Source organism: Magnolia sinica, chromosome 10 (assembly GCF_029962835.1).
Source record: "Magnolia sinica isolate HGM2019 chromosome 10, MsV1, whole genome shotgun sequence".
Classification (NCBI taxonomy): domain Eukaryota; kingdom Viridiplantae; phylum Streptophyta; class Magnoliopsida; order Magnoliales; family Magnoliaceae; genus Magnolia; species Magnolia sinica.
In genome coordinates, this window is record NC_080582.1 from 76,942,086 (window position 1) to 77,003,033 (window position 60,948).

Sequence of the window (60,948 nt, forward strand, 5' to 3'; positions counted from 1 at the left end):
AAAAGTATTGGATAGTTGATTCCAACTAACATGTGTCGAGGCCAAGCCCTTGATGAGGCCATATACACTAGGTGTATGCCTCGTCCAAAGGCCCAATGGGCCATGTGGCCCATTGCCACACCTAGACCAAAAGTCTACATTCATCATTGTAGACACCCACTCTGCGCGGGATGACCAATTACAATAAGATTTGAACTATGTATGACTTGTAACCCTAAAAAGCCTTAGAATCTAGCAACCCGTTGATCTCAAAACTCAAGACCCTCACCTTATAAATTGAAATTTTCAAATAACCCATTAGAAAATCATCCAACCTTATCCAAGTTACTCCAGGACCTACTTTGCTTGTTATTTAGTCTTATTGAGATGGCACGGTAGACCCAACGATCTCTCTAACTAAGATGAATTATATTTCATTGGAAAGTTCATTAAATAATCTTTTTAACGAGCCTAAAATCATTCAAATTCAATAAATATATATCAAGAGAGATCTGGCCAATTTACTTAAATTGTGTATAATTGAATCTGTAAATAACGAGGGTCACACTAGTAGAAAATTTGACTCCACTTCTCAATGATCAAATGACATCTAAATAAGATGATTTCAATCCTATTGGAAAGCTAATCGAATTATCTTTCTAACTATTCAAAAAACACTAAAATTGGGTTTGTAAGAGAGATATGAGTATTTCAACGAGATCAGGCACTACAGCGCACATCATGAAAATTATATTTCTACTAAAACAAAAAAGTAAACCCAAAATCTCCTAAAATGTTAGGTAGACTGTTTAGGCGGGGAAGGTGCATCCATAGAGAGTATTTACAGGCCAAATGCCCCAAAACTTCCTCCAACTTACACAATCTATCACTCTAACCGCTAATGAATAAGTACCATATGTCCTTAGGGGTTCCAAGCAGATTTTCCCACATGCCATTTTCTCCCTTACCTACCACTTATTACAAGAATGTCATTTTCCTCAACTATATATACCCCTTCATTCCCTCATTCCTTAGACAACATTTATTTTTATCAAGGGAGACACATTTTCCACACCACCCTTAGCCACTCCTCCCTTTAGACACCAAAGCCTTAGACACCCTAACAGTAGCCACTACTCCCTTTAGCCACCCTAGCCTTGGCCATTCCTACCTTTAACCATGCTAACCTTAGCCACTCCCATCCAATCTAATCTAACCCTAGTCATCTAACCCAATCTAATCATAGTCATTCAACCTAATTTTATCCTACCCATCCAACCCAATCTAACCTTAGCCATCGAACCCAATTTAATTATAACCATCTTGTTGGGGATTTGAGCTGCAGAATCACACAGATCTAGATCTAGGATAGCAATCCAAGGCAACAAGCAATCACAAGAGAACACAAAGATTTAATGTGGAAAACCCTTGTAGGAAAAAACCACGGCACAAAGCAACAAAAATCTACTATGAAAAGAAATTACAAAGAGAGAGGATTACCCGATTCGAACAATCTCGAATCTCACTCTTGCTACACTCTTTGATAACCCTAGAACCTTTTCAAAAACCCTTAGAAAACCTTTAGGAAGCCTTAGAATAGCCTTAGGGACCCCTATTTATAGTTTAGGAAACTCCACTTATGCACCTAGTTTGGAAAAGTCCAGAAACCACTTCAAATTTATGCAATCCGCACGTGGGCTGCGTAACCCTCGACTAGTCAAGCCCGACCCTCGACTGGTCGAGCGTCTCGGACATCAAAAAATCATGCTCGCTGGACTTCGAGTCGAGTAAACCTCAATCGGTCGAGCCAGCCACTCGACTGGTCGAGCAGCGCGTTGCAGCTTGAAGGCATCCGTTTGACAATAATCTCTACCATGTCTTCAATCTTCAACCGTGTAACTTATTGACCTCTTCTCTTATCTCTGCATCATATCATAGCTTCAATCAACGCTTCTCGTGTACACTCCATCCTTCTTTTACATCATTGTCAAGTCTAAAGAAGTTACATAAAACTTGAACTTATATATAGGAACAACCTTGGTGAGCATGTCTGCTAGATTCATGCTGGTGTGAATCTTCTCCAGTGTTACACCTCCTTCCTCAAGTACATGTCGGATAAAATGGTGACGAACATCAATGTATTTAGTTCATGAGTAATAAAAAGAATTTTTAGTTAAGTTGATAGCGCTCTCGCTATCATAGTTAACCGGCACAGCCTCCTGTTGAAGTCCCAACTGATTTATCATGCATCTAAGCCAAACACTTTCTTTAAACGCTTCCATCACTGCCATATATTCTGCTTTGGTCGGGAAAAGAGCCACCAAGGACTGAAGCTTCGACATCTAACTGATTGCTCTACCCGCTAGTACAAACGAGTATCTTGAAGTAGACTTCCCGGAATCTATACTGCCTGCGTAGTCAAAATCCACATACCCTACAAACTTTGTCCCTGTCTTCTCAAAAGTTAAGACGTAGTCTTTTATACCTCGAATGTATCGAAGTAGTCATTTCACCGCTTTCCAATATTAATTGTTGGGGTTTGACATGTATCTGCTCACAACACCAACTATCTGTGAAATATCTAGTCTCGTACAGACCATGACATATATTAAACTACTAATCGCATTCGAATAAGGCACATGAGACTTCTTTTCCTTTTTCTCATTATATTTAGGACATTGTTCAGAAGAAAGCTTGAAGTGAGTCGCAAGGGAAATGTTGACTGGCTTCGCCTTGTCTATCCCATACTTGATCAATACCTTCTCAAGTTACTTTGACTGTGATAACCAAAGCTTGCTACTCTTCCTATCTCTATGTATATCAATACCGAGAACTTTGCAGCCCCCAGATCCTTCATCTCGAATGTACCACTTAATTGACTATTCAGTATGTCGATTTTAGACATATCATGACTAGCAATTAACATATCATCAAATATAATACTAGGATGATGAATTTTTCATCACTCAGTGTCTTGTAATAGACACAGTGATCGTATCACTCCGAGTAAATTTCTAACTCACCATAAAAGAATCAAATTTTTTATATCACTGCCTAGGCGACTGTTTTAAGTCGTACAACGACCTCATTAACTTGCAAACATTTTTCTCTACCCCTTTAACTTTGTAGCTCTCTAGTTGCTTCATGTAAATCTGCTCTTCCAATTTTCTGTGTAGGAATGCAGTCTTAACATCCATCTGTTCTAGCTCGAGATCGTATTGGACAACCAACGCCAACACGAATCTGATAGACACCTACTTAACCACCGGCGCGAATATCTCTGTGAAGTTGATTCCTTCTCTCTGAGCATAACCCTTCACTACCAAAGTTGTTTTGTATCTATCATGTTTCCTTTTAAGTAACCACTTACATCCGATCTATTTTCGGCCCACTGGAAGCTCCATCAACTCTCATGTGTGATTTTTGTGCAACGTGTCTATCTCATCGTCCATAACCGTCTTCCACTTTTCTGCATTAGGCTCATCAAGAGCCTCCTGAATAGTAGACGGGTCTCCCTCATCTGTGATGAGAGCATATGCAATATTAGAATCATCCCTGTATCCTGCCGGTAACCTCCGAACATGCGGTGGGTTCCTTATCATAGGTGACTCCTCCACCTGATCTTGTACCTCTGTTGCGCATCTGTCTCTGTCTGAGTATTATCTATGTCAATCTGAACGTCTACGATCAACCTTGCTGGTTCCTCTTACTCCTCTTGATCATTCTTGCGGAATAGAGAGCTTTCATCGAATCTGACGTTACAACTAGTGATGACCTTACGTGTAACCTTGTCAAATAACCTGTAACCTTTCACACCAATGTCATAGCTAACAAATATGTATTTCTTGGCTCTATGGTCTAGCTTATCTCCCTCAACTGACAGTACATGAGAGTAAGCCTCACAACCAAATATGCGTAGATCTGAGTAGTCTATTTTCTAACCACTTCATACGTCCTCTGGAATTTTACATTTAATTATCATTAAAGGAGACCAGTTCACCAAATAGCAAGCTGTGTTAATGGCCTCTGTTCATAGGTCATTGTCCAATGCAGCATTACTTAACATGCATCTGACCCTCTCTAGGAGAGTCAAATTCATTCGCTCAGCCACACCGTTTTGTTCGGGCATGTGGCGCACTATGTTGTGCCTGATGATCCCTTCATCCTTACAATAATCATTAAACTCAGTGGAAGTAAATTCTCCACCATTGTCGGTCCTTAAAACCTTTATTTTCGCTCTGACTGTTTTTCCACCATTGTGGTGAAAAAATTTAGATCTAGGATAGCAATCCAAGGTAACAAGCAATCACAAGAGAACACAAAGATTTAACTTGAAAAACCCTTATGGCAAAAAACCACGGCACAAAGTGACAAAAATCCACTATGAAAAGAAATTACAAAGAGAAGACTTGCCCGATTCAAACAATCTCGAATCTCACCCTTACTACCCCCTTTAATAACCTTAAAACCCTTTTAGAAACCCTTAGAAAACTTTTAAGAAGCCTTGAATAGCCCTAAGGACCCCTATTTATAGTTTAGGAAACTCCACTTACGCACCTAGTTTGGGAAAGTCCAAAAACTGTCTTAAATTTACGCAGTCCGCGCGTGGGCTGCGTAACCCTCAACTAGTCGAGTCAGGGTCTCGACTGGTCGAAGGAGCCCTTCGATCGGTTGAGCCCGACCCTCGACTAGTCGAGCATCCCGAACATCAAAAAATCATGCTCGCTGGACTTCAAGTCGAGCGAGCCTCGACTGGTCGAGTGGACCCTCGACTGGTCGAGTGGACCCTCGACTGGTTGAGCAGCGCGTTGTAGCTTGAAGGCATTCGTTTGACAACACATCCATCCCATCCAATCTAGCTAATCTAAGCCACTTGCCTAACCCAATTTAACCCTAGCCATCCAACCTAATATAAGCTTAGGCATCTCACCCAATCAAGCGTAGCCATCCAACCACCCCATATAACCTAAGCCATCCAACCCATCCAATTTAGCCAATCCAAGTCACTCATCGAACTCATTTAATCTAACATAATATACCCAAGCCATACATCACAGCCATCCAAACCTCATATCACATCCAGGTCAATCCAACCTATTCAAAGTTATCATCCAAGACACACAAGTCATATTAATGGCGCAAATCTTGCGGAGTAGGGTCAGGGTTGAAGATATATGATCATCTCTCATATGAAGAGTGTTGGATCTCTTCTTCCCTCTCTCATATCTCCATTTGCTAATTGTTTTTTCTTTTTCTTCCTTCAAATTTTCTTCAAATTTTATCGAGTTAAAGTGAGTTCTTGAATTTCTGTCTTTATCTTGAGTTTTAGGTTGAATATGCAAATCTACCCAATTCAACGAACTTTAAAGTCAAAATAAAGAAATATAGAAATGAAAAGTCAATATTATTAGAAAAATAAATGTAAGAACAAAAAATCATTGTTAATCATCCTGAAACCCAATGTTTAAAAGCACATAAATATGTGTCCCACATATACATATACACATGTAAATATGTGTGAATTATAATGATTACGAAATTCCTTACTTTCTTCATAATAATGGTTGTAAAATAACTTTCCCATCTTGTACAGTAATTAGATACTCTCAAAGAACTTGACTACGAAACTGACGACATTGACTTTAACCAGCTCTCAGAAAGGGGAACCTGTTAAACTCATGGCTTTATCTCTATCCAACCCATACAGCGTATTTTTAAATTCTTCTTATAAGACACATATAGAATTAAATTCCTAATCATACATTTTAATATTTGTTTGATGTATAGATAAATATATGAAAAATGTGATGTCCTTTCATTGTCATTACTACAAACATGATTTTGAAACTTTATGTAATATCGAAAAACATTACAGTGCTAATCATGCAAGATACAATAATAAATTTAGTCATAAATATGAAACATGTTTCAATAAATATTTCAATAGAGGTATCTTTGAATATCATAACTATTGGTATGATTCTTTTTCTTTACTCTATTTTTATTTATTTTGTATATTCAAAATACAAATAAAAAGGCTAAGGAACAATTCAAATACCAACTGACGTGAGCAACACATAAAAACCACAAGTAATCTCATTGCATCTAGTTTTTTTTCTAATCATTTGCTTAAGATACTAACGTATAATGTTGTCATTTAGAATCAACAAGTAGGATTCATCCGTGAAGTTGTGGTGATCCATGTCTGCTCAGAGGTGTACATGAATCGCCATAACTTAACGGATGTGTCACACTAGTTGTTAATAAGTGGCAACATTATCCATTAGTACCTTAAGCAAATGATTTAAATTTTTTTAAAAAATTAAAATTAAAATTAAAAAGATGCAATGAGATTGCTTACATTTTTTGCATCTTGCTCACTTGTGTTGTTACTTAAATTGTTCCTTTTCCTTTTTATTTGTATTTTGAACACAAGATAAATAAAAATAGAGGAAAGACAAAGAATCTTACCAACATTTATGATATTTAAGAATATCTTTAATAAAATATTTATGGAAATATGTTTCACATTTATGATTGAATTTCTTATCGTATCTTTCATGATCAACCTTGTAGTGTTTCTCGATTTCCTATTGAGTTTCAAAATCATGTTTGCAATAATAACAACGAAAGTGCATCACATTTTCCATATATTATTTATACATTAAAAAAATATTATGCGTTGGGTAGGGATAAAGCCTTGTGCTGAACAAGTTCCCCTTTCTGGAAACTGGTTAAAGTTAATGTAACCAGTTACATAGTTAAGTTCTTTGAGAGTATTTAACTACTTTAAGAGATGGAAAAGATCTTCTATAGACATTACCGCCTACTTAAGGAATTTTGTAGCCATTATAATACATACCTATTTAAATGTATATTCGTATATTCATAGACATGCTTGCCCATGATTCCAATAATATTAAGGTTTATGTCAATTATTATAATTATTCCTTGTGATTTTTGAAATGAATTTTTTAGTTTTTTTTATTTATAATCATTATGAAGAGCATGTCAAGCATCAATAGCATCATTCAACAAGTGCATTTGGACATTGGGTTTTCAGGATGACCAATCAATGATTTTTTTGTTCTTCCATTTGCTCCTAGTAATATTAAACTTTCATTTTTATGTCTTTATTTTGACTTGAAAGGTTGTCGAATTGGGTAGACTTGAAGAGTCCGCATAAAACTTTTTAAAAAAAAGATAGAGAAATAACAAAACTCACTTTAACTTAATTAAACTCAAAAAAATTCTAACAAATTGAAAAGAAAATTTGATGGAAACGAGTTTCATCGAGTCCACTTGAAATCCAATTGAATCGACCGAATTGGTCAAGTTCTAGGTTAAGTAGTCAATTTTTCAAATAGAAAAGTATGAAACTTTGCATAATATACGATTAATGCTTCGGATGTGCACTCATCTTAAGTGTGATATATTCAATCAGTAAAATGGAGTGTCCTTGTTACATAGCATTCAATGGATGCAACTTGATACATTGAAATTACCCACGCTCTATGTGTCGTTGACTTTATTTGTTGCTCAAACTCATTCCTTCAACCAAAAAAAAAAAAAGAGGTAAGTTTGTATTTTGAACACACAAATGTAAACAAGTATCTATAACATTTTCAATATCCTCTATGATCTTGACTAGTGTCTGGTCTAACTAGCCCAGCAAGGATAGCCTCCAGGCTTAATCTTCCTAACTCCAACCATAACAACCTTAAAAATGAAAATCCTAACTTAGAATGTCAGGGGCCTAAATAGGCCTTCCATGGAAAAGAGGTGAATGTGGTTATCGTAAATCTTGAGATCTCCATTATATGCATTATTGAAACTTGTATTAGAAAATCTAACATTTATGTTTCATGCAACTCCTTTCTGTTGAGATGTGGAGCCACATCTGGGGGCAGCTCGACCAGTCGAGTGCCCTGCACGATGGGTCGAGTGGCCCACTCGACCAGTTGAGGACTGGCTCAACTCAAAGTCTAGCGAGCATCAGGTTTTGGGTTCCGAGGTGCTCGACCGGTCAAGTGTCCGCTCGATCGGTCAAGCAGCCTGCTCGACCAGTCGAGGTTACGCAGATTCGTTTTAGGATTTGATGCGGACTGCAGATTTTTGAGTCAGTTTTCACAGAGATGCGAAAGGAAAGTTTCATAAACTATAAATAGGTATTCCTAAGGCTTTTTTAAAGTATGAGAAGTAATTCTAAGGTGTGGACAGAGGGTTTTCTCTGTACTTCCGAGGGAGAGGTTAGTATATTGCCTTGTAATCTTTGTTTTTCTTCATAGTGGAAGTTTGCATCCGTGGTTTTTTTACCCTTGTTTGGGGTTTTTCCACGTATATCTTATCTTATAGTTTGTTTAGGATGTTTTGATTCTTTTCTAGTTTATATTTCTTCTTGTTTATCGTTTGTGGCTGAGACCGGATATTGGATCTCGGTTCACTGCGTTGTTGGCGTGCTCCGCAACAACTGGTATCAGAGCTATTGGTTTAATTCTATTGGGAGCGATGACGGAAGAAGGGAAGATTAGAATTGAGAAGTTTGATTGTTCAAACTTTGCCTTCTGGAAGATGCAGATGGAGGATTTTCTGTATCAGAAGGACCTCTATATTTCTCTAGGAGGAAAACAGAAGAAACCAGAAAAGATGACAGATGATGAATGGTTTTTATTGGATCGGAAGGCTTTAAGAACGATCCGACTCTCTTTATCTAAAAGCGTCGCCTTCAATATATCCAAGGTGAAAACTACAAAAGAATTAATGGAAGCCCTAGCCACCATATATAAAAAACCCTTAGCGTCCAACAAGGTTCATCTTATGAAACAGCTATTTAACATAAAGATGTCAACTGGTGGGAGCGTAGCTGAACATCTAAACAAGTTCAATACAATCACGAGCCAGTTAGAATCCGTTGACATTATTTTTGAGGACGAGGTCAAGGCATTATTGATCTTATCCAGTTGCCAGACAGTTGGGATGTTTGGTGATTGTTGTGAGCAATTCTTCAGGGTCGACAAATCTGAAATTTGATGATATGGTCGGTATAATCTCAGCGAAGAATCTAGAAGAAAGGCATCAGGAGTTTCTGGGGATTTAGGGAATGCTCTAAACGTTGAAGGAAGAGGAAGATCACTAGACAAATGAGACAATAAATACAGATGTTCTAAGTTGAGGAAGAAGTCCAAGGGACCGAAAGACAAAGACGGGTGTTGGCATTGCGGCAAGAAGGGGTACATGAAACGTGATTGCAGGGCGCCTAAGAAATAAGAAGGAAGCTCTCAAGACGGGAAGGATTCAGTGAATTTATCTAAGGAAAATGACACAGAGGCGTTGATCTTATCTCTTGATGCGAGGAATGAGTCTTGGGTCATAGACTCGGGTGCTTCGTTTCATGCCACTTCATATAAGGAAGTTCTGCATGATTACGTATCAGGTGACTTTGGGAGAGCATACCTAGGTGATGTTGAGCCGTGCAGTATTGTTGGAAAGGGAGACGTTCATGTAAATCAGAAAGACGGAACGACCTTAAAATTGAAGGACGTCAGACATGTACCGAGTTTCCGATCCTAAGATCCTACAAGGAGGATTTCCATAACAATATAATCATTTCCAATATAAGCATACCCAAGATTACAGCAAGTATATCTGATAATAAAAAAGGCACACATCACAAAATCCATTATGAATTTAAACTTTTATAAATATCCATAAGGTCTAAAAAGACATACATAAAATAATAAAAGGAGGAGAGGAAAGGACAGTCTGCAACACTGGGTCCTCAAGCTCAGCGCTACTCTAAGCTCTGCCATTACAACACCTGCCTAGGATCTTCTGCACGCATCAATCGTCCATAAGCTTATAAAAGCTTAGAGGGTGGTGGAAGTGTGTGATAATGGTGCGCAGAAGAATAGAAGAAGTTACAGGAAGAGGAACATGCTTAATGACAATATCACTATCCTTGCCAAGGCTTATCATGAATACGACGCAATGAGTACTGAATGCCATACCAAGGCAATGCATGAAGGGGCTTATCCAGGCAATGCTAATGCGATGCAAAATAATGTTAGTACTCATATCCAATCCACATATCAAGTACATTTTCAATCATAAGGAAATCACCGGGGTCCATTACACTACTGGATGACTGCCGCTCTACAGACCCCGCACAGTCAAACGAGCGTAAGAGACCTCACTATCCACTTGTGGACAACCAATCACCAACGGGGCTCGATAATAGTGGACCCATTTCACGAGCTGGTCAGATTCAGCCTAATAATGCCCTCCCTCACAGGCGGATAAGGCCACATCCCTACCCAACCGACTACACGATAGTGAGAGTTGCGGCCTAATGGTATAAGACCCTCGTGCGCTGATAGTTTCTACTTAGTCACGGCATTGGGGCAGTCCCTTGGTACCATGGAAGTTTTAAAATTTTCACCCATGGGCATCCTATACACCCGGTATGCTCAAGTAATATTTTCGGTGTCCACACATACGGCCATCCACGAACATCCCTGTGGAGGCAGGGCCCTAATGAAGCAAGGGCAATATCATCATGAAATGTGATGCTAATGCATGAGTCACACATATAGATCATGCACAAGCTTCAGGCACTCAACGTGTATAAGGGGAGAAATTTCATCCCTTTATGACCACCATACAATGCAATCAATTCACACAAATGATGCATATGGTCACAACGACGTAAGTGTGCTACCTGTAGAATATATGTATTCCTCCTTCCCAAGGAGGGAGAACGACAAGATATATATAGACAGGCACTCTAAGGAGAAATGAAGTTCTCTTAGTGGGGGCCCAACAGTTTGAAATGACCCACAAGCTAGGGGAGTCCTAAGGCCTCAGAAAGGAAACGGCTTAACAAGGTCCAAGGTGGGCCTTCAACCACCTATAAGGGCCTTATGGGCCTACCATAGGGCCACCAAGGAGGACATCTAACCTCAACTAGGTCCCAAAAGGTAGCCTGCTACGTATGTAAAGTAAGGCCTAAGGGCCAAGCAATGCATGGCCTAATGGGCTATACATAAAGCCCAACTCATAGGCAATATGGTGGGCCCTCAAGTAAGGTTTGGGCCCAACCATAAAAGTCATAAATCCATATATTGTGGTGGGCTTCATGGGCAGCCCAGTAGTTCATCCTCATGGGCAAATTTCATATTTTACACAAGTGAGTTGGGCCCCACTTTTTGACCCAAGTACAGGGTCAACTTAGTGAGCAGCCAAGGGCCCAACTACTTGCATATTATAGCCCTTAAATCCATCACAATAGATAGGAGAGTTTAGGTGTAAGCCCCGTATCCTAGACCGTACCATTCCATAGACTTCCGCGGTCTTCCTAGTCAAATTTCGGTAACCTTCGACCCTTAACCGGTATTTGCGCGTGACCCTGATCCACACACCATCAACCCGAGTCGACTCAACCCGAGACTTGTACCCTAGCGACCGCGCCGTCGCCGCGGTTCCGATGCCGTATCTTGCGCTCCGATCCGATACTCTGGCTAGGAGATGTGGGCCAGCGTTCGGTGCGAGGAAAACGCCGCGCGTGGGAATTACGAGAGAATCTCTATGAGATGTTACCTCAATCAATCAATCAATCCATCCCATCATGTCAAGTACACCATCACCTCTCACCCATCCCCAAGCAACCCCAAAGTCAAAAAGTTCTTACACCCCCATGCCTTTCTTACACCAAGTAACCACAAAAGTCAAAAAAGGCCTTACACACCCATCCCTCTCTCTCCCATCCATCACTTCATCACACATCACCTCTCCTTACAACTCTCTCTCTCTCTCTCATTTCTCAACACACTTTCCTAAGCAAGCAAGAAAAAAATCCCACGTCCAAGCCTCTCCAAGCCCTCCCAAGCAACAAGTGTGGCCCACTTTCCTACCCTTTCATCTCCCATCTCAACCATCAAAAATTCATCTCCTCCATTAGGATCGAAGCTAAGGAGCAAAGGAAGCCAAGGGAGCAAGAAGATCAAACGGTGGGTGCTTCATAGGCTTAGATTTGCATGTTTTTAAGATGAGCCAAGTGAGGTCTACTGATTGATGGTATGGATCTCACTTTGGACCCTAGGTGTGACCGATGGCCCACCTTGATCCTCATATCATTCTATGATGGGGCCATTCTCCATGGACCCCATCATGATGTTTACTTTCCTAGCTTGTATATGGGTCATCTAGACCGTCTATTTTTGTGGAGAAGGAATCTCCACAGTTGAATTTTTTTTTAATTAATGGGCCCACATATAATGGGACCCACTTGATGTATGATTGATTGCAACGGAGGGCCCATAGTGTCGGGGTCCCTCCATCACGCGTGTCCCACTCTCTCTTTCTCTCTCTCTCCCTCTCTTTTTCTTTTTTTTCTTGTGTTATTATGGTCATGTGGCCATCAGGATGGACCCCACCATGAGGTAGGTATTTTATCCAAGCCATTTATAAGTGGGGCCCACTTTAAATGTGTTGTACCCACACCATCCATCATTTGGTGGCCCACCTAAGCAGGGCCCACCTCAATGCTTGTGCAAGGCCAAACCGTCCAGCGTCTCTGTACGTTGGACAAAAGGGAAGACACAAATATCAGCTTGTTTTCAAGCTTATGGGGTGGCCCACTCATATAGGCCCCACCTTGATGTATGTATTCAATCCACGCCGTCCATTCCTTTCCCAACCTCATTTTAGGCGTTGAACCAAAAAATGGAGTCAATCCGAGGTTCTGACGGGCCATAACCATAGCAAATGGTGGTTTTCACCATTGAAATCTTCCCTGATATTCCTATACACTGAAAAATACTTAATATAGGGCTCGTTGGACTTGTTATTAGCTATGGAATCCAATGGCTGGAATGGATTCACTTGGAGTGGGCCTCACATATGAAAAACCTTGAATTTTCTGTTTTTCAAATATATATATATATATATATATATATATATATATATATATATATATAACAACGGCAGCGTTGTTGCTGCTGCTGACATAGAAAGGACGCGCAGGCGTCCTGCGCTATAGGTAGACGGACTAGGGACCCACGGTCCCAGCCATGGGCCTCACCATGATGCGTGTTTACCATCCACACCGTTCATTAGGTGGGCCAGTTCTTGAAGTGGGCCCCCTCCAAATTTCGGCCGCATTCAGTGCTCAGGTGGCCCACATCTTAGGAAACAGCGGTGATTAAATGTCTGCCCTTGAAACCCTTTTCTGGGTCACAGGATTTTTCTGATTCAATATGAAATTTGTCTTTACTCTTCATCCAGGTCTCTGTGACCATATGGACAGATTAGATGGCATACAAACATTGTGGTGGGCCCCACTTGGGACCCACAATGATTCATGTGTTTTATTCCCACTACCCAGGGACGGTGGAACCCACTATGGGGTATGTGTTTTTGACATGCCGTCCACCCATTCCGCAGGGATAGGGGGTCCCACTGTTGTTGACATCAGCAGGGTCTGTGGGACCCACCATGATGCATGGGTTCCACCCAATCTATCCAACCATCTTAGAAGCTCATTTTATGGCATGAGCTAAGGAATGAGTCAAATCTATAGATCAAGTGGATCCCACTTTGGTATATGTATGGGGCCCATCTTGAGTTAATTGTGGCCGCCCATTGAGACCCCACCTTGATATATGTATGAGGCCCATCTCGGTTTATTTGTGGCCCATCCGTTGAGGCCCACCCTGATATATATAAGGCCCATATGATTAGGCCCATCTTGATGTAGTTATGGCCCATCCTTTGAGGCCCACCTGATATACATAAGGCCCATGTGATGCGCCCATTTATTGTATTTAAGGTCCATGGGTCGAGGCCCAATTGGATGAACACAAGTCCATTACAATGTGTGACCCTACCATGGTTTGAGTAATGATGTTTATGGCGGCCGTGCCCTGGGAGCAATGATGGTTTGACGTCCACATTGCAAGTATAGTGTTGGTTAAATGTCCGCATTATGACTCTCCCTAGGGCCCATTGATAGGCTCGTACATGTAATGTGTAGGCCGTCTAGGCCCATATTCGTTGCGAACAAAATTCATCGCCATATAACATGATTAGTATAGTCCCATGATTCATACTCATACGCATCATATGTATGCTTGATATGGAGAGTGATTGATCATAGCGTGTGCCCTCGGGCAGATTGTTTATGGGCTCCCAGATAGGCGGTGCTGCCCTACATGAGCACACGATACGTGCAGGATTGTCGCATGATTGGATAGTGTGATTCGTGCATTTTACATTGGGTGATATGGTTACTGTATGACCTAGCGACATCAGGGTCGTAGCCTCCACAGGCATATCGTGGTTGGCAGGATTGAATACCGAAAATCTTGTTCTACATGGAATGCTATAGATATCCCTAGGTGAAAGTCCCTAAACCCTTATGGTACCAGGAGGTTGCTCCAAAGTCTAGACCGAGTGGGTGCATAAGCGTCGAGTGCTGATTACTAGACGGTCATGCTTTTCACTGTGTCTTGGTCGGTTGGAAGGAGGTGCGACCTTACTCGCCCGAGAGGAGGGGGCAAAACTAGGCTGAGTCTGACCAGTTCGAGGAATGGGTCCGCCATTGACGAGCCGAGCCGGATATTGGTAGGCGGATAGTGAGGTCTCTTCCACTCGCCTTATTGTGCACAATGGGGTGGCAATCTGGTTTGGAGTGTACTAGATCCCGATGATATTCCAGAGTTGAGTTGTATTGATATGTGGACTTAGATGAGGATTCGCATGCTTGAGTTGCATTTCGAACTACATGGCCTTGTTATGGCCGACATCATTCATATCTTGCACCGCATAGCCTTGGTATAGCTAATAGCATTCATGGATTCATCAGCATATTCCGCATTACTCTGATACTGCATAATTGTATTACTACCTTACGCACATACTTACACCACCCTCTAAGCTTTCTATAAGCATATGTACAACCGTTGCGTGCAGGTGACGTTGGACCGCAGCAGCGCTGAGGCAGGAGCGCTTAGCAGATCATTTTGGAGTTTTTGTTCATCATCATTGTATTTCCCTTTATGCTCATTGTACTTATAAAGTTTTTGATCATAGTGGAAATGAGATGGATTTTTTTGTTGTTGTTTGTGGATTATGCCTTTGGTTATGCTTATTACGAATCAAACTGATGTTGAAAATCCTCCTCGTAGCATCCCAGGATCGGAACTTGGCGAATGGGCGCTGGGAGCCGAGAATGGGGTTCTAGGGAGGCTGTTGGCGCCGGATTCGGCGATCGAAAATTTTGTGAGCCCGGTTTCCGAGTTTGGGGTGTGACAATAGGCCCAAGATCAATGGGCCTATCTAAAAAGATTTAGTTCACAAGGCCTAAGGAACTAGTCTTTCAATCACATGCAACATTCCATTAAAACTCAACTTAGGTGGGCCTCATATGGGCCCTAATTACGCTCAATAATACTAAAAAAATGGTAAGATAACTGATTTAAATCCTCCTCAAATCTAGTGGGCCATACTGCCCCAAAACAGACGTTTATAGGCAACAATTATTGGGCTCATTGCCAAATTTCAGCCCACCCATTTTCTGGGTTAGTTGGAATCCAACAACAAAAATTATTTTATAGTATATGAAATTTTTGATGGCCCACATACATAACAGTGGGTCCCACCAGATAAGAGGGGGACATACAACTCATATATCAAGTGGACCGTGTCGTTGGAGTGCAGGCCCAGCAGCAGCCCAAGATAGGGATGCGTCATGTGTAGGCAGCCCTATGGGCCCGGGTATTTAGCCCAAAATCTCATCCAAATGGGCCCCAATTGGAAACCACCGAAGGGAAAGATGATCAAGTCCCCTAAAGACCCCACATGGATAGATGATGGGATATACAACACATCTAGGTGGGCCCACAAAGCAGGCTGGACGCCCCAGCCTGGGCGTCCCTGCCTGATGGGACACTCCAGGCCACACCGCGGACAGTATAAGGGCCTGAAGGCTCTGAAATTTTGCAGGGTGATACTTCCTTGGGTGAGCCACACGTCCACAAAATTTCATGATTTTTGGATATTCAAAAGTATTTTAATTTATTTACGAAAAACAGTCTTCCCAAAAATTCTGATCATCCGGATGTCCCAACGTGGTGGGCCAGTCCGGCCCTTGCCATAGTGTGCATAGGGGTCCATTGGCCCCAAAAAATTTTACGTGGGTCTCACCATAGGTAGAACACCTTCTTGTAAATTTTCATAATTTTTTTATACTCAAAAGTATTTTAATAAATTTCAGAATTACAATCTGTCCAGGGTGAAATATTGCTGGAAATATAACTGTCCTAAATTTGGGCCGTCCAAATGGGTGGTTCTGGGCCTCCAAAAATTCTGAAATTTGGACCCAATGTCCCTCATCAAGCCTAACACAAGGTGGGACCCAGAAAGATGGCCCACCTTCTGAGAAAATATTTTTTAAATTTTGTTTTTATGAGACTATACTGCTGGACTGCACAGCAGAAATTTCTAGCAGTCCACTATGTTGGCCCACCCTTTTGGATGCCCAAATGAGGTCCATTAGCCCTAAAATTTTGCAGGTAGGTCCTACCATGGGTGGGACACCTCTCTACAAAATTTTAAAATTTTTAGAATAGTAAAAGTATTTTATTTAACTCATGCAATTTATGGACAGTAAGGTATATTGCTGCCTAGGACAGCCCATAAATAGAAGTCCAGCAAGAAAAATCCTCATATACATCAAGGTGGGGCCACCTAGATGAGCCACACACATCCGGAACACGCTCCCAACCAATCCGGACCTTACATGTATAAGTGGACAGCAAGATGGGTCTCCATATGTCCAACAAATGGGACATAAGGGCGTCTCATCAAGTGTGGACGGTTGGATGTGCCTTGCACATCAGGTGGGCCACCATGATTAGCAACATTAGAGAGAAAAAGATGGAGAAGGAGAATAAGAAAGAGAGATTGTCCATTTAAGAGGAATTTCGCCACTGTAAATCCCCTATGCACAAATAGAGAATCAACTATACAATACTCATCTTATAGATCATGCATGCATGGACCTTCATAATAAAAATCTGAGGTGGGGATGTCATCCCTACCATAAAACAAAGGTCTAGATGACCATAGAAGGGCTGAGATTATGAAATGCATCATGATGGGGTCCATGGAGAATGGCCCCATCATGGAGTGACACATGCATGAAGGATGGCCAATGCCTCATCCAAAGGGTTAGATGGGGCCCCCACCATGGATTGGTGGGTCCCACATGTCCCAAGCATGAAGAAACAAAAGAAATAAGAGAGAGAAAGGAGATCAGAAATTGTAGGAGCCCCCACCTTAAGATCATTCCTTCCTTCTTCAAGGACTAACTCCAAAGCTTCAAGGAAAGGCCTCTAATGGTGGTGATGAGGATTAGAAGGTGGGATTGGGAAAGAGAAGAGGGAGAAGTTGCTGAAAAATGGGGAAGATGGTAAACGTCCCACCTTGCAAGAGAGGGAAATGAGAGAAATGAAAGAGGAGAGAGAGGGAGGGAGAGTTGTAGAGGGGTAATCATGAGCTCTCTTGCCTTAGGTAGGAAAACTCATCATGGCAAGTAGGGTGATATAAACAAAGTTGTAGACTTATAGGTTTGGGTGGTATCTAGAATGAGTGGTGTTTGTTTCATGAAATTTGTAGTGTGTGTGGGTGGTGTGCATGGGAACTTGTGCCATGGGAGTGGTCCATATGCTTTTGTACAAAATGGGCCACATGATGAAATGCACATAACTTTTGATCTATAAGTCAGATGAATGCACAAGACGCGTCGTTAAAACCGCAACGACGATACGAACGAGATGGCATAGGTCTAGGGTCAATCTGAGTTGGGTCTACATAACCGAACTCAAGGATGACCGCAAACACAATCCGAGGGTCGTGGGTCGCCGGAATTTGATCGGTAGGACCATGGGACCAAAATGAACGAGATGCATACTCGCACACACATGCACACATGGGAACTAGGGTCGAGTCTCACAGTGCAGTATTGTTGGAAAGGGAGACGTTCATGTAAATCAGAAAGATGGAACGGCTTTGAAATTCAAGGATGTCAGAAATGTACTAAGTTTAAAATGAAACTTGATCTCAGTGGGGCAGTTGGCAGATACCGGTTATGTGACGACATTCACCAGTGATTCCTAGAAGATCACAAAAGGTACCTTGGTGATATCTCAAGGAAAGAAGGAATGTACTTTGTACGTGACTTCAGGATCGTATAATTCACTCGCAGTCGCATCAACTAGAGTGAATGGGCAGTTATGACATCAAAGGTTGGGACATATGAGTGAGAAAGTAATGAAAGTGCTATTGTCAAAAGGAAAGCTACCAGGGCTAAAGTCTATTGACTTAGAATTCTGCGAGGACTGCATGTATGGCAAGCAGAAGAGGGTAAGTTTCAAGAAGACAGAACGTGCTCCAAAGACGCATCTGTTGGAGCTTGTACATACTGATGTGTGGGGACCGGCACATGTATCATTTCTTGGTGGTTCACGTTATTTTGTTTCCTTTATTGATGATGTTAGTAGAAAACTATGGGTTTATTTCTTGAAGCACAAATCTGATGTATTTAAGAAGTAGAAAGTAATGGTAGAAAATGAGACAGGTAAAATAGTAAAATGTCTTAGATCTGATAATGGGGAAGAGTACTGTAATAAGAAATTTGAGGAGTATTGTGCAGCAAATAGAATGAAACATCAGAAAACAATTCCAGGGACACCGCAGCCGAATGGTGTGGCTGAACGCATTAGCAGGACCATCCTTGAGTGCGCCAGAAGCATGAGGTTACATGCAGGATTGCCCAAGACGTTTTGGGCAGATGCTGTGAATACTGCCACATATCTCATCAATAGAAGTCTTTCAGCCCCATTAGATGGTGGGCTACCAGAAGAAGCGTGGACTAAAAAAGAATTGAACCTTACACACCTCAGAGTGTTCGGTTGCACTTCATATGTTCACATTGATGCAGAGCACAGAAACAAGCTAGATGCGAAGTCCAGGACGTGCATGTTTATAGGCTACGGGAAGCATGTTTTTGGCTACAAGTTTTGGGATACAGAAAACAGGAAAATCATCAGAAGCAAAGATGTAATCTTTAATGAAAAAGTGATGCATAAGGACAGTGTGGAGGAAAATAAGGCCGAGGAGAAAGAATTTGTAGAGTTAAAAGAGTTACCGGACACGGGTGTTACAGCGCCACAGGATAATCATGCACAGGAGCATTATGAGGCAGAGCCACAGACACCGGTTGTGAGGAGGTCTACTAGGGAGAGGAGACCCACGGTCCGATACTCACCCTCCTTACATTATCTACTGCTAACAGATAATGGTGAACCAGAATGTTTTGAGGAGGCATTACAGTCAGATACACGGGTTAAGTGGAGCAGGCCATGGATAATGAGATGGACTCTCTAAAGTTTAATCGTACATGGGAGTTAGTCACTCTACCCAAGGGTAAGAAAGCTCTTTATAACAAGTGGGTTTACAAACTAAAGGAGGAGCATGATGGTTCAAAACGGTACAAGGCTAGATTAGTTGTGAAGGATTCCGACAAAAGGCAGGTATCGATTTCATTGAAATATTTTCACCTGTGGTGAAAATGTCTACAATTCGCATGGTATTGGGTATAGTGGCTACAGAGGACTTACATCTAGAGCAGCTAGATGTTAAGACAGCCTTTCTTTATGGGGACCTTGAAGAAGAGATATATATGCATCAGCTGATAGGATACGTGGCACCAGGAAAGGAGAACAAGGTGTGTAGACTGAAAAAAAGTTTATATGGCCTGAAGCAAGCCCCGAGGCAGTGGTATAAGAAGTTCAACAGTTTCATATTGGGAAATGGTTTTAGGAGATGTCATGCAGACCACTGTTATTATTTGAATGAGTTTGATACGTCGTACATCATCCTTCTTCTGTACGTTGATGATATGCTTATGGCCGGTTCAAGCATAAAGGACATCTCAGATCTCAAAAGACAACTGTCTAGAGAATTTGTCATGAAGGATTTAGGAGCTGCAAAATAAATTCTAGGCATGAGGATAAAGCGTGACAGGAAAAACAAGAAACTAGTTTTGTCACAAGTAGAGTACATAGCCAAGGTACTTGATCGATTCAATATGGGAGGTGCTAAGCTGGTTAGCACTCTATTAGCCAACCACTTCAAGCTATCTAAGAAGCAAGGGTCAAAGACGCAGGAGGAACGGGACTACATGGCTAAAGTCCCATATGCGTCAACTATTGGGAGCCTCATGTATGCTATGGTGAGCATGAGGCTAGACATTGCTCAAGCAGTGGGAGTTGTTAGCAGATTCATAAACAACCCCGGGAAGGAATATTGGGAAGTTGTGAAGTGGATTCTTAGATATCTAGTAGGTACTAAGGAGTAGGGTTGTACTATAGTAGATCGAAAATCAAGCTACAAGGCTAAGTGGATTCAGATTTGGCAGGAGACATCGACAGCAGAAGAAGCACTACCGGTTATGTCTTTACTCTGGGTAGTGCTGCAGTTAGTTGGGTCTCTCAGTTACAGAAGATAGTATCTATCAGTACAACAGAAGAGGAATATGTTGCAACTCCCTGAAATTCGGGGGTCGAGCATAACTCGGCTCCCGAGTTCCAAAACATCACTTATGCAACATAATTAATGAGAGATGTATGTTGACTGTATTAGTGCATAAACATGGGATAGATTAAGCCAAAACGCAGATATGATTCAAGGATAAGTGAATAAAGCAAGCGGAAGACTTATAGTAAAATATGTGTACAAGTGTAAGTCCCCTGAATTACATATACAACCAGATCGTGTAAAAGTGTTATTTATCAAAATTATAAGTACAAGTTACATCATTTCAGTTCCCAAAATAGTAATCCCATAGATCCCGCGCAATAGGATCGAGGCTCGCTAGAACCCGTCTCGAAAACTACATATAGGAGAAGGCGGCCTCGTCGTCATCCGGCTCCGCTCTGCCTCGGACGTCGCATCCACATCTGCAACATCGGGGCCTAAGACAGTCTGGTGGGTGTGAAACACCGCCCGAAACGTGGGAGTGAGTGATCAACTCAGTGGAACAATAAGGCACTGGTTAACATGCTATCAGTTCAATCAAACAGTAATGATAAAGCATAACACTTAAATAAAGCCTAATTACTCTTATTAATGCAGGTATGAATGCAATATGATGCGTGCCCTCACACGTACACCCTCAGCGTCTTCATCTTACGTTACGCATGACATCGCCTCAAAGTGCGCCACATCTACAAAGCACATGCAAATGCGGTGCATGGTTATGATTACCAAGTTGTTATTAGTCCATTTCACACAACAGGATTTGGGAAGCTAAGATACCTTCCTCATATCACCATCCAAACAGTGATCCATACTAGGGTCGTCAATCCTAGATATCGCATACGATCATATAGTTGAGGTCGTAGCAAAGGGCTCGTCACCAATCAATGCACGCCTTTCATGCCTTTACTACCACAGATCGGCTCGTCACCTCCTTGCGGTATCCAGGTATGCTCGAGGTCACTACAAAGGGCTCGTCACCAATCAATGTAGGCCGACAGCACGAATATAGTGTCCCATACCACCATAATCGGCTCACGAGTTAAGTTGCTCATTGGTCACTACGGGGAGGCTCGTCACCCCAGCGTAGGCCGACAGCTCGACCACGGTGTCCCATACCACCATGTCCGGCTCATGAGTCTTAGCGGATCAGGTACCATGGTTATTAGGATTTCACTGGTAAGTTCGGTACCCTAGATTCAAGCAGTAGCGTCCATACATGGTTAACATACACTGGACAATCGGGTTATTTGACGAACTCGACTAGCACGAGCGCACGTTGAATTGAACGACATGGAGTGCGCAAACACTCCGCGTGGTCGAACCACTGCCGACAACTCTAATACGACTCGGGTTCGTCTAATGCGTCTCACGTGGCGAAAGCAATCTCAACCATGACCATAGGGTCAATTACCGATTTCCTGGACTAAGGCATAGTCCCAAACATCCTACACTACGACAGATATTCATATGGAATGTAAAACAGTAATGGATCAACAACTCAAATCATGTTACATACACATCTGAAGAATAATCAACTTAATATAAATGTAAGCATAGGAATGCTTGAATTTAAATAACTTGAAATGTAACTTGCATAAAGGAAATCATGCGCATCAATAGGAGTATTGAGAATCACTTCTCAACGCCCACAATTAGTGTAATCAGTTACACTTAGATCATTCATGCATTTCTACAAACACTTAGCATACATGGAACAACATACATGACGCATGTTGAAATACGTGCACTTAGACAATTCCTTTTCCCAAGGAGTTGTCATACATGCATCTAGCATACATACATGACCAATAATCATGGCAAACACAAGTGCGTATTTTATACGTATACGGTACTTTATAAATACACTTAAAATACACAAATCTCAATATAGCACATGCATATCAGGAAAGCAATGTAAACATAACATTTGACATGTGAAATCTCATCCATAACAAGAATAAATCACTAACTGGGATTGAAAGCCTTGAAAACCATAACCTATACACTTAAAGTCCGCACCTTAAGCAAAGAAAGAACCGCCGAACTGATTTAGACGAGTTGTCTTCGTCAACGGCGCAAGAATACCCTAAAATAAGGATAGAAATGAGATACAACAACACCAAGTCTAGTCTAAGCTCTAACACAGGTTAGGGTTAGGTTAACTTACCCCAAAAGAACTCAGAATCGCCAAAGGAACGATTCAAAGTGAAGATTCAAAGGTGAAGAAGAACAAGGAAGAATCAAGATGATTCACCAACCAATCTCTCTCACTAACTCTCTCTTTTCCACTCTCTTTCCAAGCTAGGGTTAGAGAAAATTCGTATGGAAATGAGAGCTAGGGTTTAAGGACTATATATAGACCTTAAAATGATGGAAATAACCCATGGTCAAGGTATACTTAGGTTATAACCAAAGTACGCCTTTCTCGATCCAACGAAGCACTTCGGTGGGCCTATAACCACGAAAGGTCGGACTTAAGCTCACCGACCATGGATCTAGGTCAGGTGAGTTTTCATACCGATCGGATCAGTGGATCGGCCGTGGCGGACCACACTCAATTCAACGGTCACGGAAACTCGATCAGTCCACAAGCACTAGGATATGCCTGGCCAACCATCCTGATCAGAGGGTGAAATTGGGTCAGAATCCAACGGTCAAAATGCTTAAAATCGTCGCGCAAGCGACACGACTCAAATTTCATAAAAAGCTTATTAAATTCCAACCGTTCTCACACTCTTCACTCCGAGCTCAACCAAATCGACCCGAACATCGGATCGACTTGATTTTGAGGTGAAGACCAAGCCCAACTCGGTGAAATGACTAAGATCATCGCTATCGGACTTTCGACGCCGGTCGGTCCGATCCGGATCTTCCAAAAATTCCCCGAACACCTGGATTTAGCGATGGATCCCGATTTCGGAGTAACGTAGCGCTAACTAATCTACAAGTTTAGAGCCATGCAGATACAATTTAAAGTGATTGATGCGAATTTCACAAGCAATCGAGTATAGCGCTAATTACCCCAAAAACAACTACTTAAGGAAAGATTAGCACAAAAATTCCAAGGTCGTTATAATTGATTTCTATGAGGGAGATAGTGTGGATGCAAGGTTTCATGGAAGAATTGGGTAAGAAGCAAGTAGATTGCAAGCTGTACAGTGACAGTCAAAGTGCAATACACTTAGATAAGAATTCAGCCTTTCATTCAAGGACCAAGCATATTGCCATCAAATATCACTTCATACGTTCGTTACCAGAAGATGGATCGATTGCTCTAGAGAAAATTCATACAAGCAAGAATCCTGTGGATATGCTGACCAAGGTCGTCATAGGGGAGAAGCTGAAGTTCTGTTCAGCTTTGATTGATCTTCAGGCTTGAAGATGGGGAGGTAGTGCACTCGGGATGTAGAAAATGAATGTTTATGATGATGTGTTTCCAAGTGGGAGATTGTTGAGATGTGGAGCCACATCTGGGGGCCGCTCGACCAGTCGAGTGCCCTGCTTGACCGGTCGAGTGGCCCACTCAACTAGTCGAGGACTGGCTCGACTCATGGCCCATGCTCGACCAGTCTAGGCCCATGGTCGACCGGTCGAGGGTCAACTCGACCGGTCAAGTAGCCTGCTCGACCAGTCGAGGTTACGCAGATTCGTTTCCGGATTTGCTGCGAATTTTTGAGTTGGTTTTCGTAGAGGTGTGAAAGGAAAGTTGCCTAAACTATAAATAGGTGTCTTTAGGGCTTTTCTAGGGTATGGGAAATAATTTTAAGGTGTGGGCAAAGGGTTTTCTCTGTACTTCTGAGGGAGAGGTTAGTATATTTCCTTGTAATCTTCGTTTTTCTTCATAGTGAAAATTTGCATCCGTGGTTTTTTTACCCCTGTTTTAGGTTTTTCCACGTATATCTGGTCTTGTAGTTTATTTGGGATGCTTTAATTCTTTTCTAGTTTATATTTCTTCTTGTTTATCGTTTGTGTGTGAGACCGGAGATTAGATCTCAGTTCACTGCGTTGTTGGCATGCTGCGCAACACTTTCTTCCATCTTTCTAAAGTCATGGTTCCAATGCTGACCTATGCTCCAATTGTAGAATCTTAATAGTTTTGAATTGATCCACTCATGTATCTCTTCTGCACAAAATTGATCAACTTATTCATTGTTGCATGAGATCTAATGATAGCCCTAGTTAGTTCATATTTACTAATATCTATGCATCTAACTATGCGATCCAAATAGAGCTTCTTTAGAATGACATCTCCCATCTAGGAATGGGAATGGTTGCTCTTTGAGTTCTTGTAAGTGACTTTAACTGCATAAGATTTTAATAAGAGATGTGTGGGGATGTTGATCCAAACATGAAACATATTGAAGGTTTAATGATTGCTTATCCTCTATTAGTCTTAAAGATCTTACTGTATCAGGTAACATCTTTTCATGGTCCAACTCCAATGCATCATCTCAAAGAATCAAGTGTAGGCTTGATAAGCTATTGGCTAATTTGACCTACATTAGCCTCTTTGAGAGGTATAAGGCCTCTTATATGGCTTTGAGCCTTTTTGACCATGCATCCATACTCGTAGATTTTACAGTTTCAAAAGCACCAAATTTGATGACTTATTAAGGGAAAGACGAAGTAAGAGCATGCTATTGAAGATGTTGCAACGTATGTCAGGGAGGCCTTCGTTGATTGTGTGCAAATAAAACATGAGCCAAAGGCAGGTTCAGAAAGGGTTTAGCCAATGGAGATATTAACTCTTCCGAGGTCAAAAGTAGAAGGATCGGACTAAACTACATTCACTGAATTTGAAGGATCGACCTCACTTGTTGTTTGGTGTGTGGGTAGCGCATCCTGAATGATCTCCTTCCTATAAATCACATTTTTTTTTCAATCATTAGTGTAAGATGGATGGGTTTTTCCAAACTGTAGCAAGGGTCCAGGAGATATATTAGCAGTACTCATATGTTTATAATTGCAACTAAACTCAATAAAGTTAAAATTGTTCTTAAAGGTTGGATAGTTCGCTTGCCTAAAAAAATTTATCAACTCCCTAGAGCAAAAGATATCTCAAACTTGTTCAAATTGCAATTTAATTTAACACATATTTTTTCAATATTAAAAAGGAGAAAATGGGCAAAAAAGATCTATCCCTCCATGGGATGGCCCACCAAAATTGTGGATTTTTAGATCGCCCATCCATGTAATGACTCACCAAATCTATGGATTTTGTTAGATAATTGATGCAGGGAAGGACGTGAGGTCGAGCACCATCTTCCTCAGGGGGATAACTGTTCCAAATCCACGGAACTTCTCTAGACTCCTCACAGAGATTTCTCGAATCCACAAGAAAATAGAAATAAATTCTAGAAAATTCGTAATAATTTGATTGATGATGAAAAACGAGATCACACCCCTTTAAATAGGGATACTAAGCCATGGAAGAAATTTCAGAATCAAACTACAACTAAAACTCTCATAATTCGCAATTTACTATAAATAGTAAACTAGTACGCAAGTTTCGGAATCAAACTACAAGTAAAATTCCCATATTTATAGACGGTTGTGATGTCTACTAGTGTGCAAGGTTTTCGGCCAAAAATAGTAAGTGTCCTATTTGGCTTCACAACACTATTCTCCTGATTATTCTAAGCACTTGTCATGTTGGGTGCAACTCTTAAAGCCTAACGGATGAAGAGTTATACTCAAACTAAAACTTAATATAAATAGTAAAAACAAAAATAAATCAGGAATTCAACCATTGATTTGATGATATTTCGAGTTGGGGTGGCTAAAGTAGCTCGTCCTACCCCAAAATCATATATGGTATGTCCAATGGCTCATTCCGGTTAGCAAGATACATTCGTTTTAAGTTCTAACGGTCCTGATCAATTCTGTCATCGACCAGTCCTTTTCTGATCCATCTTGTCCATGAAACTGTCCACGACCCGCTCTACATCAATAATCCAACAACCAAATGCGATATGAGTGTATATCGTTAATTAATCCATGTGATGACCCACTAAATATATCAATTATGTTAGTCAATAATCCTTTTGATACATTTGTTTAAGAATTGGTCGATCCATCATCGTAGCCTATCAGAGGCTTGAAATTACTTCAATTTTATTCAAATTGTATGTTTTGATGGGCTTATTATAATGATTATTTACAATATTACACTTGTACACCATTTTGAATATTTAATCAAACTTGAGCTTGTATGAATATACTACAAATTTCAATGCATTCATAATACAACCTACTAAATAAAAACTTTGGATTCCGGTGCATTCCAATTTTAGGATGCCACATACAATTGAAGATTTTTAATACATTGGATTCCAGTGTATTTAGGATTTGAATCTAATGCATTTCAAATACAAGCAAAATGCAAAGATCATTAAATCTTCGCCAAACAAAAAAATGGGGAATGATATCCCTCCTTTAGAAAAATGAGATTTCCCAATTATATTATTGATGCAGGACATGAAATTTAAAGATGATATGTAAGATTTCAGGCTTAAATTATACTAATTTAGAAACAATAACATAAAAATTCCACATCCCACACAAAAGTCCAAACATTAAATTAAGGAAAATCTATGCGGGTCCAAGCTACACATGATAAGGCTGGATTAATAAAAAATTATGAACCAAACGATACTCAAAGATAAGAAATAATCATCCACACATGCATAGTAATCAGTCCCTAATCCAAGGGATTCAGAAATTCCAATTCAGGGAACCCTAGGGTAAGAAAAAGAGCATAAAATTGGAGATTTGAGTAATTTAGGGTTAGGTTTAGGGATTTTTGGTGAAAGTGGACTGAAAGAGAGGAGAGAGACGAACCTGAGAAATATCGCACGCGTGGACAACAACAATGAGCCAGACGCACGTACGTGTGATCCCAGCCGCACATGTGTGGGGCCCACTATTCAGAAAAAGGCCACCTTGGCCCTAGTCGGCCAGGGATGGACTCCAAAACCCTCAAATCTCAGCTCGATCTGATGTATGGTTTGTGCATGGTGCTCCGTCGAAATTTCAGCCCTCTTGCAGGGCCAGATTCTGAAATTCTGTTGTGGAGAGGAGAATTGTTATAATAGATGATTGATTCGAAGTGTATATGATGGGGTGGGATGAGAAGAATGGATGGTAGAAGATAGGTAGTAGAGATGGCAATGGATGGGGATGAATCGAGATAGATGTGGCTTCGCACTATGGTAGTTAACCCTTCGATGAAGGTAAGGCTTCGCACCCAATTAGGCTTTACAACTCAGAGAGTAGAAAAACACAGAATTTTTATTAATCTTCAATGAATCAAAAGAACTACAAGGAGTGCCTATTTATAGGAAAACCGCATACCCCAAAACTCACGCCATATGCGCAACCTATTACTTGGCGATGAAGTAAACTAAAATAAAAACCAAACAAAGAAATCTAAAGCGTTCATGATGTTCTAAATAATAATAATAAGCAAAACCTAAAATATGAAATCAATCCGACTAGTGGGCTATGATCATGAGATCTCATGGTGGGCTTTTCTTGATTGTCGGGCCCACTCTTTTGAATCAAAACTTTGTCTCCTAACTAGAAGGCCCTCCCTGAACGTCATCATCGATCCAGATCGATGGTGAGATTTTTCTTCTTCTGGCATACGTGCGTAGGGGGCAACGTGCGTGTGCGTGTGCACGTGATGTCCCCATCAATTATCATGATGCTCCATAACAAATATGGAACATTTCCAAGGGAATAGAGGATAACTTTATAAAAGCCCTTTGCTGCTTTTGTGAGCAACCATAGATTTCTCCACTACCAATATTAAAGCTTGGATTGCAAGCTCTATCCCTATGAAATTTGAAAAGTTAAGATAAGCATCACCGATGGTGGTGTGAGTAGGAATTGATCTGATTTCAGAAATCCTACTCAAATGCCAACGAGGCAGCGGATGCATCCAGACGGGACCACCTTGTATGTGGCCCAGCTAGGGCTCGATCATCACAGGCCACACTTTTGCTTCAAATGTTGGCTATTGGTGAATCCAACCATTCATTTCTTTCACACACGTTGATGACCGACTGGCTCATTTTTGTGCAAGATGGGACAGTCGTATGATCATCCACTTGTCTCTCTCAGGTCTTCCACTCTTTATATAAGGTTTCAAATCCTACTCGTGCCAGTAGAGAGAGAACTATACAGGAGTACATCAATAGGATTCTTATTTTGGCAGTTAGATCTGGTCTTTTTAATGATCCAAAACGTTAATACGGGACAGCTTGTCGGGGTACTACCCTGCTTATGTCTAGCTAGGAACGGACAGGGGCTTTGAGGGGCCACCTTGATGTTTAGGTTTTATCCACACTGTCCATTCATTTGCCATATCATTTTTAGTATACAAGCCCAAAAATGAAGCAGTTCCAAGGCTCAAGTGGACCACACAGTGGGGATTAAACACCCACGGCTGAAAACTTTTTGAGAGCCATAAAAAAGTTCTGGATCAAAATTATATTTGTGCTTCCCTTTATTGAGGTCCATGTAACCTTTTGAACAGTTTGGATGGCAATTAACCATCACGGTGGGCCTCAGAAAGGTTTCATCAGTGAGTGCCATTTATCACCGCTGCTTCATGTGGTGTGGTCCACTTAAGCCTTGCATCTGTCTTTTATTTTTATTTTTTTTTAGGGCTTGGATAAAACCCATACGACACGTTGGCCACTCAGAGCCCATGCCCCTTCATAGACGGGACAGCAGGTTACCACTCAATCTGTAAATTTAAGGCACAAACATCACCGTGAGTCTCACGCTCAGGTCCCACCCACCTCCGTGGATTTGGGTCTCACCCAATCCGCTACCGGCCTAGGGGCGGCTTCGGTGGATCCTAGAATCCACCTTACTATATATGACTACATCCAAAACTTATTTCAAGATATGATCCAAGAAATTAAGAAGATCCAAATTTAAGACGGACTATAGTAAAGCAAACAGTAGTACTTGATCATTAAAAACTTTTCGTGGGCCACAAAAGCTTTGGATCAAGATGATATTTGAGTGGTCTCTTCATATAGGTTTTTGTGGCTTTATCAACCGGTTAGTTGGCAAAAACACATTCAAGTGAACTCCATGAAGGTTTTAATGTTATGGATTCAATCTAGATTATTTCTCATGGTGTGATCCACTTAAGAATTTGACATACTTCATTTTTTTGGATCATGCCCTAAAATAAACTTTGAATATGGATGGATAATGTGAATTTAAGGCGCATACATCACTGTGAGCCTACAATCACCCCACCCACCTGGGTGTGTCCAGGGTCTCACCTAATACACTCCCAAGGCTTCATGTGTGACCCCTTATTATGGGCTAATTAACCATTAAAACCTTCTCATGCGCTGCAAAAACTTTGGATCAAGATGATATTGGAAAAGTCTCTTTATGTAGGTCTTTGTGACATTACCAATGGGTTAGATGACAAATAAACATTCAAGTGGTCCTTCGTGAAGTTTTTAATGATAGGGATTCAATCACGACTTTTCCTGTGATGGGCTATACTTAAGATTCGGGTATGCTTCATTTTTGGATCATGCCCTAAAAGGAGCTTTGAAAATGGTCGACAGTGTGGATTTAAGGCATATACATCATGTGCGCCCCACCGTTACGGTCTCACACACCCACGTCAGTGAATCTTGGGTCTCACCTGATCGACTCCCATGAGCCTAAGGGTGCACACGGTTCGGTTCGGTCCGGTTCTGGGGTGAAACCGGAACCGAACCATTCCTTACGGTTTCAGGATTTTCAGAATCAGAACTGGACCATTAGCACCCTAGAACCAAACTAGAACCGAATCGTGAAAACTGGTTCGGTTCTAGATCGATTCTACGATTTTGGGCTTTTTATAATCTAGTCTAATTGCATGTTTTATTTTATAATTTAGCACATGTTCATTCGTGTTGTGATCCACTCGATAAATAATTTAAATATTGTATATGGTGTGAAAAAATACATTTATGAAAACAAGCAAATGATGTATTGTAAACCATAAATCACGAGTTAATTATACAACTAAAATATATTGTAAACTCACAGTAGTTCCAAATTCAATTCTACGGATCGGATCCACAATTCGGATTCACGGTTTGGATCCACGGTTCGAATCACAATTTGGTTCAATTCTACATATCCCAAACCGGAACCGAACCGAACTAAACAGTTCTTTAATTTTTGGAATCAGAACCGAAATCGGTGCACTCTAGAACCGGACCAAACCGGACCATTTGGTCCGTTCTGATCCGGTTCCACGGTTCTATTGGTTTAATGTGCACCCTACATGAGCCTATATTTGTTGGACCTACAACTTTAACGGTTCCTTTGAGATGACATGCAGGACTGTCTCTACGTTGGAAGCATGGCAGGGTGATCTATGGATCAGGTCCAACCATAGAGTGGTGCGAGGATGGATGGCTCATATTTCAAAATTAAAAACCTATGAGACCCATCATATATATCACTTTTTCTACTATTTACCCTACTGCAAATTTGACCTTTAACTTATTTGTTTCCCCACCGTCAATTTAATGGCCACATTTCAACGGAATGGATTGTCTAATAGTATTGAATTTTGACAAATAAACCATCCATGCTAAATCCATACATAGGAACGGACCTGATTTTATCATACTCTTCACGTGTATTGTGTGTATGGATGACTGACTCTACCCTATTACGGTTCTCCCACCGTCCATGCGTATTGAGGGACTACGAATTCCTTTCATAGTCCGCGGTCTACAAGACCGAGCATCTTTTCTTCCTCTCTCACCTTTCCCTCCTTTTAAAAACAGAAAAGGCGTCGTCCTCTTTCACGCGCATACGGTCTTTGGTGCGGAGCGTTTCACTGAAAGCAGAAACGGGAAAAAAAACATCCCATTTTCAGAATTTCTATACATTCCCGCCAGATTTCAAGCTATTGAAGAAATGGTAAACCCTAATTCTTTCAACTGAAGAAATTAGATTCCGTTTTCTCTTTTGCCCTAATTCTTCTTCTTCTTCTTCTTCTTCTTCTTCTTGGAAGTGAAAAAGAATCTTAGGGTCCTCAGCACTCGAGGCGATGATAATACGCGGAGTGTCCTTGGATTTTTATTGGTATGTTCTGGTGTGGTCCATGTTTCAGTGATCTAGACCGTTGGTCTGGTGGGGACCACTTTGGATGGGCCATGAGCTGAAGATCTCCCTGATTGGAAGATCCTGGCCACAAATTTTGAGTATTCTTTGAATTTGGCATTCGTTGTTGAGTAATTATACGGTTGCTGTATCCGGAAATGCACGGTTTATTATCAGTGATCCTGTTCGTTGGTCTGATTGGGCCTACCCTAGATGGGCATGCCCTAAAAGGAACTCCTTGATTGGAGAATCCAGACCTTGCGAGTTCCAGCATGCAAATATACAGTCAAGAAGAGAAATGTGGCAATGGCCCACTTTCAACTTAAGAAAGGTCCTAGATAGGTGGCTAGGATCTTCCAGCCTTGGAGGCTTCTGTGGCATGATCCATCCAGAGTGGGCCCGATGGTCAGAACCCTGAACTGAGGTCCCACTTGTACAAACTGATCCATATTCAATTGAAGAAGGCCTGATATTGGTGGTCAGGATCTTCCAGCCTGGGAGACTTCTAAGTCATGATGCATCCACAGCAGGGCCCCATGATTTGGGACACTGAACTGTGGGTCCCACTTGTACAAACTGAGAGCCTGATGATACTCTGTGTCTCAAGGATTGCATAATTCCTCTTTGATTATTTACCCCCATCCCTTTTTCTGCTTATGTGAATCGAATATTTCAGCTTTGCTTGCTTTGTGAAGATCATGTCAATCAATGCTATAGCATGTTATCATTGTTTCAAATACTAGGACTCAGCAAACAAATGCGTGATACTGCATCTGCATCTGTGGTGCCTGTTGGGATTTGATAATCTCAAATTACAGATTTATAATTATTGAAAAATAGAAGGAAATAGGAAACCGAAAAATATAATATGAAGGACAGGCTGAAGCACGTGTGATCACGCCATCCTTAAAGCATTATTCGCCCATTCTCAGAATAATTGAGACTGCTAACAGGTCTGCACAGCAAATGGCTTCTTTGATACGTTAAGAGCCTGTGTGTGGTTTTGCGTTCAGCAAGCACGAAGGAGCCATTGATGGAACTCTGTAAACACAATTTTACTGGCAGATGAAAACTAAAGAAAAAAATTCCCAAATGAAAGGAGAGAAAAAAAAAATGAAGATTAGCTTTGCTAGATTAGACCACTACACTAGTTTGGTTCTTGTGGACCTGGCAGTCTCAGGTTCGTAATGAACCCACTGGCTTGATCAGAGAACACTTGAAGGTTGCTGGTTTATATGAAGAATGAGTTGGTTTAGTTGTGATGATGGAATGAACTAACTAAGCTTTGTTTATATAGGCAAGGGTGGCTAGACGTTTTGGAGTAGGGTCATAAATATAATTGACCATTTTTGGGAGCAGGTGCACCAACGCCTTTAACTACACTAGTTAAAGTTTAAACTTAGCATATCCCTCGAGGGCGGAATTCCCTAGACATGGCCAACCAGCTCTGCTATCATTCCCCAAGATCCCAGTCCAACCTCTTATCAAATCACTTCCTGTAGCCATCTCCAATTCCATTCGAACCACTGCATGAGAAGCAACGCTGCCATGAATTCTATTAGCTACCAATCCAATGCTTCCACTTTATTTCCAAGGGGTCAATAACTACACTCCTTCGATAAAGACCAAACAGTGGCTACAAGACAAGGAACCTATAGAACTCGGCCTTTATGGGAATTGAACCCACTCCGCCAAGCTTCCATCAAACCCCCTATAGTTGTCAACATTGACCACAACAGTAGCCCAAAGAGGCTACACATGGATGAATAAGGGCTCGCCATATTTCAAACTCATGATACAACAACTAATGAATATTTTCCATCTACTCCTAAGGTCTGCCACCCAACTAAATGCCTTAGCTCTTTGAAGAGCTCGGGTGGACCATACCCTAGCAATTGGGACATCGAACGAGTCACTCTTGGATAGCAGATCATAAAATGATATATCTCCAAGAAAACCTCGCATCATGGCCTACACTCAATTCATCTTTTCACTTCTCTGAATGGATGCTTCCATAGCTACTAAGAGATTCACTGTGTTCTCTATTTCTCAGTTCCTCAGGTTTCTTCTAAGAGCCAGACTCTACACAACACAAACTTTCTCCTTGCTATAGCTATGCAAACAACAACCCCTTTAGCCGGTACCAACTTATATAAGGAAGCATACATGATTCAAAGTGGCTTCTTCCCACACCATGTGTCCTCTCAGAATAGGACTTCGTTGTCTATTCCCACTTCCCACCATTTGAATATCTATTATAGTGTGGCCGTATCAGCCATTATGTAATGGTATTATTCACCTCCGTCACATGTTCAAGGGTGAACTAGTCCGTTAAGAAAAAAAATGTCTCGTATCGGCTAGTATCGGTTGATATAGACCAGTGCGTCCTATACCAACTTCTATAGGCCTATTATGATGATACAACTTAATAGGCCCATTGTGAAATGTTTATTTTATATTTCTCTCATTTTTTACTTTCATCATTTCAAACTATGAAGGAAGTCTTAATTTTAGACTAGATTTAGGCCAATTTTGAGTATCAAAATATAAGATTTGTGCGAGATTTGTTGAATTGAAGCAGAATTGACTACTTTTGGAGATGGAGATGAAGGACAGTGATGGGGAAGGCAACGGAAGGGTAGGATGGAGGACGAAGAAGAGATACGAAAAAAGGAAGAGGAGATGCGAAGAGGAATGGGTATTGTTGTTCATCATAAGCCTTCCTCCTTAGCCATTTGTGGAGGGTTTGGATAACATGCAAGGTGGTCGGTTCTATGAGGGGGGTGTTTATTCTAAAGGATAAACAAATGGGAAATAGCATGGGTTTTAGCTTGTGCCGTTGCTCCTGAAGGAAGAGGCAACTAGGGTGATTGATGAAATCAACGGCTTGGTATGAGAATTAGTTGCTTTAAGCATTCAAAAGGCCAAATTTGGACATAATAAAGAAACAGGAGGAATATGAATATCCCTTCTAGAGGTGTGGAAGAAAAACTACTTGCTTCGAGTTCTGGCTCCACCATACCAATGGCATCGCTTCCCTCCACGCCCTTAGATGCTGGCAGGAATTATGCGCAAGCTAGTGGTCTTGCTCTGAAGGAGAAGAAGGGGGGCTGGGTGCTCGATGAGGGAGGGGAGAAAGTAGTTTGAGTGCGGCAATCATTCATTTCAAAAGGTAGGAAGATGTCACATAGCTTAATTGGTTGCCTGAAGGAGAAGGGGACTTCGGAGCTTTCAGTGGAGGAGTGGGTCAAGCATCTCTTGTCTCTCCGATGGCCAAAACTAAAGCTCTTGGGTGATGAGAAGGTTCGGATTAAGCTAGCGAACCTTGAAGACATCTCACTTGTGTTGAGGGGGGCTAAAGAAGTTTAGCCAATTGTTGGCTTGATTTTTTAGTCAAAAACCTAGGAATGGAATGTACAACGTGGAATATGGGTGAGGTTTTTCAAGTTTCCTATCGTAGCTTGAGTGGTAGACTTGATCTCAGCATTTGGAGAATGCCTTGGAGAGGTGGTGTAGAGTGATCCTCGCACTTTGTTTATGGAGGCGATGGAGTTTGCCAGGGTCAAAATTAGGTTGCTAAAGCCACGAACATGGAGGAAGATTAAGGCTTGGTTGTAAAACACCTGTGTGTTTGTGGAGGTGGAGATTGAATCTTATCTTGTGTGGGATGAGTTCGAGGGGGACATATGGGCTTTGACAGCGGCAATAGGCGTGGGGACTAGTATATTTAGTCCGGATGAAGGGGAGGGCCCTATTTCAATGCTAGAAGGTGTAGAAGCTCACAGAATAGTAGAGGCAAACAGAGATGATGGAGCACCTTTTAAGGTGGTTCTCGAATTATTGCAAGCTCAGTTGGACAAGTGGCATCACCTGAGTGGAAGACTTGCTAGTGAAGGAAGTGCTAGGTTAGTGTTTGAATTCCTGCTCCCACCATGTGATCATTAAGGGTATTGCAATCGACTCTTGACATATGGATCTTTTGATGCCTCTCTCAAGGCTAATCGTTCTGTTGTCGTGATAAGTGGAGCAGGGAGAACCATTGGGCTAGACACTTATAGTGCGGTTATCTTAGATGAGCGCTTCTCGGTTCTTACTTCTTAGAGAAGGGGCCCCATCCCACTGCCTTAGGCTCTATAATCATGGGCTATCCAAGCCTGGACCTTGAGTCAAGATTTTGGGCATGGGCTTAGGCATGTTCAACTGGGTCATGCGGGGTTCACGAGCCTATGCAACTTCATTGTCTTCTAGCAATTAGTAGTTACGAGCTTGGTTAAGGCTCGACTATTGTTCGGGATCCAAATTCTAGCCTTCCCCCTTTCTTCTGTCCTCTCACTCTCTGAAGGCCTCTCCCGAGTTGCCACTGGAAGTGAATCAGCCTTCAACCTCCATACTGCTGGATGTGCTCAGAGATGGATGGTGAGGCTGCTTTGCATATCATGCCCACGAAAGTGGCTGAAGTTGAGGGGCTCATGTAAGCGGTTAGTCCTCCCACAAGTGCCTCCTTTATCCATTGAAAATCTTGCGATGTCTTCTGGTCAGGATAGCTCGTAGGCTCTTCTGGTGCAAAAGGAGGAGCTCATCTCCATAGTATCCGATCCATTTCAGAGAAGTATTAGGCTGTATGGGGACACACAAAATAGGATGCAATTAGGGAATGGATTCATAATACTATCCAAAGAGTGGGGAGCATCTTGGGGCTCTCCTTCGGGGGTAGTGAGGAAGATTTCGAGGCTCTGTTCTCACTTATGGAGGAAAGAGATAGAACCTTCAAGGAAAGTCAAAGACTAGGCCTGAGTTGAGGGGGTAGAAAGGGTAAGAGAATTTCGAATTTTGGTTTCCTTAGCGAATTACCAAACCCGTCAAAACATGCCCTCATAGGAATGGGAATGACAATACCAAGAGATTGCTTCTCGTGGGGTCTTCTACCAGAAGCCTGGGGGATCACATAAGGGGAGAGGTATCTCAATAATTTAAAATGTAGATGCTCTCATGGAATATCAGGGGGATGGGCTGCCTAAGAAAGAGAAGTCTCATCAAACAGGTCTGTAAGCTATATAAAGTTCATATCGTGTCCTTCTAGGAAACAAAGAAAGTGTAATGGGACGCTACCTTGGTGTTCTAGGTCTGGGGGGTGCTAGTAGTTGTGTGGGTAGCTAAAGATGCATTGGGTGCTTTTGGGGGCATTCTAGTGGTGTGGGGTTCAAGTGTTGTGGTAAAAGAAGATTGGCGTGTGGGAGGATTCTCAATCTTGATTTTGTTTGAAAATGTGAACGGAGGCATGAGGTGGGTCTTTAGGGTTGTGTATGGCCCAAAACAATCCATCAAGAAGACAATAATTGTGGGAAGAGCTTAGTAGATCTAGGGAGAGATAGAGCCTTCTATGTTGTTTGAGAGGTGACTTCAATTCTGTTAGGTTCCCTCATGAGAAGGTTAATGGAGTTCACTCAACTCGCAATATGAGGGGGTTCTCATCATGGGTTGAGGAATGTCAACTAATTGATTTCCCACTTCTGGGTGCTAAATTTTCGTGATCAAACGTTCAAGTAAGGCTGGCTATATGTAGGCTCAACCACTTTCTTATGTCCCATGATTGGGAGAATGCTTCCCAGGGACAATCCAACGTGGGCTAGCTCGTGCTATTTCTGTCCACAAGCTGATAATTCTAGAATCTTGCGAGAAATCTTGGGGTCCCAAACCATTTAAATTTGAATTGGTTTGGCTTAAAGATGGGGAGTTCATTCTAAAGGTGGTTGAATGCTGGAGGAACTTCTGTCGTGTTGGTTGGCAGGTCACAAACTAATGCTGAAGTTGAAATTCCTCAAGGAGCATATTAAGGTTTGGTCAAAATCCAAAAGAGGTTCAGTAGAGGAAAAAAATGATAGGATCCTTATTGTTATTTAATGCCTAGATAGCAAGGAAGAGGGCCCTCTTGAGGAAGAAGATGAGTTGGAAAGGCACATTTAAAGGTGGAGTTACAAAAGTCTTTCTACAAGAAGAGACAAAATGGGGGCAAAGATCTAGAGCAATATAGTTGGAGGCATGTGATAGGAATACTAAGTTTTTCCATGGCATTGCAAACGCGAGAAGAAGAGCCAATCACATTCATAGCTCGGTGGTTTAAATGATGAGATAGTGGAGGAAAAGGAAGAAATCTGCAATGTGATCGTAGACTTCTACAGGCATCCCGTTAGATGATGGATGGACTTGTCCAATCTCGTCCAAGATTGGATCAATTGGATTTCAATCAAATCAATGAGTAGGAGGTAACTTGGTTAGAGCAGGAGGTAGTCGAGGAAGAAGTAGAAGCCATTCATGGCCTTGGTAGGGACAAGGCCCTAGGTCGAGATTGCTTTCCTATTGCTTTCTTTCAAGTTTTTTGGGAAGCTATCAAGATCAGGTGATGGTGTTCATTTTAAAGTTATATAATATGAGCATATTATCAAAAGATATTGTGGTGCGTTTATTGCTCTTATCCTGAATCACCCCATCAGCCTCAACGGTAGCCATGGTGTGCTGTAAAGGCCATTACGTAAAGGTAACAGAGGTAACCGTTACATGTTACGGGGTCGTAACGACTGTGATAGCCGTTATGGAAAAAATAACTTGTAATTGTTGTTAATGGCATGTTACATCCCCTATAATGACCATAATAGCCCCGTAATGGTCTATTACGAGACATATGTTTTTCATACTTTTTAATCAACATTACAGGGCATATACAAGTTTTTTGGGGTTTTTTCAATAAATAAAAAAATAAAAAAGAGAGACCATAATAGCCATTATGCCCTGTATCGTAAAGGTAATGGTGGTGGCCATTACGGCCACCGTTACTGTTACGGAACACCTTGACGGTAGCCCTTACAAAATCCTAGTTAAGGTTTTAACATCAAGACTTTGAAAAGTACTTGGGAGAGTTATATCGGAAGCTAAAGGGGTTTTTACTTTTGGTAGACATATCTTGGACAGGGCCCTCATCACACATGAATGCGTTGACTCTTGATACAAAGCCAAGTAGGTAGTCATCATCTACAAGTTAGACCTGGAAAAGGCCTATGATTTCGTGAATTGAGATTTCCACCTATACATGCTAAGATGGAGATTAGGATTCGGTCCTGAGTGGTACAATTGGATGGAAGAAGGCATCAATTTAGCTAACTTTTTTATCTTAGTGAATGGCTCACCAAAGGGTGTCTTCCATAGTTTTAAAAGGCTTCGACAAGGCGATCCTCCATCCCCATTCCTTTTTGTGATTGTCGTGTAAGCTTTTAGTGAAAATGTAAAATGCTCGATTGTGAGTGTATGTTTTGTACAATCAGTAGAGCATTCCTTTTTCATTCATCATTGCTTTCTTTATTAGGCCTTTATTGTTAGTTGTGGGTGTAATTCACTCACATAGTTTTGGAGGTGTTGCACACTTGTGAATTTACATGCCATTGTGTGTATATCCTTGCCGGTGTTGTGAGTGTAGTTCACTCATTTGTTATTCAGTATTGCATGTGTTTGTGAGAGGATTTTGCATGCGAATGGTTGAGTGGTGACTCGATGGTTGTCGAGTTTAGTTATGGCCTCCTATTTGAAGAGAAGACTCAACAAAAGAAGAAAGTTCAAGCTACATTCTACAAACAGCCAACAATCAAAGGTCTTGTATCCCACCATGTTGTATTTGAAGGGGAGCAACGGCTCATGTTGATCACCATCATCTTCTTTATATGTGTTCCAAGTTGGGCATGAACGATATCCATGCTCTAGCTTGAGGGGGAGTGTGGAAATACATGTAATGTAATTGTGTTTGTGTGTGTGTGTTTTGTACTCTTATATAGCATTGTATGTTTGTCTCAAGTTAGTGTGCGTGCGTGCATGTGTGTATGTGTGTGAGAGAGAGTTGGTCAAGAGACTAACATACACAATACAATAAATTGCCCTAGCCTCTCTCTCTCTCTCTCTTTATACACACACACACACACACACACACACCCCCTCTGTCTTCCACTAATACAAATTTCTTCTTGAATCTACTTCTTCTGCCCCTTCATCCTTTTGTATAGTTTTGTTTCTTCAATAAAATTTGCATTATCCTTCAAGAAAAAAAGATTGTTTTGGGAAATATTAAAAGGGGTAAACCATCGCTCCCTTTTTTTCTCTTTTTTTCCCATATTCTTTTTGTTGTATTCATATGAAATAGGCCTTAATCCAACTCGTCACAGTTTGGACAAACAGCTTTGGTCGTGGGTTTGCTCCCCATAGACACAAGTTTGATTCCCCTCCCCGTGGATTACCTGATGCACGTGGTTGGTGGGTGATTGCGTGCATTTGCAGGGAATAGTCTCACCTTAAAGGGGCAGGGACACCCAGTCGTCATAAAAAAAGGGTCCCAATATACTAAATTATGCTTGATGTATTTGTATTTTTTATTAGGGCCTATTTGGTTGACTTTTAGCAGGTCAGCCTGACAGGAAGCATTTTTATCAAAGAATGGTCTGATATTGAATCATCGTCATCATTATCTAAGCCATATCCTAACTAATTGGGGTTGGTTACATGAATCTTGTTATGCAATTCCACTCTATGAAGGAGCATGTCCTTGTCATGTTTTGTTCAGATTCATGATGGAAGTAATGGCATAAGTTTGACGCTGGCTGCCAACCTGACACAACCCTACTCATTTATCCGGGCTTGGGAGTGGAAATGAGAGCACAAAACTCCCACAGGTGTAATGTTAATAGACTATTAAATAGTTTGATTAATGATTACAATCAAGCGTTATCTAATAGTCTAATATGTACATTGATTACAATCGAGATCATGGTCTGATATTGCATACATGTTAAAAACTCATTAAATTAACTGATTATGATGTTTTTATTTTATTTTTTCCCTATTTTTCCATTGTTTTTTTCGAGTTTTTTTTTTTTTTTTGCACAAATTTTATTTTATTTTTTGGTCTGTACAGGCTCACATCATCTGATATGGGTCCAATATGCCTTGTATGATATTGTTCTTGGGTCCAATTGATATGTCCTGTATCGTATAGTTTCTGGGCCTGGTTGATATGCCCATCGATATTGTTATTTAAAACCTTGATTCCCACCCTATACCTTACACCCTCTTTGAACGAGCTTTCAATTCTTTGGATGGCTCTCCATGCATCAGATCCACGATACAATGAGTTAGGATGAATAGATCACGCGAACTGAGTAAAACGAGGATTTTTTATTTTTATTTTCTTTATGGCCTGATGGAAGACCACCATCTTCATTTCCCTAGCCGCCACTTAGCCTAAAGAGCCTGATTCATCACACGGTGGGACTTGATCCTCGCTCTCCCCGCCCTATGTGGCTTGCATACCTCAGCCCACTCTACTAAATGAACCTATACTGTTAACTCTGAAGGAATAAACTACCTAGCTGTCAAACTAGAACTTTCTGGAATCTACTACACACCACAAAACTCCAAATGTGAGATCTTCTATCCAGGAACTAATCTATCCATAGTTTGAAAGCAGCTCTTCTTTCACTAGGAATCCAACTAACTAAAGACTTCTAGCCTAAGATAATTCGCTAATTAAGTTAGAAACCAACATTGACTGAACAACTGCTATAGAAACTTAGAGAAGTTTCTGAGACTCCAAAACCTAAATTAGTTTCTTGATGCACCTATCACACTTGTAGGATCTAAGACAGCGTCATCTGTAACTCTTAGATTCCGGCTATTACGTGACCTACTAACTGTATTTTGGTCACAACTTGCTCAAGTGATTTCAAAATCTCATGAACTTGGGCTTGTAGGAAAGTTAACTTGATACTATTTCAAACAGGACCATTTTTGTGATGTTCTGATGTCATTTGACGCTTGGAATCAAGTGACACTTTTGGATCATGAAAATGGGGCACCACAGAATTAGAGAAGAAACTATTTGATTGGGCTTTCAAGTGGGTGGGTTTATGCTGGTCTCGGATTACATAAGGTTCAATATCTAGTGTTGGAGCCTTTGAGAAAGGGATCCTTTTATCATTGCCCTCATCTGATTCACTCTTGATTTTTGAAAGATCTGAGTATCATAGCCAATAACAGCTTTAAAAAAGCCCATAACAGTTTGCAGTTGGAAACACTGCAGATGGAAATTCTAATGGAGAACTAAGTTCCACATATTTATTATGATGTTATGGCTATCCAGGTTGTGGCTGTGAGAATGCTAGCCTACGGGTTTTGAAAGTCATTACAGTGTTTGCTGGCAAGTCATGCAATTGTATGAGTTTGATGAATCCTTGGATAATAGACAAAGGCGTAAAGCTAGTTGCTTTGTATGTTTGATAGTGACCTCCGTGTGGTGTCTTTTATGTCGCAAACTTGGTCAGCATTGACGTTTAAACTAAAATTATTTGCTTTTTTTTTTTTTTTTTTTTGAAAAGATGGAAACTATATGCAATTAGCAAAACTGATCTAGAAGTGACTTATATGAAATTCCTTAAAAAGACAGTAGTCTGCTCACGTGCTGATTGATTCTCTTATCATTATATGCAGGCTAACAAGCACACCATTATTCTGATGCAGACAGCTCAAAACAGAGCAACTAGGACATTTATGGATTATGAGTCCATTAGTCAGGCTATGGATGGTATAGTATTCGAGCCCTCCTACTGCATTCTTGCTTATATTTCTTGTTTTAGTTTTAATAATAGTAAAATAACTTGTGATTGCTTGGAAGAGCTTTATATATATATATATATATATATATATATATATATATATATATATATATATATATATATATGCTCACCTGGGAACCGGTTCTCACAAGAACTTCTGAGAATTTTTGAGAACTCATCTCACATGATATGAGCACAAAATACGGGAGATGAGTTCTGAAAAAGTTCTCACGAGTTCTCATGAGAACTGGTGTGCAAGTGAGCTCCTCTCTCACATATCAGGAAAATTTTACGACTTCACAGACAGCATCTCATGTATCATTCAATTCATATGCCGGGATATACAATTCAGAGCTGTCTTATCTGTTCTCTATTTTTGAGATTTTAGATGGTGTTAATCAGTGCTGCCGCTGTATTTTCACGAGAACCACATTGTTATATTCTTTACAAGGTGTTGAGCACTATCAATTAAAAATCATTCTTTACAAATTTAATACAGTAGTTACTGGACATTATTGAGGTGCAAAATATTTACTACCCATTTTCAAAGACGAACTGCCTGATTTCCGTTGAAGCAATTCAGGCAACATGACCCATCCGCCGCCTTGAAACTCGGATGCAACTTCTCCGTTATATGTTGATTAAAAAATGCTCCTGTAGCTTTCGTATAGTTTGTATGTAACTCTTCCTTAAAAAATTTGAGTATGCGATATGGTTGCTTTGATAAGGGTGAGGGATCCCCCTTCCCCATCACTTGAAGTTGATATATACTGGAATTTTAAACTGGAAGAATTGTTAGCAATTTAACATTCAATAGTGAATTGGTTCTGAGCTGTAACCACTCCTTGCCTGATGGCTGATATATGGAGAAATATGATAGAAAATGGATTCTATGTACCAATCTGTTGGCATTAAATGTCCCATATACTGCCTGGATGTTTGAATTGGGAGTGATATACCAACCGTTTGTTATGTTGTAACAAGCCACTCTCAAATGTCAGCCGGGTATGGCAAGGTGTGGTGACAAGTGTTCAAAGGAGTGACATCATTATACTCATTAGCTGTAACCACACCTAACATCATTATACTCAGGCCACCCTCAAAACTGAATGACATGGTCACAAGTGTCCACATGAGGCCATTGACAAATGAGATGTTGGCATGTTGCCACGTCCTTCACCTTGGACTTCTACCCAAATAACCCAAAATACCATTGTCTCAAATCTCAATTTATAAATAAGGCCCAACCCCTCATTAGCAACTGTCTCCCTCCCTCCCTGGTTTTTTAGTGTTGAGTACAAGTTTATGTACAAAGCTACAAAGATAGCCATAGGTTTGGAGTTTGACAGCATGAATGATTGATTATACTTTGTTGATTTCTGATTCCCACACACCCCAATATGGTTCTTTATGTACAAAGCTAAAAAGGCAGCCATAGGTTTGGACTTCGACAACATGAATGATTGATTGTATAAAGCTTGGGTCTACTTTATTCATTTCTGATAGAGATTAGCCGGCTGGATGGACTATTGACCTCTCAAGTCTCAGCTGCGCTCTTTTGTATCTTTTTGTGTTTGTTTGGTTTCCTCCTTATGCTGTATTGGGTTTTCCTTTAATGAAATGACCTCCATTCATCCAACAACAACAACAACAAAAGAAAGAAAGAAAGAAAGAAAGAAAGAAAAGGACTGATTGAATAAGAGTTCACTTCGAGTTTTTAACATTTATTGCCCCTCTTAGCATGAGTTACTCCAAGTCATAGCATTAGTTGGTCGATTTCCCCTAGCGTGCATTTTATCTCATCATTGTGGCTCAATTATCAAATGTGGTGTGAATTTATGGTTTGATTGTCTAAGAAGGTATATCTGTAATTTCATTCTTTCAATGTGGTTGTATTATAGCCTCTATGATAAACATTTCTATTGTCCAGTCCTGTAGAGACGGCAATTTCGTGGTCATTTTGTGGTGCTAAGGGGGGTGATTTTCATCAGTCCTTTTGTATTGGGAATTCCTTCCTTATACCTTGACTTTCCTCTCTATTTCCTTTTTTAATAAACTTGTCGTTTCTCTAGTAATAATGATAATAATAAGTTTGTCTGTGGACATCTGTCATTAAATATCTACAAAAGGGATGCTGTAAGAAGTCTTAGTACCAATTCTCTACTGTGGGCAGGAATCTGTGGACTGTATGAGAGGAAGCTTAAGGAGCTTAACCCAGCCATCAGAAACATCACTTATGACATCTCAGATCTCTACAATTTCATTGATGGTCTTGCAGACCTGAGTGCTCTGGTGTATGTATTGCTGTTTTAACTCCTGTCTTTCAATGTGCTGAATTCTCCGCTGAGCCATCATTCCCTACAGATGAGCCCTTTTTTCAGTGATCCAGTGTTCATCCCGTTGTCCCCACCCCAGATGGGTGATGAACCTAAAACCTCCTCCATCACACGTTCCCAGCCATTCAATGAATTGACTTTATCCCATGCATACAGATGGTTGACCATATCTTTCCAACTGTCCATTTCCAAAATCAATTATCAGTTGGCTAAGATAATCTATAGGGGCAGTATATAGCGTCACTGCTGATCCATGGTAGCGCCAACCACACAAAATGGTCTAGATCACTGAAAGTGGGCCAACCCGGTTGTGGTGCTGGTTTCAAGCGGGGGTTGTATTGCATCCTCACATGATTGTTCCTTCTCTATCCATTCTTTTTTTTTTTTTTCTGAGAGTTAAGAGAACTGACGCTTGTGGCCCAATTTTGTAACAGATATGATCACTCGATTCAGGCATATCTGCCATATGATAGGCAGTGGATCAAACAGCGGACGTTTCAGCACCTCAAGAGATTGGCCACACATTGAATAAGGTAAGCAGCACCCACCCATTACTACATGGATTTACACACGGCATGTGAGTGAATCATATACTAAAGGAGCTGGTGATGAAGATAGTAAATAGTTAGATCCCTGTCTGTGTGGGCTTTCCTCTTGTATTTTGAGCCTATGAGCACCAACAAAATCACTGTTGTTTCTAGAACTTGCCCCTGGTCGTCCATGGACGACAATGGCGGCATGCCCGTTTGAGATGGATTGTATTCGATTGGTAAAAGTAATTGCATATTTGCTGTATTTTGCAACTGTATGTTTTGGTTTCATGCTTCTGGCAACAGTCTGATGTATGCTATAGCACATACACCGAAGAATAAAAAAAACGATGTATAATAATTAGATGGTGGTGTTCCTTGTGGTGCAATGCCCACTGGGAGGTGTGGGATCCACCTAAGCAAGTGTTTGTCTTGAAAAGATAGGGGAATGGTTAAACCTAATCTGGGGTTCAAGCAATTCGAGTCTGTTCAAATTTGCAATTCTTTGTTTGATACTCGTCAAAATTTAATGGTTTCGTGGGGTATTACCATATCAGTCTTTCCTTCGTCCTATTTGTGGTAGGGGTACAACTCAGGCTGGTTGGGTCCAGTTGAGGGTCAACTCAAGCCCAACCTGACCTCAAGAGGACCCTACCCGCAACCCGATCTGACCCAACCCGAAGTCCAAAATGAGGTGCCTAAACTGAACCCAACCCAAGTTCTTTTATGCTTGACCCAACCCACATGTGATTATTCCCAATCTGACCTAACCAGACCCAAATACATGTGATTATTCCCAACCCCTGACCTAATCCGACTGGAATTTGCTCAACCTGAGCCCGAGCACCTTGATAAACTGACCCAACCTGACCCTAACTAGGGTTGGGTCAATCACGTCAAGTTGACCTAAACCCAAGTTGCAGCCCTACTTTGTGGTTCGGTTTCACCTAGTTTGATGGACTACAACAACAGGTGAATTGCACATAATTCGATCTTCTTTTTTTTGTCGTTGTTAGCTTGTTAGTACACCCCACTGTCAGTTCACACTTCACTGTTAGCCACCCCCACTAGGGATCGATACCAAGACCTCAGTGTTGAAACGAGGTATCTTTCACTCAGTCTACCACTTGAGCTATGGATCAGGGTGTCACATAATTCGATCTAATTTATGAATGATGTGGGTAATTGATTAATTCAAAATTACCTAAATCTCTCCTAATTAAGAGATTTTTCATTTCCGAATGACGGTAGTTCCAAGATATTGAAGAATTTACTCAAATTTGCTTGAATCTTACTTGAAATAGGGATGGAAATGAATTGATAGAATTATCAAACTCCAGTGAATCGGCATGAAACTGTCGATCAAGCTGGGTCTATTCCGCTTGTTTATGTGTAACAAATTGCAGCATATTGAATTGTGATTTAGTTTTCTTGAACTGATTTGCAGTTCCAGTATGGTTTTAGCAAATAAGGTAACTGTGGGTAGGTGACCCATCACTGTATCATTTTTTCTTTAATGTTTTCAGCAGATTTTTGGGCTGTGTTTGGAAGTTAACCTGTTGATTTTTAGGCATAGAGCTTACTGGCCATGTCGAGCTGGTTTGGCAGACATTCTCCGTTCTGTGCAATGTGGAATGGGGTTGCCGCCATGGCAACATGGCCCCATTCCAAACATGGATTTGTTGTGGGTTTTTTTTTGCCAATGGGTTCACATAATTCGATCTAATTTATGAATGATGTGGGTAATTGATTAATTCAAAATTACCTAAATCTCTCCTAATTAAGAGATTTTTCATTTCCGAATGACTGTAGTTCCAAGATATTGAAGAATTTACTCAAATTTGCTTGAATCTTACTTGAAATAGGGATGGAAATGAATTGATAGAATTATCAAACTCCAGTGAATCGGCATGAAACCGTCGATCAAGCTGGGTCTATTCCGCTTGTTTATGTGTAACAAATTGCAGCATATTGAATTGTGATTTAGTTTTCTTGAACTGATTTGCAGTTCCAGTATGGTTTTAGCAAGTAAGGTAACTGTGGGTAGGTGACCCATCACTGTATCATTTTTTCTTTAATGTTTTCAGCAGATTTTTGGGCTGTGTTTGGAAGTTAACCTGTTGATTTTTAGGCATAGAGCTTACTGGCCATGTCGAGCTGGTTTGGCAGACATTGTCCGTTCTGTGCAATGTGGAATGGGGTTGCTGCCATGGCAACATGGATTTGTTGTGGGTTTTTTTTTTTGCCAATGGGTTCACATAATTCGATCTAATTTATGAATGATGTGGGTAATTGATTAATTCAAAATTACCTAAATCTCTCTTAATTAAGAGATTTTTCATTTCTGAATGACGGTAGTTCCAAGATATTGAAGAATTTACTGAAATTTGCTTGAATCTTACTTGAAATAGGGATGGAAATGAATTGATAGAATTATCAAACTCCAGTGAATCGGCATGAAACTGTCGATCAAGCTGGGTCTATTCCGCTTGTTTATGTGTAACAAATTGCAGCATATTGAATTGTGATTTAGTTTTCTTGAACTGATTTGCAGTTCCAGTATGGTTTTAGCAAATAAGGTAACTGTGGGTAGGTGACCCATCACTGTATCATTTTTTCTTTAATGTTTTCAGCAGATTTTTGGGCTGTGTTTGGAAGTTAACCTGTTGATTTTTAGGCATAGAGCTTACTGGCCATGTCGAGCTGGTTTGGCAGACATTCTCCGTTCTGTGCAATGTGGAATGGGGTTGCTGCCATGGCAACATGGCCCCATTCCAAACATGGATTTGTTGTGGGTTTTTTTTTTTTTTTTTCTGCCAATGGGTTCGTGATTTGTTATCCTTGATCTATAGTCCTTTCAAATGCCCCCAAATACCATGTGCTATCAATGCACCATTACCTTGGGCCGTGAGGTAAATGGGGCCCACGGTTTCATGATCAAGATGTTTAATGTTATGGTTGCAACACTGGCATGGACCATTCCCCAAAAATATTCCATGTTTAGGGCCCGTTTGGATACCACCAAATAAGTTACTTTTTCTACTTACAGCAGTAGATAAGTAATTTATTTGCAATAAGTAAGTTTGGTTTATGATCAATTACAAGTAGCTTTTTTATTAAGGGGACGTTTGGATCCTAAGTTACTTAAGATAAGCTACTTATGCCTTAAGTAGCTTATCTTGATTTCTACTTATTAAACTGAAGTGATTAAATAACTTCAAATAAAAAGCTACTTATAATTGATCATAAACCAGACTTATCTCAAATATGTGATTAAACTGAAGTGATTAAATAACTTCAAATAAAAGCTACTTATAATTGATCATAAACCAAACTTATAATTGATGTAGAAAAAGTAACTTATTTGATGGTATCCAAAAGGCCCTTTAAACTGAAGATATTAAAAGCGTAACGAATTCATAGAGTGTCAAAGTACCACTATCGAGAGAGGCTAAGGAAAGAAAAGACTAGATTTGGTTGCTGCTGTTGTTCCTCGTGGCTAGATGGTTTGGAGTAGCTAGGTTGCTATCCTAGTATCGAGGTTGTTTGTGGTAGGAATTCCTATCTAAGTTGCTAGTGAGTTCTCTCTTGATGGCTTTCTAGTTCTTCAAGGTTATAGAAGACACAGACAAGCATCTTGTGTCTCTTATCATCTTTCATCTTCTCTTCTCATATTCTCCTATAGGGCTAGAGCTTCCCTTCCTTCATAAGCTAATAAGAGATTCTATTATTCTATAATATGACTTGTATTACTTGTATTTCTTCTCCTAGTTAGTTCTCTACCAGTTATGTCTTAGATGTTTGCTAAGCTCTTTATGAACGAAGTGAGACTATTATGGTCGGGTAGAAGGACTAACTTTCTGTCTATTGGCCCGTTGAGGAGGTTAACGACTACAATGAGTGAGTAGCCTCCACTAGGAGGAGATGAAAGAGCTGCTTGGCATCCCTTGTGGTTGGAATGAATTCGTGCATTCATGCCCAATTTTCTGCTCATAGGCTTAGCAGGAGATGGAGGATCGAGAATGCTTGACTTACACAGAATTGTTGAAAAGAAAGAGAGAGGGGAGGGTTTTATCTATCTCTTTCCATTTAGTTGTGATCCTTAGGCTTATACTTTAATCATTAAGTTTGTATGCCGGGGAAGGATAGCAGGCGGAAAGACTTAGCTTAGGTGCGTCAAACTCGTTGCATCTGAGAATCTGACTTTCCTGAAAGCTTAGTAAGGAGATTCACCCTTTGCCATGTATTGCAAAAAAGAGTCAAGAGTAAGAGTTAGCTCTCCGATCTTTGAGTAAGAGTTAGCTCTCCCCTATATTGTTTGCTTAACTAAGAAAGATTTGCCCATCCTCTTTGGGAATCAATCTAGACTAGCTGCCATAAAGAGCTCAAGAGAATCCCCACACTAAGAAAGAGCGACCTGCCAGACTCGAACTGGCAGATAGGAAAATCGGCTTATCATTTACCTTAGCACAAGCGCTAAGCAATAATAAGACCTTCCAATATACTTATTTTATTCATTGGAAATCATATAAAGACAATTTCTATTTAATATAGCTATTTGTGCAAGTATTTTCGGATTAAGAAGCAACTGCTTCTTGTACAGATATAACTATAGTATACACTTTTACCGCGAATTACTGCATTTATCCGAGTGATCCACAAACGACGAAAATCTCTCTTTTGCCTACCTCTATCCCGATAAGCCGAAAACAAAGCTCTTATTTTCTGTTGAGTAATAGTTCTAATAAGTCTTGAATGAGCCCCTCAAAAGCTTGATGCAAATAAACGAATTTTTGTTCTATGTCTCCGAGCTATATACCCTCGTTTAATTCTGGTCATTGAATAAATGAAACTTCGATGAATAACTAATTTCTTTCCTTTCTTTCAGTTATTCCTTTTCCCTTTCCTAGATATTAAACTGGAGAGTAACTTTAAGGAGGCTCCATATGGAGAACAGTCCAAATCAAAGTTGGGCCCAACATTACGGATGATCCACATCAAAGTGAACCCATGTAATGGGTTGCCAGCATCAAATGTAGGGGCCACTTCAAGTTGAGCCCATGTAATGGGTTGTCTGCATCAAAGGTAGGCCCCTAACAATGAGTGGTCTACATTGAAAGCGAGGTCCGTGTGCTGGATGACTCACATTGAAGGTAGGGCCCACACGATGGATGGTCCATAATAAAGGTGTGCTCCACATGAGGGGTGGTGAATATTGAAGGCGGACCCACATGATGGACAATAACATTAAAGGTGGGTCCCACATGATTGATGACACATCCATGTGAGCCCCACATAATGGATGGTCCAGATCAAATGACAGCCCTAATGATGAATGACCCACATCGAAGGTGGCCCCGCATGATGGGCGGTTCACATCGAAGGTGGGGCCCACATGATAGACAGTCCACATCAAAGGTGGGCTCCGCATGATGGGTAGTGATATTAAAGGTGGGGCCCACATGATGGGCAATAACATTGATGGTGGGCCCCATGTGATAGATCATCCGTATGAAGGTGGGTCCCACATAAGGATGTTTACATCGAAGGTCGGCCCTAATGATAAATGATCCACATCCAAGGTAGGCCCTGCTTGATGGACGGCCCACTTCAAAGATGGGCCCTACATAATGGATGGTTCACATTAGAGGTGAGCCTGCATGATGGATGACTTACATCCAAGGTGGGCCTAGGAAGGTGGATGGTCCACATTGAAGAGGGCTAAGGTAAGCCCAATGTAATGTATGGTCTACATCAAAGGTTGGCCCCATGTGGACGGTGGATGTTAAGGGTGGTCCAAACAAACTTGAGGTTCAAGTACTTATATGATGTCCTAAAAACCAAATATACTTCTAGCTTATCTGGAGGGATAAGCACTTCTTCTTTTTTTTTTGCGTGCAGGTCGCCCCATCAAAAGGTTCAGTTTGTCCTTTGGATGGACCGTACCCTGAAATGACAAGCGGGAAAATCTACGTGTCCAGCGTTTACCATTTCTCATAGAACGTGGACCTTTGTCAGAATGCCACCGATCTGAAGGTTAAGTTCACCCTTTCAGTGAGATTTGGGGCATGTCCATCCACGGTGGGTCCCATCAGATCGAGGGTCTGAATCGGATGTAGTGACCCATCCAGCACCAAGGTTGGTACTGGTCGGTTCTCTGTGGGCCCAGCATTATGTATATGTTTTATCCACTTGGTCCATCCACTTTACCAACTCATTTTAGGGCATGAGCCCAAAAATGAGGCCGATCTAACTCTCAGCTGCACCACACCACAGGAAATAATGGTGATTGAATACCTACCATTAAAAAATTACTAAGGCCCACTATAATGTGTATTTGCCATCCAACCTGTTGATTAGGTCACACGGACCTGGATGAGGGGAAATCACAAATATCAGCTTGATCCATGGCTTTTGTGGCCCCCAGGAATTTATAATGGTGGGTGTTCTACCGATTCCGACTTCGTTTGGATCATTTAACCGCGGCACCGCAACTAGGATTTCAGAGTACGGACTGACATCCTCTGCAACACCTGTTGTACACGAGGCTAAAACACCCAAGCTTACGAGGCTGACCATGTATATGTAAAATCCACCCCGTGTCTCAGCTTTTACTGTAGATTATAGGCCATGGGGGAAAAACAAGAGTGAGATCCACAACTCAGGTGAGCTACGCTACGGGGGGACAATGGGGATTCGGTGCCAACCATAGGTTTGTGGCCAACATGGTGTCTATCCTGCTTGCTTCAACCTGTGGGCATGTTTGGATTATCGATGATCATAACGGTTTTGTAATGTGTGGTAAATGAGTAACGATTATCATTACTATAGCAGTCTTGGAGGTAAGGCAAGGGCCACGTAATGGGCCTTTCCCAGCTCCAAATCCTACTTGTAAAGTACTTTACATTGTTAGATACAATTGGATGTGATTTCAACAATATATGTCATGTCCATTCATTGTATCTATTTTGTAATATCATTTCTAAGTATGTCCTAAAAAATGAAAAAGATTCATAGCTCAAATAAATCACACTACCAAAAGAAAATAATAATAATAATAATTAGGGACCATGGTGCCCATTGTTGAAACTCTCGTAGTGTTCATCATAATGTTTATTTGTCATCTAACTTGTTCATAAGGTCAAACAAATCTTGATAAAGGGAAAGCACAAATATCAGCTTGATCCAAAACTCCAGTGGGCCTCAAAAAGTTTTCAATAGCAAGTGTTCAATCCCTACTATTAGTTGTGGTGTGGTTTGTTTTTGCTTTAGATCTGCCCCATTTTTTGTTTCATTTCATAAAACGATCATGCAAAATGAATTGTGTTAGATACAATTGGATGCGATTTCATCAATGTATTATGTCCATGTTATCTATCCATTTTACAATATCATTTCAGGCATGTCCCAAAAAATGAAAAAATCCCAAGCTGAAGTGAACCACAACATAAAAAAGAACGAGGGACAGTGATGCCTATCATTGAAACCTCTTTATGACTCAACACAATGTTTATTTGTCATCTAACTTGTTCATAAGGTCATACAAACCTTGATAAAGGGAAAACACAAATATCAACTAGATCAATCACTGTTATAGATGTTAAAAAGTTTTCAATGGCAGGCATTCGATTCCCACTTCTAGCTGTGGTGTGGCCCATTTCCGCCTTGAATCCACCTCATTTTTTATCACATTTCATAAAATGATCATGCAAGATAAATGAACGACATCGACATAATTTAGTCAATCCATGTCCTGTGGTGATTTCAAAGGATTATTTACACAGTATGGAATCAAAAGTCCACCGAGGTCTCCCTAGTGGTGGTGGCTAACAGTGAAGTGTGAACTCACAGTGTGTACTAACAAGCTAACGATATATACGTGTGTGTGTGTGTGTGTGTGTGTGTGTGTGTGGAATTAAAAGTGAAATGTAATAATATGAGTTTTACACTATATTATTGTGGTAGTCGGTGATCCAAATTGGTTGGTTTTAAGAGCAATTTTACATGGTTCCAATGAGTATGGCCCATAACATTCTTTTATCAGATTTTTGCACTTACTGTTCAAAGGGATCCCACTCAATAGGTGGATTTAGATATAAAACAAGATGGCCCCATAAAGCTTTGGTGCTTTGCACAGGTGCATATGGTGCATATGGTATGATAGACTATTCCAATCCCCTACGTTGTAGGGAGAGACTTTTAGGGTCTCTAGGGATTCCCCAAGTTACATGCAAATCGCACGGGAAGAGGCTTGGTCGAAATTTTCTTTTTTCTTTTTAAAAATTGACTATTTCTTTTCAAAATAGCTTTTGGGCCTAGGCATCTACGTATGGGACCCACTCAACCGAATGCTTGGATCTGATGTTGTAAGCCATATTAGTACACATGATCACGCGTAGATAGGATGACTCATGCACACGTGTGGATATTGGGGTGTCAATGGGCTAAGCTGGCAGCCCATGGCCCAAGGGCTAGCCTGGTTTGAAGTCTAGGCCTAATGTTCAAGTTAGGCAAAGCCAAGGCCAATGATGAATAGTAGAGCCTGGCTCGGCCCATCACTCTAGTATAATACTATATGGTATATAGGTATCAGTAATGCAGATTGCTAAGCTTGTATACTAGTGTATGTATATGTAAAAAATTTTGCTGAGTTAACTTAGCATTTTCGAGTTAAACTGCAAGTGGTTCAAGCTCTCATACAATGAGTGCACCGTTGGGACTGGGTTATAGTCGTTGTACTCTAGAAGTCGATTACTCTCGAAACCTTTTGCACTTGGGATGTTGTCTAAGGGAAGCAAATTTAATTTTAAACCAAGTGACTCACGTTACGCTTCAACTCAATTCAATAAGTTATTTTTTTTAAAAAATAAAAATAAATTCAGTTCTCAATTTTTTAATAGTCTATTTAAATCAATAAAATATTCCAACAGAAGTGGCAGGTGTGTGGGAGATCCAAGTTGTCCATTAGGAGTCCACCATGAAAATACCCTTGGCCAACATTTGGGCTTGCTCGATGATTGATGTAGTTAGGGTTCACTGTGATTCAAGCCATCCTTTTATCTACAGTGACTTCCTATGTTTGGCCAATCTATTGGACTGATTATTAGGTAAATCCCATCAAATCCACCCTAATCCTTCAAATTTGCCTGGGTCGTGTTTGGTTGGAGGGATTAGAAGGGATGAGAAAGTTTAATACCCGGATTGGCGGGCGCGCCAAACAGACAGGATATAGCAATCCAGGGATATATCAATCCCATGGATCTCCAGGCAATCCACCGACAACACCATTATTACCTAGAAATCCATGCCATCCACCCTAATACCATTCAATCCCTTCCAATCCACCCGGCCAAACGGTCCATTAGGAGTCCACCATGAAAATACCCTTGGCCAACATTTGGGCTTGTTCAATGATTGATGTAGTTAGGGTTAACCGTGATTCAAGCCATCCTTCTATCTAAAGCAACTCGCTATGTTTGGCCAATCTATTGGACTGATTATTAGGTAAGAACATCTTTACTGGGGAGAAACTCTTGGATCTCACGCACGCATGCTCATGTTGTACATAGGGTGACATATAAATAAACTCTTGTTTGTGCATAACAATCAACAAAATATATACATATAAGACGAGTGAACTTTTGTTACATGGGTCCGGACTTGAATGTGCCATCTTCATCGTCGCAGTCTTTACCGTAGGCTTCCTACGAACAATTTCAGTTGTAAAATATCGTTGTCAGAAAATCCTGTCTATTGGATTGCATGAATTTTTCTTTTCCTTTTTTTTTTTTTTTCAATGAATATGATCCTATCATTTTGTATCTTACCAATCAAGGGTGCGAGTAGCCACTTATTGTGGGGCCCACCATGATGTATGTGCCTTAAATCTACATTGTACACCCATTTTGACAGCTTATTTTAGGACATGATCTAAAAAATGTAGTAGATCTAAATGTCAGGTGGACCACACCACAAGAAAAAGTAATGATCGACCATAAAAAAATTCTCGTGTGCTACAAAAGTTTTAGAATAAGCTGATATTTTTGTGGTCCCTTCATCCAGGTCTTTGTGACCTTATCAATAGGTTGGTTGGAAAATAAACATTCGGGTGACCATAAAGAAGTTTTTAATGGTGGGTATTCAATCATGGTCAACCTAAGATTTGGATCTACTTCATTTTTTGGTATTATGACCCAAAATGAGTTGTAAAAAGGGGTGGACGGTGTGGATGTAAGGAACATACGTTAAGGTGGGCCCCACATTAAAGGATCCACCCACCTCACCATGCCTACCAATCAGATGGTTAAGAACTTAGGCATCATGGACAATAATATCTTATGAAGACATCCATTTATAATGTCCCCACTAGATAACTAATTTGAATCACTACAGTATGCACTCGAATCTCTTTAGTTTTGAGGTAACAAAAGTTGTCCTCTGAACATAGGGTGCCACTTTGAACATGCCAAGTTCCAAAATCATAAAAAATGAGTTATATGATTGTCGACCAACATAAGATGCAAGCAAGTTGTGTCCGACATAAGCTATTCTGGGTAGATGGCTCTGTCTATGGTTTGCCAAAATTATTAATGCACAAGAATTGAAGAAAATTTGGTTGTGTAACTTTATAAAAAGTTGGATGATAAATAAACATGTTGGTGGGACCTAAAATGATTTCATCAATAAGCGTCATTGTTCCCGCTTCTTTTTTTTTGGGTGTAGTCTACTTGAACTTTAAAGAATGTCAGATCAAACAATACGAATGATGCTACTATCAAATAAAGCATCTAATGTGAGGACATAATATTCCGCACACATTCATCACATGTGCCAAATGTGCAACATGTATGAGTAGGCACGTTCAAACCCACATGCCACCTCTGTCTTTAAGCATGAAGACATCGTCCATGCGCTACATGTGTCAATATTCACGTTTAATGTAAATGTTAAATGTGTCACCAACTAGTTTAAGCTTTCTAACTTATTCCATGTTTAACAAACAAGGAACATAATTGCTATCCTAAGACTGCATGAACTAGAAAGCCTGTGCCTAATACAACTTCAATTGCATCCAAACATCCTTGTATGCATGGCAATCTTACATTTTCATTCTCTAAGGGGTGTTTATTTTTTCATTTAATTACCAATGTAATTTGTTGCAAATGAGTAATAATTATTTACCCATATAATTGCAGTAGCCCTCCTAAGGTTGATATTGACAGAGAGCTCTTGTTTGCCAAGCTTCTAACTTTAGAAAACACAATCATACAATTTTCACATGTAAACATTGTAGGGTCTACTGTAATGTATCTTATCCACATCATCCATCCATTCTACCAACTCATTTTAGGGCATGAGCCAAAAATGGGGCAGATCTATAGCTCAAGTGGACCACATCATCGTTATTGCATTTATCTATTTGTAATGATAATGCCATGTAATGATGACATGGCTGAATTAAGCTTTTATATATATATATATATATATATATATATATATATATATATTATATATATATATATAGGTGAGTCACCCAGTGCAAAAATACCAGCCCTATCTCTAGCCCACGTGAACTACATAATTGGAAAAAGTGTAGATAGAAAGTTCTCCCTTCAAACTCTTTGCTTTGGTGTGGCTCACTCGAATCACTTATGGGCTTCTTCTTTTTTTTCTTTTTTTTTGAGGCCTAATATTTGGTGTGGCAGCTAATGGCTGGATTGGATTTTATATTCTCATCATAATGGGCCTTATTAAAATCAAAGGCAAACATCTTTCTTAACTGTTTCAATTGATATGGCCCACTTAAATCATATATTAGCATGATTTTTATTTTTTTCTTGATTCTGAACCCAATAAGAGATTATACATCTAATGATTGGAGTGGATCTCTGAACACATCACAGTGGGCCCCTTAAAAAATGAAGGTGGGGGTTAACTCAAACTATTGTTAGTCCCAAGAAAATTGTTAATTTTCCATAACAACATGAAATGGATTAAGTATTACCCGAGTAACACCGTGGTGTTTCCCTAACCATGGGCTCATCATAATGTATGTGTTGTACATCTATGTTGTCCATCGGTTTTTACAGATCGATTCAGTACAAAGTCCAAAAAATGTGGTAGATCCGAATCTCAAGTGGACCACACCATAGGAAATAGTGGACATTGAACGTCCACTATTAAAACATTCCTAGGATCCACTATGATGTTTATTTTCTGTCCAACCTGTTCATAATGTCACACAAACGTGAATGGAGGTAAAACACAAATATCAGCTTGATCCAAAACTTCCATGGCCCCTAAGAAGTTTTCAAAGGCAATGATTTCCATGGTGTGGTTCACTTGAGATTTGAATCTGCTTTATTTTTGAGTTCATCCCTTAAAATAATCTTAGAAAAATAGATGGAGGATGTTGATGTAACAAATACATCATGTTAGGGCTTATAGAATTTTGCCATGTCAACTCATTGGGGACTTGATATGAACTGCACCACGCAACTACGCTGTGGCACTTTACGGGTTAGAAAGTAGATTTGGTGTCGGCTTGACCTTACCCAACATGGTGCGCACCTGACCGTGGGGCCCAACTTGATGCATGTGTATATCCATGCCATCCATCCATTTTTCAAACTACCTTAAGGCATGAATAAAAAAAGCAAACAGATAAAATCTTAGAGTAGACCTTATGAAAGAGTTTCAATGGTGGGTGTCGTTATCACCGGTACTTCCTGTGGTGCGGTCCACTTGAGCTTTGATTTTCCTGATATTTAGGCTTGTTCCTAAATGGCATGGCAAAATAGATAAATGGTGCCGATAAAATTAATACACCAGGATGGCCCTTAGAGCCCGTGACCATTCCCAGCTCAGTAGTGGTGGGGTCAGTACCCAAATGACATTCCTTGGCGCCGAAAATGAAGCCATTTCTAGCGGATTGAAAAGGCCTATGCCATGGGAATTCCTTGGACGAGAAGCCAAGTGGGGCCCACTGTGATATTTGTAACAAATCCATCCTGTCCATCCATTTTTTAGATCATGTTAGAAATAAGGACAAAAAATGAAACAAATCCAAAATTCATGTGGGCTACATGACTGAAAAAAATAGGTAAGGGAATGACTACCGTTGAAACCTCCTTAGGATCTACCGTAATGTTTATATGCCACACGTACTGTTCATAAAGTCATTTCTACTTAGATGAACTGAAAAACAAAAGTACAAATTGACCAAGAACTTTTGTAACCCACGAATGTTTTAATGTGCAAACGTTCAATCCTCATTTTTTTCCGTAGCATAGCTCACTCGAGTTTTGAATCTAACTGTTTTTTTTTCTTTTCTTTTTTCCTTTTATCTGACAAAATTGGCCTATGTCCTAACATGATTTAGTAAATTAAATTGATGGGTGAGTAAATTTATCACAAACATCACGGTGGGCCCTACCTATCTTCCCTTGATACTTTCTTATGCAATGTACCTCCATATTTCCAACCGCTCAAGAATCGAGAGCATTGCATTAAATGAGGAGCCATAACATCAGGTGAAGAAGAGAGAATAAAATACTTGTTTTCAAAGAAAATAGATAATTAGAGAAAATGTGCACTTGCAGTGTATTTTTGTGATGCACCATATGAGTAAAAAATTTAGTTCATTAATCAAGTGAGGTTCTCTGTAAGCGTGTGAAGAACATGATTTTTATTTTTATTTTTGTGATTAATAGTAGGATATTTTTCTTTAAGAAAATTAGGCTATTAGAAATTCATTTCAACTGTCTCGATTTAACTCAAATGTGCGGTTCCTGTGATAAAGATCATTTACTAATTTTTTACCAATAAAATTTAATAAGTGAGCCCCATTTGATGGACAAGCTGAATCAATGATGCTTATTCCTATTGTATTTATATTAGATTTGATGTCACATATCCTTTCACATAAGGAATTATACATGATTAAAGAGATATAATTTTGCTATTTAATATACAGCTAGTTGGACCAATTAAAGAGATATAATTTTGCTATTTAATACACAGCTAGTTGGACCAATTTGAATAGTCCAACTAGTTGTGTGTGAGCATTTATCAATGTAATCTTATGACTATGTTGGATGATAGATCCACACCCTTACGGGCTCTAAGAAGGTTTCAATTTTAAATAATGGAATCATGAACCCCCTGTATAGTCCACTTGAGCTTCTAATCTGCTTCGTTTTTTAACTCATACCTTAAAATGAGATGGTAACAAAAAATAGATAATGTGGATCACACACATACATCACTATGAGACCCATAAACTTTAACAACACCTAATTCCTTTTTGTTTCAAGCTTTTGAACATCATTTTCATGATGACATAATTACATGGTTACTTTTTTTTTAAAACAAACATTATTCAAAAGTAATTATTAGTTATTTACCCTTATTTACACACATAATTTAAAAAACAAATACTCCTAAGGGTTAGAACATGGCTTCAATGATTTACTTGAGATGTGGAATTGATAAGGTGCCACATGTGCAAACACATTACATGTTGGGAATAGCGTAGAAGCAAATCCAAATTAGAATCAAACATGCAAAAGATAAATACAACGAAGCATTTATAAGTATACATGTATTTTATGTGGAAAATCCTCTTGGAAAAAAACTACAACACAAAGCGACATCAAATCTACTATGAAAAATGAATTACAAAATATTGTAATAACTTAACACAGATGAGAAGTCCTTCAAATATCCTTTAAAACCCTTAGGGCCTGTTTGGCTGGGTGAATCCCACGGTATTAGTAGGGATGGGATCATCATATCCCATCCGTCCATCCTGTGTGTTTGTTTGGGTAGGCATATATCTCATAGGAGTTGCGATTTTATGGCTCATTTCGTCTTGTTGCTGAGGGATTGTGAAATCCCTATTGGATTTGCTGTCATCCCTCGCTGCGCCCTCGAGCCCATCCTATGGGGTTTTATCCCATCTAGTCGTACGGAACGATGGGATGGAAGAATTCAGGTGGTCATAAAGGCTCTGGAGATGGCGGGAGCGAAAATTTTTGGTGCGAACGAGGTAAGTTTACAAATACCCAGGTCATGGTGCTCATCTTCCTCCCTGTGAGTTTGAACCGACCCATTTTGGCCTAAGGTACACCTCCCTCTCTTTCTGAATTGAATCTTCCTTGTGTACTTTTTTGCTAATCTCAGTTGTATTTCGTCTGTTAATTTCATTGTTGATGCTTTCCTAATGGGTTGATTTTTTCCTGCATGTTGGTTCGACTACCAATTTCTGCTAGAAATTGGGAGTTTTGTTTCGTGCATGTTGTGATCCCCTATTATGGAAATTAAAATGTCTTCTAGACTTTTATTTTGAGGGATTTCACTGTTGATGCTTTCCTAATGGGGTTTTGCTCCTTACATATTCATCCGACTACGGTTTGAAGCTAGAAATTGGGAGTTTTGCTTCCTGCATATTGTGATCCCTTGTTTTGGAACTTACAAGGGAATTTGGATTTTTTATTTGAGGGATTTCACTATTGATGCTATCCTAATGGTGGTTTTACTTCCTACATGTTGGTCCAACTACGGATTTATAGTATAATTTGGGGGTTTTTCTATCTACATGTTGTCATTATTATGTTCCATTCATTATAATGCCTGCTAGAGTTTTTTTTTGAGGTATTTTGGGGGGTCCGACTATGGATTGATGCCACAAGTTGGGCGATTTTATTTCCAAAATGG

At 40.4% G+C, this 60,948-nt stretch overlaps 1 protein-coding gene across 1 annotated transcript; it reads left to right on the forward strand.

Annotated features, from left to right (window-relative positions):
• The first annotated feature begins 31,384 nt into the window (after positions 1-31,384).
• Positions 31,385-45,509, forward strand: LOC131217054 (enhancer of rudimentary homolog). The gene is made up of 4 exons (XM_058211765.1): positions 31,385-31,536; positions 42,241-42,334; positions 44,539-44,659; positions 45,136-45,509. Exons 1-4 carry the CDS (start codon positions 31,534-31,536, stop codon positions 45,227-45,229), a joined length of 312 nt encoding a protein of 103 aa, XP_058067748.1. The 5' UTR covers positions 31,385-31,533; the 3' UTR covers positions 45,230-45,509.
• The last annotated feature ends 15,439 nt before the right edge of the window (positions 45,510-60,948 follow it).

Coding starts and splice junctions, on each gene's coding strand:
- LOC131217054 (XM_058211765.1), top strand. Junction 42,335..44,538: donor CATTAGTCAGGCTATGGATG/GTATAGTATTCG, acceptor TACTGTGGGCAG/GAATCTGTGGACTGTATGAG. Junction 44,660..45,135: donor GCAGACCTGAGTGCTCTGGT/GTATGTATTGCT, acceptor ATTTTGTAACAG/ATATGATCACTCGATTCAGG.